We start from the raw sequence: 72,089 nt of genomic DNA on the forward strand, positions 1-72,089 counted from the left end.
TTTCTCAACATTTTTAAACCTTTTCCATTTTGTCGAGATTTCAATTGCTCGTCAAGGGTTTGTGCACAGGACCTAAGATTTTCCGAAACACTTTTTTTAAAATTCTTGCCAGAGCCCCAATCATGTAGTGTAGAGGATACAAAATCTGTCGTAGCCGGTACAATATATATTTTTTTAGCCAAGGATAGTGCAGAGAAAAGCAGCTGAGCAAACCAACTGCCAAGATCATAGCCCAACATTGATGAATGACCTTTGTAATAGTCCATTCCATTGCTCATTGGTCTTGGACCAAGAGTGGCAACATATCAATCAATATAAGGACAAACGAATACCATTTTTCTATTAGATATCTTGTTATTGACCGAAGATAGGTCGAAAATGACATGTAATCACGGCCAAACCTTTTGTTATTGCAAGAGGATCAACTAGTTCAGTTCTTAGTGTTAACTGACAGAGTTACAAATAGGAAGTTTTTACAGGGATATAATGAAGAGGTTTCATATTGTAAGGATGAATAGGATCTGGACTGGTTTTTCGGTTCAAGAACTGGTAGGAGGGTAATATTGCTATTGCCAACTCTAGATGTTTTAACAAATGAAGCGTAAAGAAAAATAGAAGTGTCCAAGGAGAAGGCTGGCGGATAGTCAGCAAAAACGAGACTAGTACTTCCAGCACTTTTACTGATGATTATATTGTGTTTAAAACCAAGAATATCTCTTAGATTATTTTTTAGAATAATCTTTTCATTGGCAAGTGGTGAACTAATGTAGATCTAGCCCTCTTCCTTTGAATAGTTGAATTGAAAGGCTCCTTTTGTACGAGAGGAAATTCTTTTATTAATATCACGAAACAAATCATTCATACAACTGAGTTCCTCGTATGGTAATATGAAAAACTGATATTCAAATGAATTAATCTTTTCGATTACATCTTGATCGTTAAGGAGTGGCCAATCATATGGTCTAATTTTTATATTAAATATGTGATCTTTTCTCAGGATATCATATCCATTTCAGAGAATACAGTCAACAATTGCAACTTCATATTTGCTATCAAATTTAACGGTGGGAGAGACTTTTGTCCAAAAATTACTTGTTATATTCAACTCATTGTAGAGTAAATCAGATAAATTAGAACTGAATGTCACATAGAAATCATTGGGCATTGTTAATGTCTTCAACTGCTAGCCAAGAATCAAAATCAGAGTTTTATCCTAGCCAACAAACAAGCAACTTTCTCTTGCCCCTGTGTGTACGACTCTTTAATATCTTTTGAATTTGATAGATTTCACTATTATTTTTAACTTTTTGTAATTCATAATCATAAAAGACGCCGCGAATCTCATCATCTCTGGTGTTTAGTAGACAATATTTTATGGGTTTAGTGTGGAGGATTTTTGACACTTTAAAAATTTCAGTGGACCATAAGTAATTCCCCATTTCAAAAATATTAGTTGTTCTATTAATTCGAACAGTATCCACATTATTGAATTTTTTCTACACAACCTTTTCACTGGAGCTGGAATATTTTTTAAGAAAAGCCTCAAATGTATTTTCATCCCGATGAACATCCTGAGGGCTAATGTTGGACCGAAATCGATGGGGTCGTTGACTATAAATTTGCATGAATTTATCAAAATAATCAATAAAAGCAGCAGTATTTTTCAATTTACAATATCTTGAAATTAAAAGACGAACAGTTCTTATCAATCGTTCGGCCAATGCATCCTTTATTGGACTATGACTATGATAGAGCATTGTATTATATTTCAATAATACCTTTTCCACATTTGGAATAACAGGTTCACTACCATGGTCACTTTGAATTTTTCTATAACAGATTTGTTCAAGAATAATTTTTGTAGCCTGGACAACCTCATCACGTCTCTTTGACCGCAATGGATTAGTATATGCATAGCGACTAAAGATACTGATTGCATGTAGAATATATTTGTAGGGTGTATTGTGACGTCTTTGAATCTTATCTAGAGTTAAAATATCTGCTTGCATTATATTCAGTGGGAAAAAGGCTTTAGTTTTTCGATAATAATTGCCACGAACCCTATGATTTCGATGTGGAGTGTAACTTGGTTCATTCTGTAGACACTCTTTTGCACTTTTTAAAGTGTCACCACTGACGACTTTAGATGGTGTAGTGGGGGAACTTTGAATTTCCACTTCACCAATATTTTCATAAACATGTTTAAAAACTTCAACCATTTTAAACACAAACACGTAGTGTAATGTCCGCTACCTTTTTGCATACTAAAGGGTGATGGTATCTATCAGTTTGTATCAATACGTCTTCGCTTTTGAATAGCAGTTACCATCGGTGTCATCTGATCGATGTTTCTACTACTGCTAGGTGTACTATTATTTTCCAACACTGATTTAAAATCGTGTTCTTCTTCTTTTTTAAACGGTGTTGTTGGTGTTGTTAGGGGACTGGCACTATGTTCCTTTAATTTCTTTATAATTAGTTTATTAAAAATAAGACTTTTTGGGAAGTTTAATGTATTTAAAAAAATGTATAGATGAGTTTCAAATGATAAAAGTCCTTCGCGATTTGTAACCATATCATAAATTAAATCAAGTAAATTATAACTTTTCCCTTGAATTATAATTCATTTCCGAGTGCTATCGAATTGAACAGGGTAAGATAAGATAAGATATTTATTTCAAAAAATATCTTCAATGCCCCGAAGGGCCGAATTCGCATTTCGGGGTCATATAATAAAAAAAGACATAGAAATAGTACAACAACTAAAAAACTGGCTAAAAAATGCCAAAAACAACAATATCAGAAAGGCAAAGCCATTCATTAGTCTAAAAAATAAAAAGTGTCAAATGTAAGAAAGTTAAAAAGGCACAAATTAAAACAAAACCCAAAAAAAAATTTAGATAAAAATAATGTTAAAAAGGTTTAAAAGAGAGTATATAAAAAGGGGAGCGAATGGAAGAGCCAAACGGACACCAGCAGGGGTATCACCAGTAAAAACAAAAGAAAAAAAAGCTAGTGGTTTATTTGATCAGTAATGAAGGGGACAAAGGTTTTTTCATATCTGGAGGTTAAACAACGGATGGGGGACAAGATAGGGATGGGTTCAGATACAGTACGTGGCAGGCGGTGTCTGGATGGGGATTGTCTTTTGGGGAAAATGTTTTCCGTGCAAGGGTTTATTATTAAATTTTTTGCAAAATGGAGACACAGCGTTCCTCTCCTGTGCTCAAGAGTTTCCAGCTTGGCCTTTCTTAGAAGGAGTGAATATGGTATCAAAGTTTCTTTAAAAATTATTCTTAGGGCTCTTTTTTGAATAGATTCAATTTTATCTGATTCATCACGGGAGATGCCAGGATGCCAAACTGGACAAGCATATTCAAGGTGCGGGTGGACAAAGGAAGTATAAATCCTTAAAGAATGGGATGGGGGGATGTTAAATTTATTCAAGAGCTTAAGGAGAGACATGGACGCATTAGCTCTACGGACAATATCTTTCACGTGGATATCCCACTTTAAATTAGAGGAAATGAAATGGGTGATCTTAACGACCATCAATTTTCAACATAAAATATGTTAGACTCTTTTACTTTGTTCACGATATGAGTTTGGCAGTAGGTTTCCAATAGTTGACACTATTGAATTCAATTCCTCCTTCTCCTTTGATTGTGTTGTTGTTGTTGTTATTCCAGCAGCAGCAGAATCTCGAAAATATGTTTCCTTTTTCGGATCAACGACACTTCCTTTAACTGGTCTCTCATGATAGGACTCATGTTTGCCCACTCGTCGAAGTGCATCTTGAAGTGAAACTACTTTTTATAATCGGCAATATTTTCATCATTAATGAAGTTACTTATATTGCCCTCAAAGTATTGAACTGGTGAAAAGGCGAGTTCTATTGGGGTCAATTTGGTAGGATTTAGCCATCAAGAGAAAACTGTTTACAAGTCCTGCAATTATTGGCAGTAAAAGGGTAAAAAAGCTACCACCCGCTTGGAAGAAACATTTTTTTAAAATATTTTCCTTTATTTTTGCAAGCCGTGGCAAGTACAATAGAACGATGTTGCTTTGACCGCTGTCTAAAACTGTGTGGCAACTTTACATTACCATCAGTTGAATTTAAACAATGTTCAGATATTAGATTTATAAATTCTTTGTCAATGCCATGTTCCAGTATGGCTTTCCTAAGTGGTGGTTTTGAAGTGTTGGATCCCTAAATAAGCATCTATTTTCATGTAGTTTCTTCAGTGTCATGATGGCAACTAATAGCCTTTTTTACTCTTCACCGAAAGACATATTGTAATTTCATTGACAAAAGTATCTGTGACCACACGCGAATCTTCGGGTGTCCTTAAGGTTTATTTGTTGCCTGACTGTACGCTGAAAGTAGAAATTTTGGAGCACTGGAATATATTTGTTTATTGAGAGCTATTAGAGAACCTGCATCACGAAAAACTATTTAGATGATATAGTAGGTACGGTTCAAAGCTAGTTTTCTCATACACTTACTCTGATAAAAGAGATTGTGTAAAACTAGGGTTAAGGAAATCTGTTCATGATGTGAGCGAAAAGTAAACAATTGTAGCATTTCCTAAGACCATTGTTCAATGGATTAAGCTAAATCATCACTAATCAGCCAAGAGTTTGGCTCAATAATATTGAAAACATCAAGTTCCCGTATGAATTGTATTTGCATGGTATCGTTGCAGCAGCAACAGCCTTTATTTGGTCATAAGAATCTTGCAAAACACTATAGCGATAGTAGGTTTTTTCTGTTTTTCCATAAGAATGTTGTTACAATTTTTAATCATTTTAGGTAAAAGTGTCACTTTGCCTGACACTGATGAACCACACAGAAAAGATCTGAATGGTGTTTTAAATTGAAATATATTCGATGTTCAACAGCTGAACTAAAACTAGTTGTAAATTATACTTATCTAATGAATAGATAATTTTTCTAGTCAGCAGTCCTATCAGTCCTGGTACGATGTTCAAAGAATAAAAACAAGAACAACAACAATTTAGAATCACATTTTCTTTTATTTATATTTTTACAATTAACATAAAAAAGAGCAATTAGCACTTAACAACAAATATTTAATACACACAATATCACAGAATTGTGGAGACAATAAAAAACAACACTTTCATTCTATTTTGTTTACAACGTTTTCAGATCAACACACATAAATACATTTATTAGATTCCCCCATCCCCGGGGGTGGACACTGCGGTGGCTGAAGGCCAAACCGAAAGGCGTGGGGGGTCGAGGCCAGAAGAGAGGCACAAAATTGAAAATATTATAACTCTTTCTTGCAAACACACATAAACTTTTCTGGAAGATATTAAGAAAAAAGTAAATCTTCCCACCAACCAACCCCCTAGTATTATTATTGTTATTATTATTGATTTATGTTAATTTATCCAGACCCAGTTGTTTTCCACAGTCTATCCATTCAACTCGATCTGAAATACGGTAGAGTCCATGGGGAAAAACCTTCACACCACCTTCGCGTACATAGACTTTGTCCGATATGGCTTTCATGGCATTTTTCTCTACTCTAACTGTGTAGTGTTTAAATTGTGAAGAACGAATCGGCATGACTTTCGCTCTTGGTACTAAACTACTTTCCACACAGTTTCTATAAAAATCATGTCGAAATAATTTTTACATAGTGTGTCGGTAAACCCTTGCACACTTGTTTGATATCCTTATTGAGCGCTTCCATACAGTACACCTTCGGACCTGGAAACACACCATTGGATATTAAATCGCTAACTGTATTTCCGACTTTAACATCAACAATTTATTTGGAGGCTGGCCCTTCAACAACTCAGGATAAATGGACTAATTCCAATTGGTAAAATCCATTCGAGAGCTAATGTGCTTGCCATTTTCTAAATCTGCTAATAAATTTTCAGTTTTAAGTTTTGACAGGAGTGAATCAGTGTCTCCATAGTACACTTGAACTACCCCTTCCTCGGTCATTGCACCTTAAACACATTAAAAAAGTATGACAACACGAGTTTCTTGGAAATTTCTAGTATTGAACTCCTACCTGCAATATTATTTTAAAGCAACATTTCTTTTCTTTTTATGTAGAAGGACCATATCGGAGTCTATGACAGTGATTGTTGTAAAGTCGGTATCAGCAATGATTCGAGCAAATTCTTTGGGATTGATTACAACGTCACATCGACTACTGTTTCGTACGCTTTCACAAATTTTACCGAAGGCTGAATTTAAAATGAGCTAAAGATTACTTTTTTAACCTTTGTTTTCGCCTGTAAACGTTTACTGAAAAAAATGTCAATAAACGCTTTCAAATAAAGTTTTTGGTTGAATTGGAGGGCTCTATGTATCTTTGTTACCCTGAAACCATTGGCTATTATCTACCACAATAGCACATAATGTACTTCTATATTCAGTTTCCGATCACAGTCGGCAATTAGTTTTTGCTTTGAAAGGGTCCAGTGCATACCATTATTCTCGACCAAAGATAAATTGTATGGACTCAAAGAGTCCTTGGTCTTAGGTCTATTTATGCTCGGGAAAACAAAATCGTTTACAGAATCATGGAGCTCAATCGGTATTTCACCGTCAATTTAAAAAAAACATCCTTGTAGTCCATTCTCCTCAACAGTGTGAATGACAAGGATTGACAAGGATTGTCAATCCATTTGTAATTAACACACAGTAAACAGTAGTGAGACATTACCGAGGGGTAAAATGAATTCATATATAAAAAATGCATCGGAGTTTACACCATCGACAGAGTTCTGTCCAGTTGGATCAGTTTTCATGATATGGTCCCCGTGAAAAACATACCTTCCGCTAATTGATATTTCTGTAAATAAGTGATGATCCACGTCGGTGATCAGACCTATTCCTTTTTTACTTATTTTTAGAATTAAATACATCACCCGGATGAGGAGTTGAAAAATAATGAAAAATATCCAACCCAAATTCCAAATAGATTTTATCAGTGTTCTTACGGACAATGTCCAAAAAAGACAATACGTTACTTGCCAAGTACATTTTGCAATACTCCCATCCATTTTTACATTCCCCTTGGCCCAAACCCTCTTTGCAAATTCATAGTCGGCAGCGGTGCATTGAATATCATTAAGTGAACTATAAAACGCTTCAATGGGCGGAAGTTACTCCTCACTTAGCCTCGAGCTGGAGTTGTATTAATCATATGCATATATAACCCTACACGGTAATAAATCATACATTTCATCACCTGGAAAGCTCCGTTTAAGGAGGGGAAACTATCAGAATGGTCACTTTCCTGTACTTAAATCAATTGGCTAAGGGATTTGGAGAAGAACGTATAGGAGTCTAAAAAAACGGATTAATTGGAATTGTAAAAAACCGTTATAAAGTACTGTTGACATACGTTTACATTGCACGATTGATAGGCCACTCCACAAAAGTTAATCCCCCCGGATGAAATTCCTTGCCATAAATGATCATGGTCACAGGCTTTCCCTTTACCCCATTTCCTCTTTCCCTTGACCCTCTTCAAATTTCCCCTTACAAACCCAACATATTTTACGATTTTTAATAGCCAACTTGTCCTCTGGTGATAGAATCATAGGATAATTTCTGTGCCGTAACCGTGAGATTGCCCTACTTACTGTGATGATTAGTTTAGTCAAAGCTGTGTCCATACAATTCTTCCAATCCAATGTTCTAAATGTATGTAACACTCGCACGGTATTACTAGAGTCCCTTTGAGCGTGAACGTAAGAGACTGCTATTGCTTGATGTTTTTTGATACGATTTAAATTTTGTGGATCATTCACATCTGTGAGTTCAGCCTCATAGTCTAAATCCTATAACTTTTCAATTGTGAATTCTGAACTTTTAAACAGCTGAAATCTTCTTTAAGGAAATCTAACCCCTCCCCCTCCCATTAGCTGCCCGTTTGTTCAACTTTGTCTTACTAGTATTATTTTGTAGGGGTTGAAAGGCCGCTATAAGAAATATATGAAACACAGTTACCCTGATGCGAAACAGATTTGTTGTACACCGATCCATCCTTCCAAATCTGGATTATATTTTAAAACTGTAGTCCTCTCTCCCTACCCACCTCTTTTTTAATCTTTTTTAAATTTGCATATATTTACATTTAAATTTTCAATAAATAAAACTACTGACCCACTACTCTTCTCAATATAATTATCCAGTTTTGTGACAATACTATCCATCCATTCCATATAAACACCCTCAAATTTTTCCAAATGTGGGTGAAAGACTAGCATTTTAGTTCCCAGAAAATGTGAATAAACTTCAATGGCATTTTCATTTAAATAAAATATTTTGAGTGCTATTGATGCCTTTATACTCTCCCGGCCACCCCAACCCGGATTTGTCGTTCAAGAAGGGCTGGAATCTTGCCAAAATAAAAATAGACAATATTTATTGGGTCCTTTATAATATCCCCTGCTATTAGTGAATTAAATGGGTCCCCAAATATCACCGTATAAAAAACTATTGTGCGCAAGGCAGAGTTTGTTAAGTAAAATTCCGATAATGTCGGAGAGATCTGCATATCCCCACTACGTCCATCCATCACCACTCTGTTCAACCACGCCAAGACGGCTGGTATATTGAGTAAAATCTTCTAGTTTACTCAACATACCCTCGAGTGTAAATGGGCTGTGAGAATCTGCCCAAGCAAATTTATTTTGTTCTTCTTCAATTATATTTGGCTGAACTCGACCGATGTCCATTAGATCAGTGGGAGGGAGGCGTTTCCATTTAAATCTTTGGAAAAACTATCTAAAGTTCTACAAGTGTTAGGACTCATCTAATATACCAAACCAAAATCGTCCTCTGACACACCTTGATTTTCAAACGCAACTGATTGGGCAAAACTAACCTCCAAGCCCTGTTCAAATGCACTAGGAGGGATATTAAATGAAGTAGTAACATTACTACTGCCAAAATATTATTTTCAAAAGTTATCGGTCCACTCGGGGTCATCATCACTATCATTGTTAATGTTAGAGGGCAAATCATCAAAATTTTCACTACCTCCAAAATATTTCTTCAAAAATTTGCTGTACCACTCAAGATCATTATCAACAGATGGCGGCTCAATAAGTTGACTATCGCTAAAATTTGCCGGCGGCACGATTAGAAATGTATCCTCAACGAGGTCACATAATCCTTGAGTTGGTAGCATTGATAATGATTATTGTGGTGGTAAGTCATCCATAGTAATCTACAATAATAATAGAATTTATTTTCATTGTGTAATTGATCCTGTTTTATAAAATTCGAAAAAAATGGATTATTACGGAGCTGCATTTTCATATTATTTAAAAAAATTTGCATACTAAAAAAAAATATTTCACTTTCAACACCACCCTCCACACCACTCTATATATTCCTGAAAAGTTCAGTTCAATATACCATAATGTAATGCTGTTAAACATGAATATGGATAACTTAAGTGTACATAGTGTATGTATTCTGATTTCATCTTACTTTTATCTTAATATTCATAAATCTATTTGGAAAACCATTTATCATACTTTCCCACCCTCCACCAAAGTATCATCTTTCCTCTCTTACCGTAATAAAACATTTTTTAAACAAATACCAATTTGCATAACTTATGGACTATGCTCAATAGCCTGCGGAGTTTATGTCATTCCCAAACACACACACACAGTTGATTGAACTTTCAAATATTACGAATGTCTCAAAATGTTTCCGAGGCTGATTCCAAACCTATTATTTTCAAAATAGTGAACTAGAATATTCAATGAAGCATACCATCATAGTTTTTATGATAACTCCTTCCATGCTAGCTGATCTGTTGGAGAAAGGGTGGATAATGAAAAAAATACTTATACCGGCACTTGTTACTAATGTGCTGTCCATACTAAAAGCAGCGCTTTTGTACTAATGCGCTGTCTGATAAATTCTCCACTTTCTAGAAGAACCATAAACTATCTTTAAATTGAATTATAAAAATTTCAATGCTAATCATTTTCAAACATTATTTAATGGAATTTAGTTTTTTCATTATATTAGAAAATATAATTATAATCAAGATAACAGGGAGAACGAAAAAAGAAAGTATAATTTTCACTTACACTGTGCATTGACGATTCATAAAATGGAAGTTCATGTTGGGTATCATTGCCTTGTACAGCTCAGCACCGTAGTCCTGGTAATTTCATGTGCGCTAGCGCCCACATATACTATCACAGATTTTGATGATGATAATGTTTCCATTTGAGCGGAAGTTGATAATTTTGGCTTCTTTGCCACAGGTTCTTGTTCAGAAATTACCTTAAATAAAAATTGTATCTTAGTCTTCCAATAATTTATTCAAGCTAGATGTCTCCATTTCCCTCTACATATATATTTACGTCTATGTAAAGCATTTGATTCGAAACTAATTGGCCTAGAATTTGCCAACTATCCAGACTGTGGAACGAGTTTCAAAGTAATTCCCTTTCACGGTCTTATGAATACGATATGAGACGAGGTTACCTAATAGACTACAAGGTTAATAAGCGACTAGGGAGGAAATATTTGGCATTTGGCTGGTTTTAAATTGTAAGATTATACCAGACACTTTTGGATAAAAACAGACTATTGCCAAAATTTAAACAAGTCCGTTTGCTATTAAGATGCTAGCTGATATTAGTCTATAAAGAAGACGATGTTTGGCATTTGGATGTATTTTTAAATTCTAAGATTATGCGAAATACAGTTTTTGGATAATAACGATCTATTGTCAAAGCTGAAACAAGTCGTTATGACATTGAGGTACTATCGGATATTAGCCTATAAAGAAGAAGAGGTAGGTTGAAATATAATTAATTATCATTAGATTTTTTCCCCTGTTAAATTATCGTGTTTCTGTGTGCTTTATTTCTTTTATTATTTTTGTGTACAAATATGGCTTTTAGACTATTGAAATACAAGTTCAATTAAAACTATTTGAACGGAGAAATATCTAAGTTAACTATATAGAAACTATTAAATTGTATAAAAGAAAATTACATCGAAGAATTGGTTAACGCCATTTTGATCGTCCATAATATGTGTCACTCAGTCAAGATTAGAACTATAAGTGATACCACACTGGCAGTTGTAACCCATATTTATGCGCTCGAATTCAAAGGAAAATATATTAAAAATAGAATTTCTGTCACATTGTATCTAACACTTTAGAACAGATTATTCTTAGTGACTCCTTATTTATTCCTTTAAAAATTTGCTGTACCACTCAAGATCATTATCGAAAGATGGTGGCTCAATAAGTTGACTATCGCTAAAATCTGCCGGCGGCGCGATTAGAGATGTATCCTCAACGAGGTCACATAATCCTTGAGTTGGTAGCATTGATAATGATGATTGTGGTGGTAAGTCATCCATAGTAATATACAATAATAATATAATTTATTTTCATTGTCTGATTGATACTGTTTCATAAAAGTCGAAAAAAATGAATTATTAGCGAGCTACATTTTCATATTATTAAAAAAAATTTGCATACTAAAAAAAACTATTTCACTTTCAACACCACCCTCCAAACCACTCTATATATTCCTGAAAAGTTCAGTTTAATATACCATAATGTAATGCTTTTAAACATAAATATGGACAACTTAAGTGTACATAGTGTATGTGTTCTGATTTCATCTTAGTTTCATCTTAATATTCATAAATCTATTTGGAAAACCATTTATCATACTTTCCCACCCTCCACCAAAGTATCATCTTTCCTCTCTTACCGTAATAAAACATTTTTTAAACAAATACCAATTTGCATAACTTATGGACTATGCTCAATAGCCCGTGGAGTTTATGTCATTCCCAAACACTCACACGCACAAAGTTGATTGAACTTTCAAATATTACGAATAAAATGTTTTCAAGGCTGAGTGCTATCCTATTATTTTCTAAATAGTGAACTAGAATATTCAATGAAGCATGCCATCATAGTTTTTATGATAGCTCCTTCCATGATAGATGATGTGTTGGAGAAAAGGATAATGAAAAAAATACTCATAGCGGCACTTTTTACTAATGTGCTGTCCATACTAAAAGCAGCGCTTTTTTACTAATGCGCTGTCCGGTAGATTCTCCGCTTTCTAGAAGATCCATAAGCCATCTTTAAAGTGAATTATAAAAATTCCAATACTAATCATTTTCAAACATTATTCAATGGAATTTAATTTTTTCATTATATTAGAAAATATAATTATAATCAAGATAACAGGGAGAAATGAAAAGAGAAAATATAATTTTCACTTACACTGTGCATTGACGATTCATAACATGGTAGTTCATGTTGGATATCATTGCCTTGTGCAGTCAGCACCATAGTCCTGGTAATTTCATGTGCGCTAGGGCCCGCATATACTATCACAGATGTTGATGGTGATGATGTTTCCATCTTAGCGGAAGTTGATAATTTTGCCTTCTTTGCCAAAGGTTCTTGCTCAGAAGTTACCTTAAATAAAAATTATATCTTAGTCTTCCAATAATTTATGCAAGTTAGATGTCTCCACCTCCCCCTACATATATATTTACGCCTGTGTTAAGTATTTGGAACGTAAATTTGAGAAGTCTTTTTCCGATGTATCGTTTCTTAGAGATTTGGCCATGTATTTGTCAACGAGAACAGTCCAGGGGGCCTTTTGGGACTAAAGCTAGTCGTGGGAAAGGGGTCCGTTCCCAGGCATAGTTGAACAACCAATAGCTGGAACTTCCGTTCCAGGAAAGTTACATTCTTGGCTCATTTTCTAAAGGCAGTCCATCTTTCGCCTTCGTCGCAGCTAGTTGTTCTTGTGCTACCTTATTTTCTCTATGTGTATTCTCACGTTATTTAATAAAGACCATGTACCAACGTTTATCGTCTATCTTTGGAATTTACGTAAACCATTACATCTGCCAATGTAAAAAGGCATATAGAAAGAACCTAAAAAGGAACTTTACAGAGTGGTGGCAAGCGGTTAATACTAGTGGAGCATATATCACTAGGGGAAAACCTCCAAGTGACATTTGAGTGACCGTTATAAGTACTTACGACATCTTACGCTAAATACTGGCAACATATTGAAGAGCTATTTCGCCCGCTACCAAAATTGATTGTGATATTTAGCCGCAAATACTACAAAAGACTGATAAAAAGACATCGAAATGTTACGAGGTATTGAATTTTTTTCTATTCAAAGCGCCTTCTTGAGAAACACTTTCTTTTAAATGAACATTTTGAAATAGGCTGTTACACAATGCCTAATATGGATTTCCTCGCGATAGCTTATACTTACTAATTCAAATTTCTACAACTGAGAGTCTTCGGTTGATTTCTACCTTCACTTAGCCATTTTACGTTTGGTGTTTTTTTTTACCTGATTTTATACAGTCGACCTGTGATCTACATTTGACAGTTTCCAAACAAAATTTAACATTGTGAATTCGATAATCGAAAATTAATTCTCAATTGTGACTCCATTTGACGCTAGTGATTTAATTGAGACCAACTACAATTGGATGTAAGACAAACGACCTTTCGTAAGTGATTTAAAGCGGTTAACCAACCCAGTAAATTTTATTAGACCCTTGTTGTTAGAAGTGAAGTTAATTGCCCGAAGTCTAGCGTCCGTAATTAAAGAATTGTGTTTAAAACCAACATTTAAATTTTTAGAGTAATTGCTTTTTCAAATTTTGATCTCAATATGTCAGTTTTTATTCCTATACTTGATCTTGTGGAAATTGGATATAACAAAAAGGTTGCTTTTGATTTTGTAAGACAGTGAAGGATAAATGGCATAGTTCCACCTCTTTTATTTGACTCAAATGATCCTGATTTCGATCAAGATGAACTTTACGATTACCTTCAAAAGATCAAGACATGGGTCCCAACAAACCTTCCAACTCCCCTGAGCACCACCCCAATTAATCCTCCAATAGAACAGCCTCAACAGTCCCAAGTAATAGGATCGCTAATTGACCTTTTTTTTAGTAATAACGCCACTCACAAAGTCAGAAAATGGAAAAATAATTAAGTCTGTTACAAAATTTGTTACAAAGTTACAAAAAATTGAATTTGTTGCAAAGTTAAAAAAATTTCAGTTGTTGTTAAATTGGTCTGATTCAAAAGCTTTGCGTCATTTTTGGCCCATGGTTTGTTTCGCTCCTTTTTTGGGAATCTGGATCCCACGATTATAAATTTGTCAAGTTTAAAAGGTGGATTACTTGTAGTATATACACCAGGCAAAATAGTAGGCAAAATGGTTGCAGAGTTTGTAGGCGTGGCTCAATTTAAGGATGAAAGGGCATATCTATTCTATAGAAGGATGCAAAAATTAGGAAGGTCATTTAGGGTGTCCTTAGAAGCCAGGGATGATGGTGTAGTTCTTGGAAGATTTGCTCTTATTTTATTCAAGGAGAGGATCAGACCGTCCTACAAACGGTATTTGTTAGATAATAGTGCAGAATTATTTTTTTTTGTTTTTTTTAGGTGATTCGTATAAGGTTGCAAAAAAAAATGAACAGATAGAACAGATAGTGGGGAAAGAAGACACGTCTTATTTGTCCGATGAATTTCTTTATGCGCTGACGAGGGTGAAATTTGGACTCAATGATAATGAAACGGCACTGCGAGATGGTACTGATTCCTCGCAGGGCGGTTTGGCTACCCAGGAAAAGGGAGCTGGTTTTGTAGTCCCGTGGGTTGGTACTGATGCCTCACGTTATGGGTTTTGTTGCACTGCGAGATGGTACTGAGTCCTCGCAGGGTGGTTTGGCTACCCAGGAAAAGGGAGCTGGTTTTTAGGTCCCGTGGGATGGTACTGATGCCTCACGGGATGTTTTTTTTTGGTTGCACTGCGAGATGGTACTGATTCCTCGCAGGGTGGTTTGGCTACCCAGGAAAAGGGAGCTGGTTTTTAGGTCCCGTGGGATGGTACTGATGCCTCACGGGATGGTTTTTTTTTTTGTTTCACTGTGTGGTGGTAATTATTACTCGCAGGGCTGGGTCGCTACCCATGAAAAGGGAGCTGGTTTTGAGGTCCCGTGGGATGGTACTGATGCCTCACGGGATGGTTTTTTTTTGTTGCACTGCGAGATGTTACTGAAAAATCGCAGGGCGGTTTGGCTACCCAGGGAGAGGGAGCTGGTTGTAATATCTCGCGAGATGAGGTTGATGCCTCACGGGATGGTTTTAATGCGTAGCGCTAATAGTTATGTAGAGATATCAACAGTAGTACTGCCATTTGTCGAGCCACAAGTTAGTAGAGAAAAACCAAATAGGTCTAAACTGAGGCGTTCCGCAGCAATAAAACCCCGAGGATTTTATTGGGAATAATATCTTAACGTCATTGCAGCATGGTATGATTTTTAGAGTTTCTGCAACTTCATTTATTTGTCGCTGGTATTTTCAGGATTAATTAGCCTTTCCCGGTCATTCCTTTTGCCCTAATTCAAAGTTTATACATAATCCCAACTTTCCTTGTCCTCATCAAATTCAGGGGTATGGGGAACAAGTCTATTTTAAAGTATACAAAGAAAAATGAAGTGTTAAAATATCCAGTTTCCGACTACTGTTATTGGTGTGGTTCGTTTATACTATATAAATTTTTACTTATGCAAGTATTGTGTAGTGTTTATATTATGTAATTCTTTACTAGTTTATGCTGAAGAATGTTAGTAGGTAAGAAGTGAATAATTTGGGAAGGGTGTTGAATGTTTTGAATTCAATTAAAGTTTGAGGGTTTAATGAGAAGGGGATAAGCCAAATTTGGGAAATTTAACTTAAAACAGGGGGGAGAATCTGTAAAGTATTTGGAACGTAAACTCGAGAAGGCTTTTTCCGGTGTCTTGTTTCTTAGAGATTTGGCCATGTATATGTCAACGAGAACAGTCCAGGGGGGCTTTTGGGACTAAAGCTAGTCGTGGGAAAGGGGTCCGTTCCCAGGCATGGTTGAACAACCAATAGCTGGAACTTCCGTTCCAGGAAAGTTACATTCTTGGCTCATTTTCTAAAGGCAGTCCATCTTTCGCCTTCGTCGCAGCTAGTTGTTCTTGTGCTACCATATTTTCTCTATGTGTATTCTCACGTTATTTAATAAAGACCATGTACCAACGTTTATCGTCTATCTTTGGAATTTACGTAAACCATTACATCTGCCAATATAAAAGGGCATATAGAAAGAACCTAAAAAGGAACTTTACACCTGTGTTAAGCATTTAATTCGACACTAATTGGCCTAGAATTTGCCAAAAATCCAGAATGCGGAAACAGTTTCAAAGTCATTCCCTTTCACTATCTTATGAATACGATACGAGACGAGGTTACCTAATAGACTACAAGGTTAATAAGAGACTAGGGGGGAAATATTTGGCATTTGGCTGGTTTTAAATTGTAAGATTATACCAGACACTTTTGGATAAAAACAGACTATTGCCAAAATTTAAACAAGTCCGTTTGCTATTAAGATGCTAAAGGATAATAGTCTATAAAGAAGACGATGTTTGGCATTTGGATGTTTCTTTTAAATTCTAAGATTATGCGAAATAAAGTTTTTGGATAATAACGATCTATTGTCAAAGCTGAAACAAGTCGTTATGACATTAAGATACTATCGGATATTAGCCTATAAAGAAGAAGAGGTAGGTTGAAATATAATTAATTATCATTAGATTTTTTCCCCTGTTAAATTATCGTGTTTCTGTGTGCTTTACTTCTTTTATTATTTTTGTGTACAAATATCGCTTTTAGACTATTGAAATACAAGTTCAATTAAAACTATTTGAACGGAGAAATATCTAAGTTAACTATATAAAAACTATTTAATTGTATAAGAGAAACTTACATCGAAGAATTGGTTAACGCCATTTTGATCGTCCATAATATGTGTCACTCAGTCAAGATTAGAACTATACCACACTGGCAGTTGTAACCCATATTTATTCGCTCGAATTCAAGAAAATATATTAAAAATAGAATTTCTGTCACATTGTATCTAACATTTTAGAACAGATTATTCTTAGTGACTCCTTATTTGGAGTCCCGTTAGTAACATGAGTAGATTTATCGTCAAAGGCTATTTTTAGTCTCCCATATTTGTCTCGTTCGCCTGCAAATATATATTCATGGTCGGAATTGAGGGTGATGCTCTTGAGGGTATCCGATTGTCTCCCATAGCTGGATATATAAATTGGGCCGTTACCGCTTATACTACTGATGCTTGGTCCTTGTTAGTGTGATCACCTCAACATTTATTACATTTAACAGGGTTCTTACAGTCCCTTGCGAAATGCCCAAATCCTTGGCAATTAAGGCACTACTTGGGCTTTTCAATTGGCAGTCTCTCGGAACAGGCAATATTCAATCTTGATACCAAACTTGATTGCAAAATCAAGCTCTTCCTTAGTTCTAAAGTTCAGTTACGCTATTCTAGAACTTCCATACTACTTCGCATTTCAACGCTGCTATCAAGCCCTGGATTCTGGGAGACATCATAATCGGGATCCATCTTGATAATACTGGCATGTTCAGTTTTAATAACTCAGGCACGAAATTTTATGTGGGAGGGGGATGACTGCAACTGCTGCAGAGGCACACTCTTCATCCATCAAATGAATGACCAGTCCATTTTTTCGACTATGTTCTTTATTTTATATACGCAGCAAATTTTCTACATAAATTCACGCTGGTTCTTCGGGTTATGCACGTTAATATTTGCAGGAATGTTTGTTAGGAGGACATTAACGGTGGATGCCTAACGTGATGACACTGATGGTGAGACAGTTGAGACTGGAGCCTGTGAGCAAGTTTCTAGGTTCTCCACTAAGAAATTTAGCATACGGACATACTCGTTTAAGCATGAGGCCAGAATCATAGGCGCATCATTTGAAAATAATGGCACATCCGAGGAGTCTAGGATGACAAAAAGCGGTGGAGGTTCATCGCGTTTCACTAAGCCGCTAACTAATTCATAAAGATCTGATAGGAAATATATAGCAGGGTGCGAACCTCTTCGCTTTTCAAAAATGTCCACTTGAAAAGTATTTTTGCAAGTCTCGATCGCATGCTTAATTGCATCTCTTCCAAAAAAACTTTGCAGCAATTTGAATGATTGAATCCTTATCTTTCGCTATATGCCGCTGCAAAAAGTCCAACACCGGACACACAAAAATAACGCCTGTCATTGCCTAATTACCATGCAGCCAGCTCTCGCTTCACAATCAAAAATCATAGTCCAAGTCACTATAATTCTTATTGCAACAAAAAATAAATCTTAACATTAAAAACTTAGTGAATTAATATTGTCCATGCAATATCCAACAAAATTGCAGCAGGCTAAATACGTCTTTTGACTGAAATCTATATAAGTTTTAAATTTGTTTATTAAAAATCATAAAATAAAAACAATATTGCATAAAAATTGCTATTGTATTTCCTTTTTTCGACTATTAATTGCTTGGAGCCAAATAAGGTAGTTGAATGAGGATTGAACAAACTGATAAAAAGGGTTATGCTTAAGGAAATGATATATAATTCGAAGTATTGTCAGATAGCACATTTTGACTATGTCCTGCGAAAATAATGCACGTAAAAACTAAATGCCCAAATCCTACACACACACACAAAAAAAAAATTAAACTAAAAAACGAAATAGTGCAAAGTTTGTCACTTCTTTGCAGAAGTTAACGAAAACAATCAAAAGCATTTTACCAAAGGTTAAAGTTCAAACAGAATAGTGTACAACAATAAGGAGTAAAATAATAAAGCACCATCACCTTGGGAACTGAAATAGATAGCTAACATATGATGTAAATGATATCTGATTAAAAGTGATATTCACTCGTCTTTTGAGAATCATAGGCAGCGCAATTGCGCTGCCTAAGTAAAGAACGATGTGGGCACAACGTTTTTTTTTGGATATTGGTCTTAGACCAGGGCACTTCGCATCGAAAGAGTGGTCGTAGAAACTTCGAAAATGGCTCATTCGATTGGAAATTGAAGTGGCTTGTGCCCTTTTCATAGCCGAAAGTGATTAAAAGTCAACTAAACCCCTTCCATGCCCACCATTTCCCCTAACATATCCAATCAAAATTTTGAGATAGCCATTTTGTTCAACGCAGTTGATTTCAAGATTGAAATTATGATTTTAAGGAAGACTCTCCCCCACAGCTCTCAGGGTACGGGTTGTCAGATATGCCCTGGGAGCATATAATGGTTTTATAGAAAGTGTTGTCGTAGAAAAAAAGGCTCGTTCGATTGAAAATTCAAAGGGCTAGTGCCCTTTTAATAGTTAAAAGTGATTGGAGGGCAACTAACCCCCCTCTCACGCCCATCTTTTCCCCAAACACATCCAATCAAAATTTTGAGATACCAATTTTGTTCAACTTAGTTGAAAGTTCTGGTAATTAGGTCTTTGAGGATAACACCCCCCCCCCCAGAGCCCTCAGGGCAAGGGATGTAGGTTATGCCCTGGGGGCATATAAGGTTTTTTATAGAAAGAGTTGTCATAGAAACTTCAAAAAGGGCTCGTTTAAATGGAAATTGAAATGGCTAGTGCCCTTTTTAATAGTCAAAAGTGATTAAAAGGCAACTAACACCCCTTTCACACCCACCATTTTTCCAGACACATCCGATCAAAATTGTGAGATAGCCATTTTGTTAAAAGTAGATGAAAGGTCCAGAAATTATATATAAGAGGATAACACTTCCCCCTAGCCCTCAGCGTTAGGGTTGTAAGTTATGCCCTGGGGGCATATAAGGTTTTTATTGAAAGTTTTGTCATAGAAACTAGAAAAAGGGCTCATTCGTTTGGAAATTCAAAGGGCACGTGCTCTTTTTAATAGTCGAAAGTGATAGGAGGGCTACTAACCCCCCTCTCACAACCACCTTTTCCCCAAAGACATCCAATCATAATTTTTAGATAGCAATTTTTTTTCAAAGTAGTTCAAAGTTTTAGAAATTAGATCTTTGAGGATGATAACCCCCTCAAAGCCCTCGGGGCAAGGATTGTAAGTTATGCGCTGGGGGCACATAAGGTTTTTATAGAAATTATTATCGTAGAAACTTCAAAAAGGGTTCATTCGATTGGAAATTACAAGGGCTTTTTAATAGTTGAAAGTGATTGGAGTATAACTCAACATCCCTGTCAAACCTACCATTTCACCAAGCACATCCAGTAAAAATTTTGAGAAAGCCACTTGGTTCGACGTAGCTAAAAAGTTTGGAATTTATGTTTTTGAGGATGGTACTCCCCCATAGCCCTCAGGGCAAGGGTTGTACGATATGCCCTGGGGGTATATAAGGTTTTTTTCATAGAAAGCGTTTTAGAAACTTCAAAAAGGAATTATTAGATTGGAAATTGAAACGGCTAGTGCGCTTTTAATAGTCGAAATTGATTGGATGGCAAGTAACCCCGCAGTCACGCCCACCATTTTCCCAAACACATCCAATCACAATTTAGAAATAGCCATTTTGTTCAACGTAGATGAAAGGTCCGAAAATTCTGTCTTTGAGGATGACAACCCCCTCACAGCCCTCAGGTCAAGGGTTGTAAGTTGTGCCCTGGGGAAAATAAGGTTTTTATATAAAGCGTTGTCTTAGAAACTTTAAAAGGCTCATTCGATTGGAAATTGAAAGAGCTAGTGCCTTTTTTAATAGTCAGAAATGATTGGAGGGCAACTCACCCCCCTCTCACGCCCACCATTTCCGCGAACACATCCAATCAAAACTTAAGATAGCGATTTTCTTCAACGTAGTTGAAAGTTCTGGAAATGGCGTCTTTGAGGATGAAACCCCCCCCCCAGACCTCAAGGCAAGAGCTGTAAATTATGCCCTTGGGGCATATAAGGTTTTTATTGAAAGCGTTGTCCTAGAATTCTTCAAAAGGGCTCGTTCGATTGGAAAATGAAATGGTTAGTGCCTTTTTTAATAGTCAAAAGTGATTGGAGAACAACTAACGCCTGTCTCACGCCCACCATTTCCTCAAACACATGCAATCAAAATTTTGAGATAACCATTTTGTTTAACGTAGTTGAAAGTTCTGGAAATTAGGTCTTTGAGGATGACAACCCCTCACAGCCCTCAGGGCAATGGTTGTAATTTATGCCCTGGGGGCATATAAGGTGCTTATAGAAAGCGTTGTTGTAGAAACTCAAAAAGGGCTCATTCGATTGAAAATTGAAAGGGCTTGTGCTCTTTTTAATAGTCGAATGTGATTGGAAGGCTTGACATTTTTATAGTAAAAATCGATCTGGGAACAATGTATTATTATTTTATTTTATTTTTTTGTTTAGACCAGGGCACTTCGTATCGAAGGAGTTGTCTTAGGAACTTCGAAAAGGGCTCTTTTGATTAAAAATAGAAAGGGCGAAGGCCCTCTTTGATAGTCAAAAGTGATTGGACGGCAACCAGCCCCCCTCCCATGCCCTACCTCTTATTTGCCCATTATGTTTACAAACTAAATGTTGCCTTAAGATTAAATCAAAATGCACTGTTTTAATGCTAATTCCCATCCCAATAAGGCGTCTCAGCAGTATCCAAAGAACGACTGAGGGTATTATGTTCAAACTTTCGGGGCTACTTCTGCTCTTAAAATTTAACCAAATCAAATTAGGGTAAGTGTATTCAAGCTATCAAAGAAAGTAAACAGATTTTTTTGGCGAATAGTATCAATTTTTCTATTTCAGGTCAACTAGAGGAGGTATGAAACTAAATTAAACGTTACTATTTGTGTCCAGATTTTTAAAAGGGTGTATGTTGTTAAAAATTACTGGAAATTTTTCTCCAGCATTCAAATAACAGGTCAAACTATAAAGTCTTAAAAAAACAAAAAGATTTAAAGAATTATTTTCTTTTTCTCTGAAAAGACTATGTCAACAAAAAACGAACAGAAATTAATTTTTAAAAAAATTCCACAAGACAAATTTTTCGAAGAAAAGTAAAGAACTCCATTAAACCAAAACAAAGCAAAAATAAAATCAAATAATCTACCAAGCGTGAAACTACCACAAATCCGCGTCGATAAATAAATAAAACCCAAAACAAAAATAAATTACAGTAAATAACCGTGTCAAGCTCAAAACAAGCAGAATTTTTGCTGCTAAGGCAGAATAGGACTTGGAATAGAAACTAACTTAAAATACATATAATGATAAACTGGTAAAGCTAAAGTTGTATATGTCGGTTTATAACATCTTTTTATAAATCAATAAAAGAAGAAGAAAACAGCACAAATTTTATAATACAATTGTAATGTAAGGGTTCACTCCTCTGATAATTTCCTGATTCTTATCAATGGCATTCGACAGAAAAGCGTCTACGGGTTAATTTCATAAAATTGTTATTGAACGAAAGTTGAAATAAAAAATTATGTCAGTAATATTAATTGTAAGCAGAATAAAGAAAATAATATAACAAAACACACAATAAAGATATAATCCAAAATTAAAGAAACTTAGCCCTGAAGATTTCCAATTTACGGTAACGAGTAAATTTTGACTTTTAAAAACAGATAAGCGACTTTCATTTAGAGAAGCATAAAAGATATTCCCAGTCCATTTTTTGAATGCATCAATTAATTTTCTTCTAGCGCTTTTTCACAACATTTTCTTATCACAGCATTTAATATACATGAACCACATATTGCGGAAATATATGTTTTTCGTTGGCGATAATAATTATTTCTCTCGTTCTAAGAGCATCCTTCCGGACACGAGGTGAATGGTATCCACTCGCCAGTGTTGTGTTGCTTTTAACATCCAGTGATCTCCCTGCTAATACATGGCAAAGTATCAGGGCTTTCACACTACCAGCAAATCTTAAAGCAGTTTCAGTGAATTCTGAAAAGTAATCTCCGTGACTATACGCTGTTCGCCCTATGCAAGAGCTTTGAAAATTATTACTGAGGATAGAATCAATATTTTGTTCAAATGGACTATCATGGAATGCTAAAATTGGCTTGGCCTCTTCTACGCCAGCTCCGGATTTCGCAGCAAACTGTTTTGAGGTTTCCGTTAATTGTTGTTCCTAGAATTTCATTTTCGTAGCTTCCCGGAAGATAGTTATTATTCTGAAATTCTAGCTTCAAACTAACCCTAGACACTCCTAGATGGTGATCTTTATTTTTAACATCAACAACGGCACTCCTATATACCCTACTATAATGTATTTATCCATCCAGTCTTCGGTTTACAGTAATATAATCAATTAGGTTAGCTGGCTTGCCTTCATGTGGATGCCATGTTAACTTAAGGAACATTTTACGATGGTTATAACTAGATTCTTATAACAACAAAATTACAGCAGTCAGAATAAATCTTTCGAATGAAAGCTATAAAAGTTCAAATTTGTTTAATAATGATTGTAAAATAAAAACAAGAATACATAAAATTGCTATTCTAATTCCTTCTTTTGACTGTCACTAGTTACCTAAAAATTCATAAGCGAATGATGTTTCATTCTCTCCGGGTCACCTTGGTGCAAGAAAGCTTATATGTAATTGTGACTTGTGCATTAACCCTGCCTTTCCTTTTAAAAATAGAAATCTGTTTTTGGTGCCTATTTGACACTTACTGCTATAGAAAACCTCTGGATCCAGTTATCTCTGGTTTATATCCTAAGACAAAATATATATCAGATTACTTTAACATTTTTAATACAATATAGTTGCAAGATTAAGAAAACATATTTCATAATTTCCTTGTAAAAATTGCCATCTCCAAAATCTATACAAACACACTTGCTTAAAATGTAAAAAACTGTTATCTCTAAGAAAAATAAACCCCTTAAACCATAAAATAAAAACTTATATATGTTTATTTTCAATTCCAGCCCATTTCCTAGCATTAAAAAAAAAGTATGAAAAAAATTCATTTTAGATGCATTTAATCAGTCAATCAACTTGGCTGCTTGGATTTAAAAGGTACAATTTCAAAAAACACGAAAGTGCTTTAAGAATAAAAAAACATAAAAATGTTTCATTTTACGACTCTTACTAAAAATCAGTTCTATGTAAAAACCACAGGAAAAAGGTTAAAAGATACAGAAGAAAAGCTGAACCCAAAAGCTCCAATTTACAACAAGTTCTGTGATTCGGAAAAGAGGAAAGAAAAAATCCTGGAAAATTAAAATATTAAAATGTGTTAGGAGTCAAACAAGTTAGTTAAAAGAGGATTGAAGAAATTGATTAGAAGTTTTCAAATACCAAGTTTTCAAAATATTGTCAGATAGCACCTTTTGAGTTAGTCGAGCCAAGTTGATACATATAAGACCCATATACCAAAATCTCTCATAAAATTTTTTAAACTAAATAAGAAACTAGTCCGACGTTTGTCGAATCTTGATAACATTAAATTAGGATATGTCAATTTAAACAGTTCTCTTTTAAGTAAAAAAAGCAAAGAAAGAAAGTGGCACCGATTTTATAATCAGAATAAAACTAGAGCGTAAAGGTTTCAGTCCTCTGATTAATTTCTAATTGTAATATCGGCAGTCGACAGACAAGCGTCTAAATGTTAGTTTTAAAAATTGTAATTAGATGAGTGTTAGCATAATAATGCTATCAGTACTATTAATGAGCGTTAGGATAGTGAAAGCAATACAAAAAAATAACTAAAAATAAAGATATCATTTAAAATAAAAAGAAATTTGACCTAAACATTTCCAAATTAATAAGAAAACTAGATTAAAAATAGATAAGTAAATATGTCAAAAAATCATAACAGAAATTCTTGGTGACTACATCTTTATAACGGTGACTAAATTCTTTAGTTAATTTTGATAATACTTCGATTACTTTTTATTCTAGTATTTCTTGTACATATTTATATTATTATCACTACACTTAGTTTATATGAACAACATATTGAGGTAATATCTGGTTTTCGTTGTCGATGATAATCATTGTTCCTCTTCCTTGGTCATCCTTCTTAACACGAAGTGAGTCATATCCTTTCGCCAGAAGGGTGTAGTCACTAACATCCTGTGATCTCCCTGCTAATATTTTACAGAGTATCAGGGCTTTAACACCACCAGCATATCTTAAAGCTGTTTCTGGGAACTCTGAAAAATAATGTCCTTGACCATACGCTGTTCGCTTTATGTAAGAGCGTCGAAAATTACTTTTGAGAATTGACTCAATATTCTTTTTAACTGGAGTACCATGGAATGCTAAAATTGGTTTTGCTTCATCTGCGCCAGCTCCATACTTTGCTCCAAACTTTTTTGAGGTTTCCAGAAACTGTGATTCTAATGCTGGGTTTATCACATATGTTACTTTGACGACATCTCTATTTTTGCAAAAACGTCGGAATTGTGCCTCAGCAACGCGAAAGTGATAGTCCAGCTCATCTGATGGATCAAAGGATCTATTAGGATAAATTTCATATTTGTGAAATTTGGCAGGTACCACGCTTCCAATGGGCACTCCCATTTGAGTAACTTTGTAATTGATGACATATCTAGGATATGCTTGACGTGGGTCATAAATGACAAATTCATCAAATAAATCTCCGCCACCATTTTTCGTATCACGAGGAGCAAAAAGTGAGTCATAACCTAAAAAATGAGAGACTAAATATAACTAAAAAATGAGAGACTAAATATAAAAAAAAACATTTAAGATCTACCTTATGTCACCAAAAAAATAAATGTGTCCCATGTATTTTTTATTATCCTTTATGACAGAAAAAAAAACAGCAAATACCAATTCAATCTCTGAAGAGTAAGGATAATACGAAGTTTTACTGGCGTGATGAGTTTTCCAGTCATCAAACAATAATGATAACTAATTTTTATATTATTGTCAGAGATTTTCTACTAAGTTTCTATCTTTTTTAAGGGGGGGGTGGGTCGCATCTCTTTAAATGTGATAAGAGTTTTCCTCTTTATCAAAAATATACCAATGTATATAGACTTCAAAGAATACTTTGTCACGATAATAAAGTTTTTATTAATAATAAACAACAAAGCCTTCGTGATAAAACAAAGTTATTATAAAATGTTTCTTTTAGCCTATATTTCTTTTATATTCCCAGTGCCACACTAGAGAAAAGCGTATGATAAGTTTTTATCTTTTGAAATTTCTTATCTAGCTAGTCGTAAGTTGTTTTTTTTATTTTCGAGGTTGAATATTATGTAAAATGCCCTTTAGATATTTGTAAGGATATAAATATTTTGTATGTCTCTTTGCGAAAGATAAAAAAATTATATTATTTAAAGACAATAACATAAAAAAACTATGAGTAAAGGATGCGGCTTCAGACTTCATAGTCCATACCATTAGTGCTGATATTTATTTTACGGCCATTCATTCAGGAACAGTAATAGGAGGTGAGGAGCGTAGCCATCTTTTGCTTTCGAAAATTCTTTCTGTTCGGCTCCACAGAATACCCCTCCCCAAAAAAAATCCTTCACGGAAATTCTTCCCCTCCTGGAAAAATTTACCCCACATGTAAAATAACAATCGCATTTTCAAATTTAAAAGTATTTAAGGATTTTCGGCTTATCTGTTGAGCATTGTTGGATAACTTATATCCAGAAAATGTTAATAATGTGAACGAAAGAAAATGTCAAGAATTTAAATTCAGAATTTCAATCACCGCAAAAGTATTAGAAAGTAAAAAAAAACGCAGAATAGAGACAAAACCATTCCTTTATATTTCCAATGATATTGTCTTTCAACAAGAATTTCAAAATTATCCCCTTTCTTCCCAAATAATGGCTGCGTCCATATATCTACTATAATAATACATTATGTTTGGCTCTTCATTTAGATATTTAGTGTTTGCCGTATAAAATAGAAGCACAAAAAATATGGACATAAGGAACATGACGTTAGTCATTTCAAAACATAATTCAGTCAATCAGTAGTCAGCAGTTGCTAAATTATTAGTTATTTCGATTAATCTAATTTCGTCAAAATATGTCAAGAAGACTAATAAATGTATCTCCAGGGATAATATTACCCCTAAAGACCCTAGGGGAAGGACCTGAAAAAATAAAATTGGCAATTGTTGATATACATATTTTATAACTAGAAAAGAAGGTTTTTATGTACGGTGTGTGATGGAGTCTGTTATAAATTGACCTCTACTGCCTGCAGCTACTATGAAGCAATTTCTATCAGCTTCTAGATGTAGTGTAGTTAATTGATTATTGGGCAAGATATAATAATGGATCCTGTGCCTTATTCTTTTTTGGGTGATTTCGTGGTCCAAAACTTGGCTTTCAGAGCCCCAACTCTGTAGCTAGCAAGGCCGACTAAATTATTGCGAATGAGATGAACAGCCTGCAGAGCCTTTTAGAAGATGAACTATATTCATTATTGATTCTATTTATTGGTTTTAAGCATACAAACAATAATGGGACTTGACCTTTATTCTGTTATATAGGAAATGATTTCTTTAGGTAACCCTTTATTCTATTCTGTTCTTTCTGTTATAGGTAGTCCTTTATTCTGTTCAATAATCTTGGTAACGATTTCTTCATTTTTTTAATATTATAAGCAAATAAACACATTGCTCAAATAAAGTAATTTTTCAATAAAGTGAATTACACTCTAGCCCACAGGAGGCGTTAGACCCCAAGGTTGTGAGGTTAACAATAAACTCGATTAACTGTGGGTAAACATCAACTAATTGTTGAAAAGAATAAAGGAATGTGGTTTGACAGTTAACATATACTGAAATTAGTTGCTGATGGTCTGGTAGTTTTGGATTTATTAAGGTTATAAAACAGAAATTCTTCTAGATGCGTTCTGTTTTCAGTAAAGTCCAAACTTCAGTCTGGTCTTTAGAAGGCATAGGGTTGTTGGCTCTACTCCTCTGTGTGCGAGTCTCTTCTGGTATTTAGTTTGACGTTGTTTTTTTTTGTAATTAAAAAAAAAACTTTTTGCACAAAATAAGTTTTTCAAAAAAATGTTAAGAACTGCATTATACCAAAAATGAAAAAAAAAAGAATCAAATAATCTACCAAGCATACGACTACCAAAAAATTTAAATGAATTTACTGAAAAAATGTGCATTTTCAGTTTAATATACATATGCTGATATTTATTCCTTAAAATATTAATCAATTTTTTATTTCTTAAAGTTATAAAAGTGAAAAAATTTAAAAGAATTTTTTCGGTAAAGTACAAATTATATTCTGGCGTTTACAAAACATAGGGTTTAGAACCCTACTCAGATTAATTTCTGCTCGTTTTGAGTTTGGCTTATTTTAATTTCTGTTTATTTTGGGTTACATATATTTATTGATACAGATTTGTGGTAGTTGTATGCTTGGTAGATTATTTGATTCTATTTTTCTCGTTTTTGGTTTAATGGAGTTCTTTACTTTTTTTTGAAAAAAAACATTTTGTGGAAAAAGTTTTTTTTGATTGATTTTTGTTAATCTTATATTGGCATAGCCTTTTTCAGAGAGGAAGACGGAGCCTCTTCTAAAGTTAAACAACCATCCATTCCATACAAACCTTAAATGCCCCCTGGTCATAACTTATAACCCTTCCCCTAATCTCTGGGGCTTGTTTCAACCCCAAAAGCCTTGTTATATGATATTTAGACTATTTTGATTAGAATGGTTATCTCAAAATTTCTATTAGACACATTTCGAGACAATACGACGTTTGTGTAGGGTTTAGGGGGTAGCTACCCTCTGATAACTTTGACTCTTAAAAAGAGCACTAGAGCGTCTGATTACCAATCCAATGAGCCCCCTCCGAAGTTTATATGACCACACTTTCTATAAAAACCCTATATGTCCCCAGGGCCTAACTTACGACACTTTCCCTTACGGTTGGGGGGATTTGTTATCCTTAAAGACATAATTTAAAGACCTTTCTGATGGACTGAATAAAATTTCTGTATCAAAATTTTCCCTCTGATCATTTTCAACTAATGAAAAAGGCACAAGTTTCTCAATTTCCAGTCAAAAGAGGCCTTTTTGAAGCAGCTATGACAAAACTTTGTGTAAAAACCTTATATGAACCAAGAGCATAACTTACTACCTTTGTCCTGAGGGCTATGAGGAGAAGGTTGTCATCGTCAAAGACATAATTTCCAGACCTTTTTAACTACGTTGAACAAAATGGCAATGTCAAAATGTTGATCGGAAATAATTGGAGAAATGATTGGCGCAGGGGGGGGGGGGGGCAATTCTCCCTCCGATTATTTTCGACTATTAAAAAGGGCAATAGCCCTCTGAATTTCCAATCAAAAGAGCCCTTTTTGAAGTTTTTATGATAAAACTTTCTATAAAAACTTTATCCATAACTTACAACCTTAGATTTGAGGGCTGTGAGGGGGTTTTCACACTAAAAAACATGACTTTCACACTCTTCAACACGTTCAATAAAATGGCTATATCAAAACATTGATCGGAAATGTTTGGGTCAATGATGAGCATAGGGAGGGGGGCATTTGCCCTCCAATCCATTCTCACCATTAATAAGCGCAATACCCTTCTCAATTCACAATCTCAATTCACAACTGGCATAGACCTAAATTCCAAAACTTTCAACTATGTTGAACAAAATGTCTATCTCAAAATTTTGATTGGATGTATTTTGGGAAATGGAACACTGGAATATTTTTTTAGTTATGCTGACTGTAACGTGTTTGTACGTATTTTAAATTATATTAAAAAACAAACATGCCAAAATAACCGTGAGAGGGGGGTTACTGGTCCTCCAATCGCTTTTGACTATTTAAAAGTGCACTAGCCCTTTGAATTTTCAATTGAATGAGCCCTTTTTAAAGTTTCTACGACAAAGAATTAAACACAAACCTTATATGCCCCCAGGGCATAACCTACAACCTTAGCCCTGAGGGCTTTGGGGGGAGTGGCATACTCAAACACCTAATTTACAGAATATTCAACTACTTTGAACAAAATGGATATCTGAAATTTTTGATTGGATGTGCTTGGGGAAACGCTGGGATTGAGAGGGGGGTTAGTTACACTCCAATCACTTTCGACTATTAAAAAGGGCACAAACCCTCTCAATTTCCAATTGAATCAGCCCCTTCTGAAGTTTCTATTACAACGCTATCAATAAAAAACTTATATGCCCCCAGGGCAAAACTTACAAACTTTACCGTGGGGGCTCTGGGGGGTTGGCATCCTCAAATACATAATTTCCAGAACTTTCATCCACGTTGAACAAAATGGCTATTTCAAAACTTTAATTGAATTTGTTTGGGGAAATGGTGGGCATGAGAGGGGGTAGTTGCTCTTCATTCAGTTTCGACTGTTAAAAAGAGCACTAGCCCTTTCAATTTCCAATGAAATGAGTCCTTTTTGAAGTTTCTACGAAAAAACTTTCTATAAAACCTCATATACCCCCAGGGCATAACTTATAACCCTTACCCTTAGCGTTGTGAGGGGAGGGTTGTCATCCTCAAGGACCTAATTTCCAGAACTTTCATCTACGTTGAACAAAATGAATATCTCAAAATCTTAATTGGATATTTTTGGGGAAATGATAGGCGTGAGACGGTGGTTAGTTGCCCTTCAATAACTTTCGACTATTAAAAAGGGCACAATTTTCCAATTCAATATCTAAATGAATGAGCCATTTTTGAAGTTTCTACGACAACTCTTTCTATAAGAACCTTATATTCCCCCCACGGCATAATTTACAATCCTTGCCCTGACGACTGTGGGGGGCGGGTTTCATCCGCAATGACCTAATTTCCAGAAATTTCAACTACGTTGAAAAAAATGGCAAAGTATTTATTGTATGTGGTGGGCGTGAGAGGGGGGCTAGTTCCCCACCAATTTCTTTCGACTTTTAAAAAGAGAACTAGCCATTTCAATTTCCAATCGAATGAGCCTTTTTTTAAGTTCCTATAATAACTCTTTCTATAAGAACCGTATATTCCCCAATGTATAACTTACAACCCTTGCCTTGAGGGCTGTGGGGGGGATAGTCATCCTTATGGACCTAACTTCCAAAACTTTAAACTACGTTGAACAAAATTACTATCTAAAAATATTGATTCGATGTGTTTGGGGAAAAGGTGGGCGTAAGAGGGGGGTTAGTTGCCCTCAAATGATTGTCGACTATTAAAAAGGGGCCTAGCCCTTTGAAATTCCAATCCAATGAGCCCTTTTTGAAGTTTCTACGACAAAGCTTTCTATGAAAAGCTTAAATGCCCCCAGGTTATAACTTGTAACCCTTGCCCTGTAGGTTGTGGGGTGATTGCCCTCCTCAAAAACATAATTTCTATTTGGAAATCAACCACATTGCATAGAATGGCTATCTCAAAATTTTTATTGGATGTGTTTGGGGACATAGTGGGCGTGGACAGGGTGTTAGTTGCCTTCCAATCACTGTCGACTATTAAAAAGGGCACTAGACATTCCAATTTCCAATCGAATGAGCCCTTTTCGAAGTTTCTACGACAACTCCTTCGATACGAAGCGCCCTGGACTAGAAAAAAACAATAGATTGTGCCAACATCCTTCTTTACTTAGGCAGCGCTATTGCGCTACCTAGGATTTCTGGTCCTTTTAGGTTTCATTTATCTATGATAGTTTTACGAAAAATATTTTTTTTGAAATGAAAAATTATTTTACTTTGTTACTGTTCATCGTAGATTTAATGAAGCTCTTCTTTTCTTATAAAGAATGCGAGAACTGATTCATTGTCAGATGCAAAAAAAGACCATTAAAAGATTACTGAATGAGGGATTAGAAATGGAAGTGAAGAATATTCCACCATTTTCAGTGATTAACTGAAAAAAAAACTTTCCGAAAAATAAGTTTTTCAAAGATAAGTAAAGGCCATTTTAAACTTAAGCTCAGCAGATACAAATACCTTTTAAAATTCAATCTCAAAACGACCAGAAATTATTATTAAACAATAAATGAAACCCAAAAGGAACAGAAACTAAACAAACAATCATAGCAAAAACATACAACAAGTAATAATATAAATGAGTAAATAGATCTTAAAGCAAGTAATGCATAGATTGAATATGCTTACATGTTGTACAAATATTTGTACACCATGTCTCGACACCGGAGTTTTCGTTATCTCATTTTTGAATTTTTTTTAACAAGATGGCTACCTCAAAATCTTTATTTGATGTATTTTATGGAAAGAGGGTGTGGGGGAGTTAGTTCCACTTTCATCACTTTTGACTCATAAAAACTGGACTAGAAAGTCCAATTTCCAATCAAATGAACCCTCTCTGAAGTTTATACGAGAATCTCTTCCTGCCCCCGGGCCCTGGGGGGTTTTGTCGACACCAGAGTTTTGTTATTTAAACTTTCAACGATTTTTAACAGAATGGTATTAAAAAAATGCATATAAAGCCCCTCATGGGGGAAAATAATAAAAAAATGTTGAAGCTATATCAGATTTATTCATTCATTTATGTTTGCACCGGTTACCTTTATGTTTGTAAGACAGTTAATTTTAATTCCAGTTCGTTCGGGGTTTCGTTTATTCTTTAACAGTAATTTTTGGTCTTTTTTTTAGTTTTAACTATAATAGAAATTAATTTCTGTTAGTTCTGAGTTCAATGTAACCCTTTATTTTTCTTAGAAAACTTTTTTATGCAAGTTTTTTTTTAATTATTAATAATAAAACATTGAAGCCTTATCGCCTTTGCTATAGACAACTTAATTACATGCCTCTGATAAATGAAACGTAATTTTGTCACGCAACAATGAATGGATCGAAAAATGGCTTCAAAAGACAGTAGTTAGGCTATTTCATTTGTTGATGCAGAAACAACAAGATCGTTTTGATTAGACCATTTTTCGAATTTTTTGTGCCAAAATAATTTAGCATTTATCGCAAAGTGTGTATTTTAACCTTTTTTTAGATATGGCTATAATTATATAAGTATTTTAGCATTTTCAGTTTGAGAGAATTTCTGGGAGCAATTGGATAAAAAAAAATTTATCTAGTTCTAATTAGTCTATTTTGCTATGTCTTAATGTCCCTTCGAAATTTCTTGACCTTTTAACTTTCTTCCCATACAGAACTTTAATTTATTAAAGTCTTTGGGGTGGGAGCAGCGTAGTTGACATAAAGAAGAAAACTTTAGCGCAGACAGTAGGAGAGAGGGGAGGGTGAGGTTGGAGACTCATCCAATACAGGGCAAAACTTCACTTATCTCCTCCGTTCCCGATTTAGGAGATTAGACAGACTCATTGGGCTATAGAATGTTTGACCGTGTGAGTTGTGGAAGACGTTAAAATACTGAAAAATAATTTATATTTTTAGCTATTGCAGGATTGATTTCATAAATTGTGCAATGGTGAGCCCCCTGGCCCATGAATTGGGTGAGCCCCGACTCATAATATGCAATTTTGATTAATTGTTCCGTGTTATGTGCATATAATATTCTATATATAGGAAAAGTTCTTGGCAAAACCGGGTTAAAGAAACTATTGATAGATGTGGTTTTAGTGAGTATTGGAATGAGGGGTAGGGGCTAGGTGTGGAAGTGGGGCTAGTTGCAAAAAAAGTAAAGGATAGACTAATAGAGCAGGAAATTCAAAGGTGGCAGAAACAGAAATCATCCTTGGCGTCCCTGGGGCTGTATGGGCTGGCAAAGGTGGTTTGGGGGGAGGATGTTTACTTTAAAGCGGGGATGAGTAGTGAGGATTTAAGGTGAGTAATTTCGGTTCGTGGTACTTTTTTGGGTATTGGAGAAAGGAGGAAAGATATTGGGAATTTTAGGATTAATAACGGTCCTTACCAGTGTTCTATGTGTGGAGAGGAGGAAGATATTATTCATTTTATGGGTACATGCCAGGAGTTAAGAAATTTGAGGAGAGACGTGTTTTCAACTGATTTTGGAGGGGTGGATTGGCTTGAAAAAATTTTATAAAGTAGAAATTTTGATGATTTTAGAAGGTTGGGTAAATTTGTAAGAGTGGGTATGGCACATAGAGAAACTTTTTGATGAATTGTGAGTAATTTATTGTGTTTTTTGTATTTATTTTTGTTTTGTTATTTTGCCATGGCCCGAAAAGGCTTTTGTTGCAATAAATATCTATCTATCTATCTATGTATGTTATTTTGAGTTACATTTTTATCGCATTGCGTTCATTTTTAAGCCTTGAGATAAAAACTGAAACCTTAGCGCAGACAGTGATGGGTGGAAGTGTCCCCCCTCACATGTGTAATTGAGCAGCCACAGAGACAGTAATACAAATGCAAATGATCTGTCTTTTTAAAATGTCTTTTTTCAAAAGACACGAAAAAAATCGTCTAAAGGAACCTGAAGTGTTATCTCTGACATTTCCATTGATTCTTTATTCTCGTTACTCTCAGATGTAAATTTTGGAATATTATTGAAATGCTTTAGTCGTCCGCCCCCTGAATAATTCACATTTGGAAAACCTGCACCCTGGGAAATCCCCCCAGAACATTTTCTTTTTCTGCTGATAATTCCCCCCGCGTTAAATTCCACCCAGCAGAAATTTCCCAGCCGTGGAATATGCTACACCAAACATACTCCCCACAGATAATTTTGGATATTCATAAAAATGGAAGCTGAAATTTCTACTCAACTTTTTAGGTCAGAAGCAATGCTATAGCGTTATCTAAGTAAAGAGCCATAAGGGTTCAATGAATTAATATTTATTTAATTTTCCAGGGGCACCTTATGAGGAAGAGGTGGTCACATCAACTTTGGAACGGGGTTCATTGAATTACAAATTAAAAGTTACAGTGCCCTTACACCAGGGGCGGATCCAGGATTTCTTAAGGGGGGGGAAAGAGGTTGAGCTGATAAATTTGCGTTAGGAACAAGTTTAATTCACGTAATCTTTCGTTAATTAAGTAAATTACATTACTTTAGACTACGTTAGAGTGGCATAATTTATATCCCCTGCTCTTAGCGTTGTGGGGGGAGGGTTGTCATCCTGAACATCTTGAATTTCCAGAACTTTCAACTACGTTGAACAAAATGAATATCTCAAAATATTAACTGGATATTTTGGGGAAATGATAGGCGTGAGACGGTGGTTAGTTGCCCTTCAATAACTTCGACTATTAAAAAGGGCACAATTTTCCAATTGAATTTCTAAACGAATGAGCCTTGTTTGAAGTTTCTACGACAACTCTTTCTATAAGAACCTTATATTCCCCCCAGAACATAACTTACAACCCTTGCCCTGACGACTGTGGGGGGGGGGTCATCCTCAAATACCAAATTTCCAGAACTTTAAAATACGTTGAAAAAAATGGCAAAATTGTTATTGTATTTGTTTCAGGAAATGGTGGGCGTGAGAGGGGGGCGAGTTGCCCACCAATTTCTTTCGACTTTTAAAAAGAGAACTAGCAATTTCGATTTCCAATCGAATGAGCCTTTTTTTAAGTTCCTATCATAACACTTTCTATAAAAACCTTATATTCCCCAGTGCATAACTTGGATCCACCACTGCCTTACACTCTCTGTTTCTTTTCTTTTTAGGGAGGAGAGCAGATGCCTAATAGGTGTATGTTAATACAAAAACTTTCTAACTCTCATTGGGCCCCCAGGTATAAACAGAATTAGTTCAAAGGAAGCGGTGGGGGGTTACTATTTAATCCTTCTTCATTCCCGTGAGTATTTCTGGTCTAGGCTGTTTTTATGAAAGGAAAATTTGGGGATTTTACCACGGAAGATTTTCCCAAGGAAATTTTCCGACTGTTGGGGAATTTTCTGGGGGATGGGGAGTTTAAAGACTTGTGTTACTGCTAAATAAACTAAAAATGTTCACTATTTTCGCTTCATTATCTAAAATTCTGATTTTTTATTGTTTTAATTAAATAAAACAATTTTAATTAAATAAAAAAAAACAATATTTTTTACTGAAAGTAAGGAACGACGTTAAAATTTAAAACGAACAAATATTATTCCGTAAATGAAAGGGACTGTCTCCTCCTAAACGCCTCGCTATTTACGCTAAAGTTTTTTATTGTTTAAAAAATTGAGTTGTGAGAAAGTCAAACTTTAGCGCACAGAACAAGACGTTGAGAAGGGGACAGCCCCTTTCATATACGGAATAATTTCTGTTCGTTTTAAGTTTTAACGTCGTTCTTTACTTTCAGTTTAAAAAAAACTTGTTTTTTTTTATTTAATTTTTGAACGTTTTTGAATTAATGCAGGTTTTGATTTAGGATCACCGTATATGAATAATTAAAACAAAATTTGCATATTAATTTTACTTTTATTTTGCTAAATGGCTTTTTCGAAACTAGTTTAATTTTATTTACGAACGTTTTTATTAGTTATAAACGTACGTAACTTACGAATTAACTTATGCAACGAAATTTTATATTCATATATTTTTAATATGTATATTAGGGGGCTCGCCCCCTAGTCCATACATCGCTCTTTAAACTAAATTTATAATTTTGTTTCAATACTTTAAAAATGATCCCTTAATCACAAAGGCTGTTATTTAGAGTAAATAGCTCTTATGAAAGTACTAAAAAATCTTTGGCTTAAAGAGCGAGATATTGATTAGGGGGTAAAACCAATCATACACGTAATATTTTCTGTTCGTTTTAAGTTTTGATGTTGCTCCTTAATTTCACTTGGAAAACATGTTTTTTTTATATGTAGTTTCTGATCTTTTTTTAAATAATGCTGGGAAATCCGGCACACCCTTCATAGCAATGTCCCTTCCTCCATGAAAACTTGCTTCCTGGTGAAATCATTCCACATAACCCTCAACCCAACCACCCCCTACTACAAGAAAAAATCCCCCCTGAAAACGTCTCTATACTTCCCAATACCAATACTATATGTTGACATTGGGTAAAGTTAATAACTTTCAGCCTCCCCCCAGGGAATTCGGGGGATTAAGTCATCTTAAAGGACATAGTTATCATATTTTCAACCATGCTGAACAAAATGGCTATCTCAAAATTTTGATCAGGTGACTTTGAGAAAAAATGAGCGTGGGAGGGGGCCTAGCTGCCCTCCATTTTTTGTCACTGAAAAACGGCACTAGAGCTTTTAATTTCCAGTTCAATGAGTCCTCGCACGATATTCTAGGACCACTGGGTCGATACGCTCACCCCTGAAAAAAAATAAATAAAAATAAACATGCATCCGTGAACTTTCTTCTGGCAAAAAATACAAAATTACACATCTTTGTAGATAAGAGCTTGAAACCTCTACAATAGGGTTCTCTAATACACTGAATATGATGGTGTTATTTTCATTAAGATTCTAAAACTTTTAGGGGGTCTTTCTCCCTTTTTTCGAAAATCAGCCAAATTTTCTCAGGCGCTTAACTTTTGATAGGTAGAACTAAACTTGATAAAAATTATATTTTAGAAATCAGCATTAAAATCTGATTCTTTTGATGTATCTATTGGTATAAAAAACCCGTTTTCTAGAGTTTCGATTACCATTGAGCCTGGTCGCTCTTTACTTACAGTTCGTTACCACGAGCTGTTTGATTTGAATGTAAAAACAATACAGTGATTTTGGTCAAGAATATCCTTTAACATACAAAATAAAGAGCGTGCCAATGACAAAATGTTATCTTATATCCAGTTTGGATGCGATTTTTTGGTTTTACTTATATTTGAACTCTGCGAAATCAAGAAAGATTAAGACACACGGTATAGGCTATACATGATTCTTTTGTTCTTTAGATTCTTTTGCTAGGGAGGAGGGCAGATGCCTAGTAGGCGTGTGTTAATAACAAAACATTCTAACTCTCATTGACATTCTTGCATATACAAAATTAGTTCAACGGACGGGGCGGGGGGGGCTGTAAAGATCGATACTTAATCAATTAAAAGTAAAGAGTGTGGAATTTTTCTTGGAAATCTCTCCGACCAATTGGGGAACTTCTGGGGAAAGGGACGCCGGTTCCCTATCCAACTTGAAGATTCCATAAATTGTCACAAAGTCGTCAAATAAAAGGGGACTAATTAGCTTCTCAATGCATATTTCTCCTTAGAATATGGCCCTCTTCAAATCCCCTTTGAAGACTTTATCTTCTTGATAAATGTCCCAGGGTATCCCCACTCCCCAGCTTTAAAATCATAAATTATTTAAATATAAACATGAGCTTCTAAACCATATTATATTGAGGAGACGTTGACTTAGGGATTCATGGTAGTTACAGTATTAAAAGTGACAAAAATGACATATTTTGCCCTTTTCATCATGGCTGCTAACTTGTGTCAGCACCCCAATTTTGAACCTCTTAGTCTTTTAGCCTAGTTCTTAAATCTCTAAGAAAAAAAATCCTTATGTTCTTTGGGGCTATGGTCAAGTAGGAGAAAATGCTTTCATCTTAGAGTTTTCTGAACTAAATTGGATACGAACATTTTACATTAAGCTCTAGCAACTCGTCAAACGGAGCAACTCGTCAATGGATCGGAACATCATTGTATTTTTTTTTTTTTTAATCATTTTAAGTATATTTTTATTTTAAATTTTTCAGTCAAATATTAAAAACGTAAAATCCGAATGCACATGTTGGGCATTCCAGTCATCACACGTAAAAAGAAGAAATCTAATAACGGGTCTTAACTTAAAATGCACAGTGGGTAACTAGGCTTAATAAAAAAAATGACCGGTCTTACTTAGAAATTAAAACTCTTATTACTACCAGAGCCGTATCAAGGATTTTGGTTCAGTGGAGTGGGGTAGTTTTTTGTTAGGGGGAGGGGTAGAATGTAAATTTAAAGAAAACATGAAAAGTGTATTTTTATGAATTTTTATTACGTTTTTATGAGTCTGACAAACATTTTGCTTCGGGGTATTTAAACCTTTCAATCCCTCCCATAAAGACGGCCTTGCCTACTATTACTACTAACCACTTACCATAACACCAAGTCACCTGAAATTACCCCAGCTACGCACACTCATCAGGAAATATATTGTAATTATTTAATTGCATAGAACAATTTTAGAGTAAAATCAAGCCTATGGTCCAAAGAATTTTCAAAGAATTTCATTTTAAAAATCTACTAATGAGAATTATGACAAGCAAAAATTAAAAATAAATTTCAAGCCAAAATTTTTCAATGATACATAATCCTATGTAAACTCAGTTAAGTTGTAGTTCTAATAGAGCAGTATATACAGTTTATACATGCTTTTGCTTCTAAATGAATTTTTTGGTAATCATCAGTTTTTTTCTCAATGTCTATAAACATGGAGTCAGTAACACTATCAAACAGACAACAAACTTTTCAACAATGAAAATTTTTCTATAGTAAGATCACATCTTAATACTTTAAAGCATACAGCATACCATATTGCTATTATTTAACTGCATAGAAAAATTTTGGAGTAAAATCAAGCCTATGGCCCAAAGATTTTTCAAAAAATTCCATTTAAAAAATCTACTAATAAGATGTATTACAAGCAAAATTTTAAAATAAATTTATAAAATTTCAAGCCAAAATTTTTCAATGATACATAATTCAATGTAAACTCAATTAAGTCGTAGTTCTAATAGAACAGTATATGCAGTTTATACATGCTTTTGTTTCTTAAGGAGTTTATTGTTGGTAATCATCAGTTTTTTTCTCAATGTCTATGAACATACAGTCCGTGACACGATCTAACGGACAGCAGACTTTTCAATAATGGAATTTGTTTCAATAGTAAGATGAAATCTTAGCACTTTAAAGCATACAGCATACCATATTGCATATTTAATTGCATAGAAAAAATTCTGGAGTAAAATCAAGCCTATGGCCCAAAAATTTTTCAAAGAATTCCATTTTAAAAAATCTACTTATGAGATGTATTACAAGCAAATGTTAAAATAAATTTATAAATTTCAAGCTAAAATTTGTTAATGATTCATAATCCTATGTAATCTCAATTAAGTTGTAGTTCTAATAGAACAGTATATACAGTTTATACATGCTTTTGTTTCTAAATGATTTTTTTGGCAATCATCAGTTTTTTTCTCAATGTCTATGAACATACAGATAGTAACACGATCAAACGGACAGAAGACTTTTCAATAATGGAAATTTATTTCTATTATTTTTAAGAGGTAATTACTTGGAAAAAAAAAAAAAAAAAAAACTGTCGTCCTAATCCAGCAATTGAGACAAATGTGCACTTGAACGAGGTTTTCACCTTAATCATCTATCCAACTACCTAGGACCAAACAGTATAACCGAACCATCAACCAAATAGAAATGTCCAAATCCATACAGAGTCGTCATTAATAAATATAAGTCGGTGTAAATATACAAACAAAAGAACCTTAATTCTAGTAAAATATTTCCAAGGAGAACCTTCCATTAGGGATCATCAGAAGAAATACAACCTGCCTTAACGGGTTTCGAAGCTTTACTTTCTTTACCCGGTACAGTAGAGCCTCTACCATAAGATCTATATGGTATTCCTACGTCAGGTAAAACTTGTGAAATGCATGCATACTAGTAAAGCTACTTAAAATTACATACAAAAAGTGTTTCATTGTTTCCTTAATAAAATCCCAGAGGTCACTGAGCAGAGACCATTCTGGAACAAATGAAGACTGGTCCAGATGTGTCTCTTATTGGTATCCGGAACCAATTACAGATTTAAAGATCCTCAAGCTTGTTTGAAAAGAGTCTACTAATTCAAAATTCCAAAAAAGAAAAGCGAAAGAGAAATTATATTAAAATATCATTCAGTATTTCTTTATAATTTTTGTATATTTACTTAAAAGTACATGATACATAAAACTAAATTTTTTGAATTGCCAACTAGTTTTTTTGGCAGAAAAACCTCTTGAGATCAGTTTTTCGCTCAGCTTTTTACATCTATTTTTAAAATCTGTGTAATTACTGCATATTTTTGCATACCTAAATAATTGGGAATAATAAGCTGCATAAGTAATATTTGAATATATATTACTTTCAAGGAATGGAAAATTACTTACTTCGAAATTAAAACCATCCGTTTTATTATATATTTTAAAAACTAATTTATTATTATCTGAAATATTAATATTTAAATCTAAGAAATGGTCAGAGTGCCCCATCCCATAGCTAGGCTCCAGAATTAACTCTTGTGGATAAATATTTTTTGAAATCTCATTAAACTCTGCACAATTTATTACTAATAGATCGTCCAGATATCTTTTATTATTTGAAAGGTTATATTTTACATTGCTTGGGCTATTTTTATTTATCATATATTCGTATTCTAATTGACTTAAAAACAGGTCCGCTATGAATGGACTCGCATTCCCACACATAGGAATACCAACAGTTTGTTTATATAAATTCCCATTAAATCTTATAAAAGTATTAAAAAAAACAAATTCCAATAAATCACATACCATATCCAAGCTATAACATCTTGAATTAATAGTACTTCTAAAGAAATTCGTTCATCGGGCTTTTTTATTAAAAGTATCAATTTTCAAAAATCCGATATTAGACAAAAGAAAAGACCATTTTCTTTATGACCATTTTCAATTTTTCGAATACTAAATTAAGTGACAAATTTGTATACAGAGTAGTAAAATCAAATGAATCGACTCTTTTAGCTGAAACATTCGCCAAAGAATCTATCACTTGTAACGAGTTATTAACACTCTAATATGGGTTAAAGTTAGAAAATTTTTTAATTCCGGAGCAATATGCTTTAAATTTATTTCTAATTTCTCCTAGAATTCAAGATAATTCAGTAGCTGCAATTCTGGCTGGACACTTTACTGCCCAAGCAAAAAAACTTGGTTTTGGTGAATTTTTATGAATTTTATTGTCCAATGTAAGAAAGGAAACCTTTTATCATTATCATTTATTTTAATATTAAATTTTTTCAAAATTCTTTCTTCTACATTTTCAATTAAATTATTCTCCTCTATATGAGCCTTTTCGTATGTATTTGTTGTTTGTAACTCTTTTGATAAAATATCACAATAGAGTTTCTGACAAATCATTGCAAAATTATTGCTAGCTTTATCAACTGGTACAATTATAAATTCAATATGTATATTAACAATTGTTTCTTTCATTATGTCATTAAAAAATATTAATCTAATTATATAATTTTTTGGATTGATTCTAAGCATAGTACTTCGTACACTAGTCAAACTCAAGTTTATACTATTCTGACATATGTCCCTGTCTGTTTTCTCCTTCTTGTACCATTTATCAATAGATAAGATTAAATTATTATATAAAAACCTAAGAATATCTGCTGGCTTTATGCGGACTGATGATGATGACCGACTGTGTCATCGAAATATTTAGAGTCTTTGTTTTATATTTTCGTTTCACTGTCTAATAAAAGGACCTATCCCTATTTGGAATTATTATTTATTATCGTCATAGAAAAGGCAGTGTGGTCATGGAGAATAATAGTAACATCGTATATATGGGGATGACAGACCAACTTCAGAATCAGCAACATTTCATTTAATATTGGAAGAATAAAATGATAAATTTAGCACCTGTAAATTCAGCATTATTTCATTTTTAATTAGAAGAATATTAAACGCAGTATTACAAGATTCAAGAACAGTTAGTGAACTTTCTAAGTCAATGGACCGGTAACCTGCTTTGACCTGCAATTTCGGAGAAACTTGTACCACCTTTACTCAACGCAGTGTTAAAAAATTCAAGAACAGTTTGTGAACTTTTTAAGTCAATGGACCGGTAACTTACTTTGACCCGGAAGTGATTATTTTGTTTAGTATAAAAGCAGTTTTTTAATTTTGATAAGTTAGTAACTCTACTGATGATGATGACCGACTGTGTCTTCGAAATATTTAGAGTCTTTGTTTTATATTTTCGTTTCACTGTCTAATAAAAAGACCTATCCCTATTTGGAATTATTATTGTTTTCGTCATAGAAAAGGCAGTGTGGTCATGGGGAATAATTGTAACGTCGTATATATGAGGATAACAGACCAACTTCAGAATCAGCAACATTTCATTTGCTATTAGAAGAATAAAATGATAAATTTAGCACCTGTAAATTCAGCATTATTTCATTTTTAATTAGAAGAATATTCAACGCAGTAGTTACAAGATTCAAGAACAGTTAGTGAACTTTCTAAGTCAATGGACCGATAACCTGCTTTGACCTGCAATTTCGAAGAAACTTGTACCACCTTTACTCAACGCAGTATTAAAAAATTCAAGAACAGTTTGTGAACTTTTTAAGTCAATGGACCGGTAACTTACTTTGACCCGGAAGTGATTATTTTGTTTAGTATAAAAGCAGTTTTTTTAATTTTGATAAGTTAGTAACTCTACTGATGATGATGACCGACTGTGTCATCGAAATATTTAGAGTCTTTGTTTTATATTTTCGTTTCATTGTCTAATAAAAGGACCTATCCCTATTTGGAATTATTATTGTTTTCGTCATATAAAAGGCAGTGTGGTCATGGAGAATAGTAGTAACGTCGTATATATGGGGATAACAGACCAACTTCAGAATCAGCAACATTTCATTTGCTATTAGAAGAATAAAATGATAAATTTAGCCCCTGTAAATTCAGCATTATTTCATTTTTAATTAGAAGAATATTCAACGCAGTATCACAAGACTCAAGAACAGTTAGTGAACTTTCTAAGCCAATGGACCAGCAACCTGCTTTTACCTGCAATTTTGAAAAAACTTTTACCACCTTTTCTCAACGCAGTATTAAAAAATCCAAGAACAGTTAGTGAACTTTTTAAGTCAATGGACCGGTAACTTGCTTTGACCCGGAAGTGATTATTTTGTTTAGTATAAAAGCAGTTTTTTTATTAATTTTGATAAGTTAGTAATTCTACTGATGATGATGACCGACTGTGTCATCGAAATATTTAGAGTCTTTGTTTTATATTTTCGTTTCACTGTCTAATAAAAGGACCTATCCCTATTTGGAATCATTATTGTTTTCAAATGAAACTCAGAGAGGAGAGAAAGTAACAAAATGAAAAATAAAATCAAAAAGGGAGGAAAAACGAGGATTTTGTCAGCCAGTGGCGAAACCATGAAGATGAAAATATAAGCAAATATTTCGACAAGGACGTCTGCCAAGTCGTCCTCAGTGCTAAACAAAAAATAAAAAAAACGAAAATCTAACCTTTTTGAAGTTTACCATACAAAGACAGAACAGACACTGAATAAAAACCAGGCATGAATCAATGAAAATGAATTTACCAAGATGATTGGGCAAGGATCTTTCGCCTTGCAATAGTTTTAGCTGGTCTACAATTTCGGTTTTCATTAGATATGCAAATAGGTTCTTTTAAGTTATTTCGGGTGAAAATATTGATTGAGTCCTTCAAAATTAAACTGTCGTAAATTGGGCTGAATGAAATATCTCCAGTATCTCTATTTATTGCTAAATTTTGGTTCATATATTTTTTTTTATCTCAATTACCTCTTTTAAAAGTTTGTGGTACGCCATTAATAGTTGATATTAAGGTTGCCTCGTCAAAAAGAACTAGATGTGTCGGATTTACGAAAATATGCGAAGCCAAAGCCGAATCAAAGTTGTCATTGTCATTTTTTAATCTCAGGGACTTATCTATTGAAATTTTGTGCTCATGCAAACGTTCACCTAGTTGTTGATGGGTCCTACCAATGTAAAATTTTCCACAAGAACACGGATTTGGACACAACTACAGTACGGTCTGTTATCTTCCTGAGTTCAAAAGTGTTCAACTTTTGTTCGGTTTTGAAAGAAACAGAGATTATGTTTTTTTAAAATTTCTCAAGTTATCGCAGTTTCGATGTAGGTAAAACGATGAAAGTTTTTCTCAATTGCCGGTGTAACTGAATCAAGGGGGACAAGCTCCCTATTTTTTCCTTTTATCTTTTTTTAATCGTCTATCTATTATATTTTCAATGAGTTTGATTGGGTAACCATTGCAGAAAAGAAACTCATTGAAAATATAATAGATAGACGATTAAAAAAGATAAAAGAACAAAATTGGGAGCTTGTCCCCCTTGATTCAGTTACACCGGCAATTGAGAAAAAAACTTTCATTGTTTTACCATACATCCCGAAACTTGGCGATAAACTTGGAAAATTTTATAAAAAACGTAATCTTTCTGTTTCTTTCCAATCCGAACAAAAAGTTGAACACTTTTTCATCTCAGGAAAGGATAAAACAGACCCTGTACTGGGTAGTGGTGTCTACAGAATCCCGTGTTCTTGTGGAAAATTTTACATTGGTAGGACTCATCAACAACTAGGTGAACGTTTGCATGAGCACAAAATTTCAATAGATAAGTCCCTGAGATCAAAAATTAAAAATGACAACTTTGATTCGGCTTTGGCTTCGCATATTTTCGTAAATCCGACACATATAGTTCTGTTTGACGAAGCAACCTTAATATCAACTGTAAATGGCGTACCACAAACTTTTAAAGAGGTAATTGAGATAAAAAAATATATGAACCAAAATTTAGCAATCAATAGAGATACTGGAGATATTTCATTAAGCCCAATTTACGACAGTTTAATCTTGAAGGACTCAATCAATATTTTCACCCAAAATAACTTAAAAGAACCTATTTGCATATCTAATGAAAACCGAAATTGTAGACCAGCTAAAACTATTGCAAGGCGAAAGATCCTTGCCCAATCATCTTGGTAAATTCATTTTCATGGATTCATGCCTGGTTTTTATTCAGTGTCTGTTCTGTCTTTGTAAGGTAAACTTCGAAAAGGTTAGATTTTCGTTTTTTTCTTTTTTGTTTAGCACTGAGGACGACTTGACGGAGGTCCTTGTCAAAATATTTGCTTATATTTTCATCTTCATGGTTTCGCCACTGGCTGACAAAATCCTCGTTTTTTCACCCTTTTTGATTTTATTTTTCATTTTGTTACTTTCTCTCCTCTCTGAGTTTCATTTGAAAACAATAATAATTCCAAATAGGGATAGGTCCTTTTATTAGACAGTGAAACGAAAACATAAAACAAAGACTCTAAATATTTCGATGACACTTTTTTAAAGGGCAGTAGAACTTGCAATTTCAAATCAAATTAGCCGCATCTAAAGTTTGTACGACCACCCATTCCATAAATGCCTTGTATACCCCCCAGGACATTACTTACAACCCTTGCCCAGGGCTCTGGGGGTTGTGAAAGCTCTAGAGGCATTGTTATATTTTTTGGACAATTTTGAAAAAAATGACTCTCTGACTATCTCAATCAGATGCATTTAGTAAAAAGAGGAGTAGTTGGGGGGGGGCTAGTTGACCTCCATCACTTTTGACTCTTAAAAGAAAACTAGAACTTCCAATTTTCAACTAAATGGACCACCTCTAAAGCTTATGCAACATCCCTTCCATAAAGATTTTAAATCCCCCGGGGCATAGCTTACAGCCCTTACCCCCAGGCTCTGATTTCTATTGGTTACATTTTGGGAAAACACGACGTGTGGAAGAGGGTGGCTGCCCTCTGATCACTTTGACTCTTAAAAAGGGCACTAGAACTTATGATTACCAATCCAATGAACTCCCTTCGATGTATATACGACCACCCATTCTATAAAAACATTATATGCCCTCAGGGCATAACTTAAAACCCTTTCCCTGAGAGTCTTAGGGGTTGTCATCCTCAAAGACACAATTTGCAGACCCTTCAACTATGCTGAAAAAAAATTATTCTGTCAGAAATTTTGATTGAATGTGTTCGGGGAAATGATGGGTTGGGGAGGGCGTTATGGTTGCTCTCAAATCGATTTTGTCCCAGGGCTCTGGTGGTTGTGTCAACCCTAGAGGTATTGTTATATGTTCTTTGGACCATTTTGAACAAAAGGGCTATCTCACAATTTCAATGAGATGCGTTTGGTGAAAAGAGGGTTAGTCGGGGGTGGGGGGAGGGAAGGGGAAGCGTTCCTCTATCACTTTTGACTCTTGAAAGGAAACTAGAACTTCCAATAATCATTCAAATGAGCCTCCCCTAAAGTTAATACAACCATCCCTTCCATCTAAACCTTAAATGCCCCGGGGCATAACTTACAACACTTGCCCCCAGGCTCTGGGGGGGGGGGGTGTTTCAACCCCAAAAGCCTTGTTAGATGATCTTTGAACAATTCCTAATAGAATAGCTATCTCAAAATTTATGTTGGATTAATTTAATATCCCTGAGAATTCTGGGGGGGGGGCTGTCCAATATGTGGGGAAGATGAGGATATTTGTAATTTTTGGGGTAATTGTAAGGAATTGGAGGATCTGAAAAATGAGTGTTTTTCGTTAGTGTTGGCAGATAGAAAGTGGGTGGAACGGATTGTAGGATCACGAGTCTAAATGAAATTAAGGAATCTGGCTAAGTATGTTGATGAAGGGCTGATACATCGTGAAAGATGTATCTCTTTATAAACATTTTGCGTGAAGATAAATATATAACTACGTTTTTGCTTTTAATTTATTTGTTGTTTTTTTGGATGGTTTTGTTATGTTTATTTTCTGTTTTTTTTTTTCGTATGCCCCGACGGCTTTTTTTAGAAATACATTCATACATCCATACACGAATTCATTTTTCAGTACTTGTTATGAGTTTGATGTCAATAGTAAGCTTAGTTTTATTTTATACTTTTGACTTCTTGATTAGCCTAGGTAGAGACTAAAGTTTATTAGACAGTACAGAAAGAGCTCTGTGATAGGAGATATCTTTCCTGAAGGAAAAGATGAGTTATCAGATTGTTGAGGTCAAAATGGCGCTTTGGGCCAATTAACGAGGCACTTTCGTATTGCAGGGGAACTACACTGGCCAGAAACCTACCAGTTGTTGGAAATCGGCAAGAGCAAGACACGTTGATATCCGTGGCACGTTAGAATTGATTATGGCCGGTCGATCACGTTACTACACTCTATATACACTGACATATTACTCTGGCGGTGTTAGAGATCTCCAAATAGTGAAGGTGGAGAAATAGACTTCCTCACCAATAATGGTAGCATCTAGAGGCCTTCTGGTGGCAAAGTACTGGCCAGTACTGGTGCTCTTTGCCAGTACTGGTGGCAAAGAGGCGTCCTCTCTTCCAATACTTAACTATTATCGTGTTTTAACACTGAGCGTTGTCCAAAGTTGATAGAAACATATGTGCCACCTTATAAACTTAAATGCTTGTATATACCCATCACAGCGCTGTGGCAACTAATACCAACAAATTGGCAAACGATTCTCCAACACCTCATCCTGTTTAAACCTCCTGCTATGGCCACTTAGCAGAAGTACTGAAACCACCATTTAATAGCCCCATCCCAGCTCACTCTGATTACTTCTATTTTGAGAAGGCATGGGGGATGTCAGCCCTACTCATGTTAATTTTTGCTTGTTTTGAGTTTGACTCACTTACTTTTTGCAATTTACGTCTGTTTCGGCTTTCGTTCATTTATTGATGGTGATTTGTGGTAGTTTTATGCTTTGACTTTATTTCTGCTTATTTTTGGTTCAATGGAGCTCTTTACTTTTCTTAGAAAAACTTGTTTTGTGGAACAACTTTTTAAATTAATCCCAACCAAAGTTTATATGCCAAGAATGGGCAACTTGCATAGCTTACGGATCTTGCCTGGAGGAGGTACGGGGTTATTTTGACCCCAGAGGCATAGCTGTTTCATCTTTGGACTATTGAACAAAATTGACCGTTTCAAAATTTTTACCAGATGTATTTAGGCCGAAAAGGGCAATGGAAGTGGGCCAGTTGCCTTTAGGTCAATTTTGACTCTTGAAAAGGGCACTATAACTTTCGATTTCTAATTGAATTACTCCTCTCCAAACGTTTTAAAACTACCCCTAAACCCTTCTATGTGAAGCGGTCTGGGAGAAAAGCAATAGACAAGAATAAAGTAGAACCTTGTGGCTCTTTATTATATGCAACACCAGCAGAAGAATAATACATTTACAAAAACCAGTTATTTTGTCATTGATAAATTTACAAAAACCAGTTATTTCGTCATTATATTCAATAGTAATCATCAGAAGAACACAAAATAAATAGCAGGGGTTCAAACCCCGCCAATGAATCCATTCCTGACCAGAGTAGGTATAATACCAGAAAATGAAAACACAGTTTCATATACAGAGCAGCAAATAATTAATTCATGCTGAGCTTTATAAACAGAATTAATATTTTAGTAATAAATAAAGAGCATAACTTTTTTACTTGTATTCTCTTATAGGATTTTATTTTGCTCGCATTCTGATATCTATCATATCACAACCCAGCAACAATGGACTTTGTTTTAACAAACACAGCTAAATATGCCATGGAAACGAAAAGGTAAAACTCAAAGAACAACAAAACAACATTAACCATAAATTGGTTATTTTTTAACTTTGTTTATGTGCCTTCACCTTCACATACTGTTTATCAGAAAAATGTTTGCGGTTTTTTTTAAGGAGCCAAGGAGGTTTTTGAAGCCCTGATTGAAAAACTTGATTTATACAATTAGTTTGAGAAGCATAAAATTTAGTATCACATAGGTATGCTGTGTTACACCAGTATCCTGTTGTCAAGCAACCAAAAATTGTATACTATCTCCTATAACTGACATTAAAGTCCTTTAAAGCCTATTTTTTTTAAGAAAGAAGCATTCCAATTCAGATTTTCTTAATCCTAATGAAGTAAAGATTTGCTTTTGCACCATTCCCAACATTTGACTGTTACCTAAAAAACAAAAAGACTAACCCACACAAATAAGCCAACTTGTTGTTTGCCAAGGCTATGTTCTGGCATTACATCATAGAGGCTACAGAGTGATTAGATCAAAAGTGAATTTAAAAATCAAAGAAATAAGGCTCATTTGCTAATGGTGAAATGTGAGTGTTGATTGTTATTGTAGGAGATCCATTCATCACTTTTCAAAAATGAAATAGCTTTATGATTTAGCAAATGTATGAGTTTACAAGTAAATAGATGACTAGTTTTAATTCCAGAAAGAAATTGAACACAGTGAAAATTCTGCTGATGCTTTGTGATATTATTTTGTATCAAAGCATCATCATTGTGCTCAATATTGTCCTGGAGTTCAGACTAGTCATTTACTTATTTGTAAGGCCATCCATTGCTAACTGAAAAAGCTGTTTAGTTGCCTTAACTGATGAAGGAATGAACTTTGCAATTATAGTCAATAAAAGAGACTATATTTGGCAGGAGTGGATCAAGGGGGGCCAGCTGGCACCTACCCCCAAAGATGGTACCCTCAACCCATCTTTTTTTTAACTAAACTTGTCAATTTGTTCAATTATTGGTACCCTCGTCACATTACCCCCCCCCTCTCAAGATTTTGCTCTAGATCTGCCTTTGAGAGTAAACATTTAAGGGGTGTGCAAATCTGAGGTAATTTTGATATAGGATAAGCCTTTTAGACTAGCAAGGCCTATAATAACCATAAAAATTACATTTCAATATCATCAAAGAAACCTTCTTAGATTTTTAAATTAGCTTTTGATCTAATCACACTGCAGCTCCTGTAACTTAATGCCAGAATATAGCCTTTGCAAACACAAAGTTGGCTTACTTATATAGGTTGGTCTTCATTTTTAAGATAGCTTTCTTATGTCAGGATTGAGCAACGATTTGCGAGAGCAAATGTTTGCTTGATTAGATTTTGGAAAATCCTCTTAATCATATTTACACATTTACTTCAAGCAGCTCAGTTTGAATGGGGGTCTGGCACTATCACAAAGTATTTCACCTTTTCTTTTATTTGACTTATTCTATGATTTCAATTGAAAATTCTTAAAGAACAAAACCTTAACCCTCAATTCAAATGGTAAAGGTACATTCTACTAACGGATGGTATTTAGCCTAGACTATATCACTATGAAGAAACAAGAAAAAATCCATACCCATGAAGAAAAAATCGGGTTTAAAAAAAAACACTTCTTTGGGTTTTCTGGTATTCTTTTTTTTGTACCAATAGCAGACTGAGCCAAGACAAGCCAAAGCAATTAGTAATTTCCATTTGTGACCTATGAAAGCAGAAGAACTTTTTTCTTTTAAGGTAGAATTCATGTTTATATGCTCAAGTGTTTGATGCTTGAACAGCAAACACCTAATGTATCTACTAGTGGTAGAAGAGACCTTCTGCATTAGGTAAGAGCCACAATTGATGTACATACGTGTAACTGCTTCACATATCGACAATACTTTCTGTTTGCATTGATCAGAAACAGAGAAAATCTTATATATTAGGTAAGAGTCACCACTCATGTTCATGTGGGTAAATGTTTGATATATGGGCATCAATTTTGGTTTGTATTGATCAAAAATAGAAGAAAACTTTTGTGTTATACAAGAGCCACAATTAATGTCCACAAGTGTGACTGTTTGATACATGAACAACAGTTTTTGCTTACATTGCTCAAAAACAAAAGAAAGCATCTGCATTAGGGAACAGCCACAATGCATGCCTATATGTGTCATTGTTTGATGCATGGACAAGAATATCTGTTTGGCGTCATTAAAAACAGATAGTAATTTCTGCGTTAGGTCAGAGATATTATCCATGTCCTTGTTTGAAAATCTAACACTTAAAACACACTTGAAACTGGAACTCAGGAAACAAACTTCTAATAAAACGGCTAAGACAGTGTTTCCACTTATGTTTTCAAACAATCTGTAGAATCTTGCCAATTTTCGGGAGAAAATCGGGAGATGGCTCTCAGGATTCGGAAGAAAATCGTGAGATGGATCTCAGGATTTGGTACAATTTTCAGTTTTTTGTATTTTGCATTGAGTGTTTGGAGGTGTTCGAGTGATTTGAGCATAAAGTACCACATTCTAAATGTTTGGAGTGCAGATTTACTGGAGCCACCTACAATTCCGGAAAGAAAATTCGTCAATCAACGTTGTCAAACATGACAAAAGGAAGCAGCTAGAAGCTTGAAATGTATTTAATTTTGAAACTAAGTGCAGTTATATTTCATTCAGACTCTAAAGCTGTTTAATTAAGACATTTTTCTTTATCGACTCTTACTTTTTGCGGCCCTTTCACATTCCACACAACAGCCCACTAAGTTCAGGACTGGGACAGAAAATCTGGACGAATTACGGACACTAGGCCTTTGACCATTGAGTCTGAGTTAATTGGATAGTTTTTTTTTACCACCATCCCCAGAGGTATTCACAAATGATAAAAAGAAAACACAAAGTCATAGTTCATTAGTATTGATATACTGAAAAAAAGTATAAGAAATAGCAAAACTTTCAGATACACATACCACATTACATTCATAATCTGCGTCTATCGCATGGCTTCTTATGTGAGCAGCCTCCTCTGATCATGCCGTAACTCAGCTGTGCTGGCATACGCTACTACTCCTTTTAGCCTCTTTCTGAGGGGCTGGTCAACCGTCAGTGTGTCTGCTGTTACTCAGTCTCGTTTCATTTCAAGCTTCGTCTGAATTGTGGTGCCAAAGTTACAGTTACCAAATGATTCCTTCTGTCTGTCTTTACTTCTTGAGTAAGCTGAACAGTCTTTCTGAAGCTACGTTTGAAAATGGCAAGGAAAACAAGTATTGTACAATCTTTGCTAAGTTTGGTTTCCACGATGTTCCTTCGCACTCAAAGCCGATTTCCAGTAATCCATGGCAGTCAGAGTCACTGTTTTATCATCGTTGGCACTATCGGAATGTTCCCGCCATTCTTTGTCAGTGGCACTTTTCGACTTTTTGTACTCGTTTTCATCCTTTTTTCTCAATTTTATGTTTTATAATACACTGACAGGCCCTGGCGGACTATATTCGTCACTTTCTGCTTACCCAGTCTTTCTTTATCAGTAACATTCTTACGAGTATCCGGCATATTTTTCAGGAATGGGACTAACTTGTCAACCAACAAAAATCGTAAATTGTTTTCAAAATGCTGCAATTTTCGTCTCTGTTTCTTGTATTCGATCATTTGAAGCAAACCGCTTCAGTTCTACAGAGCAACTGCAGACAAAGTCTAATTTTTGTCATATTTCTTTAAATTTGTCGTAACTCTGGATACTTTTGAACCTAATGAATCAGCTGGACCAACATAGTGCTAGTTCCCATCTTCTTGGTGCAAGCCAACACCTGTGGTTAGTTTATGAATTGAAAATAATTTGTTAATTACAAACCTTGAAGGTGTTTAAATGATCAAAAACAGAAAATCAATGCAACCACTGTGGAATGGATAATGGGCATTGTTCATACCTATGCCAATGAATTCAAATCGCAGCGCCTCAATTGCCTGGGACGTTAGGAAAAATCCCTAAAAGACCACAGGCAACGGCCAGGTAAAAAAAAAGAAAAAAAGAATGACCACAATGTAAAATGTTTCGGGGATTAAGTTTTCCGGAGATTTTCGGGAGATTCGGTATCTTCTTTTTTTGTCGGGAGATTGATTAGAAATTCAATAGATCTCCCGAAAAATCGGGAGAAGTGGAAACACTGGGCTAAGATAAAAAAAGATAGCTGATTTCGGGAACTGATGTCAGCAAAGTTGTATTCCACGTCAAATGGTCCTATTAAAATGATGCTAAGAGGCGGGGCTTAGTGACGGGTTTTCGGGTGATTAATTATCATTAATTACGTTCTAGACGATGAATGTACTAGAGGTTAAGAGCTTTAGGCATGTAATTAATCATGTTTAATGATTATCGTAAATGAATTGTAATTATTTATGATTAATCAACGAAAAATGTCACTATGCCCCGCCTCTTAGCATCATCAATTATAATCATTCCAAGGGTGTAGGGAGGGGGCAGCTGCCCCCCCCATTACCTTCAAATTTACATTAGAAAAAGCACATGGTTTGGAAAAAGCAGTCGATAAAACTCCATCACACTATCGACTGCCCCCCCCCCTCCTAGACAATATGCTGCCTAATGCTGCCTACGCCCATGAATCATCTGACGTGGAATAAACCCTAGCTGAAACTGGTTCCCGAAATTAGCTACGTGTGCCTAGCCCTTTAATGGCTTGGCACACGTTGCTGATCAATCCGTCGATTTTCAATTGAAGTTATCAAGTATTTTAAAGTAGGTTCAATCAAGACATGGCTAATTGTAGAAAAAGAAAACCCAAGACAGAGAGTCCAAATAATTACCGCCGAACTACCTGGACCACTAGATCACCTTACCATTACCAGACCACAATTACCACCTGTTGTCAATAATAGACATCAGATCGCATGGGATTTCGTGAGTTCCTTGTGCTTTTTCTCCTTTGCCTTCAGTAAACGTGTTAATTTTGAAGTTCACTTTAATTGAGAATCGTTATTTCCTGTTGCAAGTAAAGACTAGGTGACAAGCTTAATATGTGTTTCGACGGGTATATGTTGTGTCTTTATATTTTATATTTATTGAATATACTCCTCATAGTGTATCCTGAGGGAAAATAACAGTATTATCATTATTATATTCCTTTTTATAAGATGATTCTTTTTTATATTATTTTCGATGTGGACATGTTAAGGGAAATTGTCTTGGGGGAAAATTTACCAGGTTGGAGTTGTCCTGAGTATCTTTCCGTAGGTGGGGGGATTTCCTTGACAGAAATTCTCTAGGGGGAATTTTCTGTGGGATCAATAGTACACTAAAGTCAAATGGGAGTTTGGGCGTGAGAGGGGGTTAAGTATCCCTCCGATGACTTCCCACTATTAAAAAGGACATCAGCCCTTTCTATTTTCAATCGAATAAGCCCTTTTCAAAATTCCTAAGACAACTCTTTCGATACAAAGTGCCCTAGTCTAAACAACAGCAACAAAAATAATAATACATCATATCCACGTTGATCTGTTAAAAAGGCTAAAAATGGCTGTTAAAATGGCTGTTAAAAAGGGCACTAGGCCTTTTGATTTTCAATCAAATGAGCCCTTTTTGAGTTTCTTATACAAGACTTCCTATAAACACCTTATATGCCCCCAGGGCATAAATTACAACCCTTATCCTAAGGGCTGTGAGGGTGGTTGTCATCCTCTAAGACCTAATTTCCAGAACTTTCAACTACGTTAAACAAAATGGCTATCTCAAAATTTTCATTGCGTATGTCTCGGAAAATGATGGGCGTAATAGGGGCGTTAGTCTTTCTGCAATCACTTTTAACTATTAAAAGAGGCACTAGTCCTTTCAATTTTTAATCAAATGAGTCCTTTTGAAGTTTTTACGACAACGCTTTCAATAAAAAACCTTATATGCCCCCAGGGGATAACTTACAACCCTCACCCTGGGAGTTGGAGGGAGGGGAGTTGTCATCCTTAAGGACCTAATTTCCAGAAGTTTCTACTACGTTGAACAGAATGGCTATCTGAAAATTTTATTGGATGTGTTTGGGGGAATGGTGGGCGTGAGAGTTACCCTGCAATCACCTTCAACTATCAAAAAGAGCACTAGCCCTCTCAATTTCCAACTGAATGGGCCCCTTTTGAAGTTTTTACGACAACTCTATCATTAAAAACCTTATAAGCCCCCAGGGCATAACTCACAACCTTTGCCCTGGGGAATCTGGGGGGTTATTCCTCCCTAAATACATAATTTCCAGAACTTTTAACTACGTTGAACAAAATGGCTATCTCTAAACTTTGATTGAATGTGTTTAGGGAAATGTTGGGCGTAAAAGGGGGGGTAGTTACTCTGGCAACCCTTTCTATTAAAACCTTATATGCCCCAAGGGCATAACTCACAACCCTTGCCCTGAGGGCTCTGGGGGGGGGGAGGGTCATCCTCAAAGACATAATTTCCGGATCTTAGAACTACCTCGAATAAATTTGCTATCTCAAAATTTTGATTGGATGTGTTTATGGAAATGGTGGGCATGGAAGGGGTTTTAGTTGCCTTGCAATTCTACTATTAAAAAGGGCCAAGCCCTTCTAATTTCCAATCAAATGAGCCTTTTTTGAAGTTTCTACGACAACTCCTTCAAAACGAAGTACCCTGGTTTAAAAGAAAAAAAAAACAATCAATAATACATTGTGTCAAAATCGTTCTTTGCTTAGGAGGCGCTACTGCTCCGCCTATGATGAAAACAATGAAACATATAAACGCAAATAAATTGCTTAAAGACTTTATGTGCTTATACGCAAGACTTAAAGCTTTCTGTGCTGTTAGGGAGAGCTCAAGGGAGTGCAGATCCAAGATAAGAAGGTTGGACAGTGATAGTGTTGTGGCCTTATAAGCACACAAAGGCTTGCATCACTTACTTTCCCCAGAGACAGAGATACAAAAGTAGTGTACATAATCCATACCTCCAAATAGAATAATTTTATTTCCAAAACTGAACTTGAAAAAACCAAGACTTCTTCACCAACGCAATGAATGTTTGCCTCATTGCTAGCAGCTACACAACATTATATGAAGTACCCTGACAATAATGCCAATTCATCTGCCAGCAATGTAATGTCTACCTCATTTGTTGGCACTGAAATAGCTTAGATATGTGATGAAGATACCGGCTTGCCATTTCATTATAAGGGTCGAGGTTGTATCTTTCTTTATACCAAATGGCTTTGGATCCTTCTGTAAAGAGATTTAAGAATCAAGTGTCGCCTCATACTAATCGGAAGTTGCAAGTTTTGCTACTCAATTTCTTTCGCCAAGTCTATGTCAATAGTTATTTGAATATATTTCCCATTTCCCTTGACATTAGACTACGATATACTTATTTTTTATCATATGTGAAACCCATTGCGAGGCAGCATAAGGCCAACTATCATTTTGGCGCACCTCAACGAAGGCCTTTGAGCGGTAATACTCTTTGAAAGATCCATTTCCAGCTTCTAGGGCTAGGTATACTAACACCATTTATAGCCCCCTTCACCCATTTGTCCTTTTTTCTTGACATCATATTCTGATGAATCAAACTTGATTAGGTTCTCTTCTAGTCTGACAGAGAAAATTTTAGACAAAATATTAAACTGACTCAAGAGTTTGTTTTCCACTGCATCAAAACACACTGTTTATCTTCTGCCAATCTTTTGACACGTCTTCTTTTCACCTTGATTGGGATAAGTTTTGCAGCATCAGCAAAGCTTGTCAGTAAAGATAGTGTCCAGATGCTTATATTATCCATTAATCTTATTTTACAAGCATAAAACACCGTGATGGTATTGAAAAGCAATCGAAAATATTACAAATCACCAATTGCAAGAGGCAACCAGTGGGTAACCTTCTCTTTGACTGGGGTGATATATGAGTGGCTAACGGATATCGATGTTTATTGGCAATCACGTCCTCGATAAACTTTCTCAATGCCTTGCGCAAGCGGCAAAGTAGGCCAGTTGATTTCTCGCTGTGTTACACTGATAGAAAACCCAGCCCCAATTAAATTATTTCAAACAAAATTGTAATGGGAAAAGCAGGAGTGTTGAACTTCCTCCTTTTGGCACTGCAGCCCCCCGCCCATATCAAGACTTTCAAATTAAGAGACCCGTGCTTGCTGCATTATGAAGCAAACGACTTAATTTAAATAAAGAATTAAAATAAACTAGAAATATTTTTGTTCAAAAAGAAAGAAGGTACTACTTTGGAACAACCTTGTGAAAATTGCCCACATTTTTTGACGGAAATATGTTGCCAAACAATTTAATCTGCCCTGAAAGGAAATTCTTTCCAAAAATTGTCTCCACACTAAAAATCCCCTAAGAAATCACCCTCCCCTACAAAAAACTTCCCTGTAAAAAAATTTCCATATGTTTCATAATAGCAAATATTGTCTGTAAGCAAGAGAGAAATTGTATAACTCAAAGAGGTACTTACACTTCAACAATGGAGATATCTGATTGTTTTGTGGATAACATCAGACAGCTCACAATGGAATTCACAAAGGAAGTTACTTATAGGATATACTTTGAAAGATAATGGAAAGACGCAAAAAGGGGTGGGTTTACTTAGCAAAACAGTACAAAACCATAAATTACCAAATTTGTTAAGACAATTGTAGAAGTCTCTAAATTTTCAGAGATACTAATTCGGAAGGGAAGGGGAACAAGTATATTCGATTTTAAAAAGCAAAATGTAACAAAATTGTTTTCGAAGTTTACGGGATTATTTACACCTCTGTTCTCATTCACTTGTCTGGTTGTGGCCCCATATGGACAAGTTTTAATAACTTGACTATAATGAGGTTTTATTAGAAACGGAATTAAAAATAAATTTTACCAAGAGAGGAAAAAGTGTTGAAAAGGTAATGGAGAGTGGCTTATTTTAAAGAAACACTATAAAAACAGGTAGTATCATTTCATTCCTCAATTTATGCTCTTTCTAAAAACATTGTTTATTGCTGTGACAATGAACCCCACTTTTTTGACATGTCAACAGTATTCGACCTATCTAATTGCAAAGAAATTTAAAATACTTAAAATTATAGATAGAATTTTATTGTATTCAAAGTCTCTTACCATTAATACTAATACTTTATTACTAGTAATTGTCTCTTAAACGAAGAAGTTTTGGCTATTTTATATTAAAATAAGGGAAGGAAAGAACAAGAAATTTAGTAGTTCTAAAGAGGGAGAAGAGACTTTGCAAAGGAGTCATGATTTTTCAAAGCGCTACTAGCATCATGTTTGAGCATGAGACTATATACAATGAATTCGTAACACACTTTGTTTTCCAGCTTAAACACAATATTTCTTTTGCAGTTTTATTGTACTGGTTTTGATCATCAATTTTCTGGTGTTACATCTCTGCTGTCTAATAGATCAAAGAAAAGACTAAAATTAAAAAAAAATCCTACTTATTCATACAAAAAATTACATTCTTATTTAAAAAATTAATTCAAAACACTAAAATGAATTCAAAGAACAATATGAACAAAAATAATCTAGATCATAAGCAAGGTTTGTGGATTGCGTTTCAAAATCCTTTGAAACGCTTCACGTTCTAACATTTCAGTTTTTTTTTCGAATTTCTCTTTGAGTCAGGCATATTTAAACTCGCTAGCAATGGCATTGGATTTTTTATCTATTCCTTTTCTGCTGAAATTATAAAAGTATTCAAACTAACTTTCAACTAGCTGAATTTGGACTCAACAAAAATTGTTGATAAGTTGTGAAGATTACTTGGAACTAATTTTCTACAGAGTGAAATGGTTGAGTGTTGGTTTCTTGTAGCGGCCACAAAAATAGCAGCTAGTGTTTTTCGATTTTCTCAAGTTCAAAACAGTAACAAAACACTTCCTTTTTTGAACACAATTGTCAAGCACTTTCTTAGCAGTGTAAAATTGTGAAAACAGATAAAAGAAAAAGTCCGAATACTGTCATTTTAAGACCTATAACACAGACTTAACTAGGCTTGAAAAGTGGGAAGCTAGAAGCTTGGTCACTGACAAAGATCTTCCCAAAAAACACAAAACATCAGCTATAGCCGATGGATGTGAGAACTTGCTTCTATATAATTTTCAGCATTGTTTTTTATGAGCAACCACTGCTTTCGTTCTTTTTTGCGAAAAGAGAAAAAAAACTTTTTAATTTTCCTGGCGTTGAAATGTCAAAATGCTAGTCAGCTAGACTCTTCCAACTGCTTGATGGTCAGAGTCAGTTTAAAAGGTGAAGCAGCATTGAAAAACATAGATACTTTACCAGGAAACAAATATAACCGATTGCGCTATGCAGAAAAATGTCAGATTTTTACGGTTACGTCAGGTTTTTTTCGGGATTTTCAACAGAGGATAACGGGTTTTTCGTTTTTGTTTGGTTGGAAGCATTGGGGAAGATCATAAATTTTTATTATTGACAACAATAAATCATTTTGAAAATGATCAAACATATTTTTTTTGAAAAACGGCTCAGCGTGGTATTTAATTTTTGATTTGAGGGTTTGACATTTTTGATTTTTTGGGATTCAGTGGTATGTTTTACCTGGGATGCAGGTAAACTGGGATCTAATTCAATCCCCTTGAGTGATGGTGAGGCCAAATGCAATTGGCCTGAATATTGAAAAGGGAAGGCCTCCATGTATAAAAAAGCTTTTTAAATATTTCTAAAGTACTAATTGATAGAGGGCTACAAACATCAGAATTGACTTTAGAAGACAAGCTATGTCATGGGAAGATGTTTTTGAAATCCCCCCTCCCCAAAAATCAAAAATGTCTAAAATTCTACTTAAGAAGCTTTTAAAATATTTCTAAAGTACTAATAGATAGAGAGCTAAAAATATCAGAATCAACTTCAGAGGACAAATTATGTTATGGGAAGATGTTTTTTAAATCCCCCTTCCCCCCAAACTCAAGATTTTCCAAAATTTTACTTTGGAAACTTTTTTAAATATTTCTAAAGTGCTAAGACACAGAACGCTATAAACATCAGAATCAACTTTCAGAGGACAAACTATGTTATGGGAAGATTTTTTTAAAATCCCCCTTCCCCCCAAACTGAAAATTTTCCAAAATTCTACTTTAGAAGCTTTTTAAATATTTCTAAAGGACTAATTGATAGAGGGCTACAAACATCAGAATTGACTTTAGAAGACCCATATAGAGTGCTACAAACATCAGAATCAACTTTAGAGGACAAGTTATGTCTCAGGAAAATGTTTTTGAAATCCTCCTTCCCCCCAAACTCAAAATTTTCCAAAATTTTACTTTAGAAATTTTTTCAAATATTTTTAAAGTGCTACAAACATCAGCATCATCTATAGGGGACAAATCACTTGAAATCCCCCTTCCCCCCAAACTCAAAATTTTCCAAAATTCTACTTTAGAAGCTTTTTTAAATATTTATAAAGCGTTAAGACATAAAGAGCTACAAACATCAGAATCAACTTTAGAGGACAATTTGTGTCATGGAAAGATGTTTTTGAAATCCCCGTTTGCCCCATATGCAAAATTTCCCAAAATTCTACTTTAGAAGCTTTTTTAAATATTTCTAAAGCGCTAAGACATAGAGCGGTACAAACATCAGAATCGACTTTAGAGAAAAAGTCATGTCATGGGAAGATGTTTTTGAAATCCCCCTTCGCCCCATACTCAAAATTTCCCAAAATTCTACTTTAGAAGCTTTTTTAAATATTTCTAAAGCACTAACAGATAGCACGCTAAAAACATCAGAATTGACTTTAGAGGCCAAATTAATTCTACAATAATTCCCAATCCCCCAGACTCAAATTTTTTTTAAATCCCCCTTTGCCCCAAACTCAAAATTTTCCAAAATTCTACTTTAGAAGCTTTTTTAAATATTTCTAAAGTGCTAAGACATAGAGTGCTACAAACATCAGAATCAACTTTAGAGGACAATTTATTTCATGGGAAGATGTTTTTGAAATCACCCTTTGCCCCAAACTTAAAAATTTCCAAATTTCTATTTTAGAAGCTTTTTAAATATTTCTAAAGCACGAATTGATAGAGAGCTACAAACATCAGAATTGACTTTAGAAGACAAGTTATGTTATGGGAAGATGTTCTTGAAATCCCCCTTCCCCCCAAACTCAAAATTTTCCAAAATTCTACTTTAGCAGTTTTTTTAAATATTTCTAAAGCACTATGACATAGAGTGCTGCAAACATCAGAATCGACTTTAGAGGACAATTTATGTCATGGGAAGATGTTTTTGAAATCCCCCTTTGCCCCAAACTAAAAAATTTCCAAAATTCTATTTTAGAAGCTTTTTAAATATTTCTAAAGCACGAATTGATAGAGAGCTACAAACATCAGAATTGACTTTAGAAGACAAGTTATGTTATGGGAAGATGTTCTTGAAATCCCCTTCCCCCAAACTGAAAATTTTTCCAAAATTCTACTTTAGAAGCTTTTTAAATATGTCTAAAGCGCTAAGACATAGATTGCTATAAACATCAGAATCGACTTTAGAGGACAATTTATTTTATGGGAAGATGTTTTTGAAATCCTTCTTTGCCCCAAACTCAAAATTTTGCAAAATTTTACTTTAGAGGCTTTTTAAATATTTCTAAAGTGCTAATACATAGAGCACTACAAACATCAGAATCAACTTTAGAGGACAAGTTATTTCATGGGGAGATGTTTTTGAAATCCCCCTTCTCCCCATACACAAAATTTTCCAAAATTCTACTTTAGAGGCTTTTTTAAATATTTATAAAGCGCTAAGACATGGAGTGCTACAGACATCAGAATCGACTTTAGAGGACAAGCTATGTCATGGGGAGATGTTTTGGAAATCCGCCTTCCCCCAAACTCAGAATTTTCTAAAATTCTACTCTAGAAGCTTTTTAAATATTTCCAAAGCACTAACAGATAGCACTCTAAAAACATCAGAATCGACTTTAGAGTCCAAATTAATTCTACAATAATTCCCCCTCCCCCCAAACTCAATTTTTTTTTTAAATCCCCCTTTGCCCCAAACTCAAAATTTTCCAAAATTCTACTTTAGAAGTTTTTTAAATATTTCTAAAGTGCTAAGACATAGAGTGCTACAAACATCAGAATCAACTTTAGAGGACAATTTATTTCATGGGAAGATGTTTTTGAAATCACCCTTTGCCCCAAACTTAAAAATTTCCAAATTTCTATTTTAGAAGCTTTTTAAATATTTCTAAAGCACGAATTAATAGAGAGCTACAAACATCAGAATTGACTTTAGAAGACAAGTTATGTTATGGGAAGATGTTCTTGAAATCCCCCTTCCCCCCCAGCTCAAAATTTTCCAAAATTCTACTTTAGCAGTTTTTTTAAATATTTCTAAAGCACTATGACATAGAGTGCTACAAACATCAGAATTGACTTTAGAGGACAATTTATGTCATGGGAAGATGTTTTTGAAATCCCCCTTTGCCCCAAACTAAAAAATTTCCAAAATTCTATTTTAGAAGCTTTTAAAATATTTCTAAAGCACGAATTGATAGAGAGCTACAAACATCAGAATTGACTTTAGAAGACAAGTTATGTTATGGGAAGATGTTTTTGAAATCCCCCTTTCCCCTCAAGCTAAAAATTTTCCAAAATTCTACTTTAGAAGCTTTTTTCAATATTTGTAAAGTACTAAGACATAGATTGCTACAAACATCAGAATTGACTTTAGAAGACAAGTTATGTCATGGGAAGATGTTTTTGAAATCCCCCCTCCCCAAAACTCAAAAACATCTAAAATTCTACTTAAGAAGCTTTTAAAATATTTCTAAAGCACTAATAGATAAAGAGCTACAAATATCAGAATCAACTTCAGAGGACAAATTATGTTATGGGAAGATGTTTTTAAAATCCCCCTTCCCCCCAAACTCAAGATTTTCCAAAATTTTACTTTAGAAACTTTTTTAAATATTTCTAAAGTGCTAAGACTTAGAGCGCTACAAACATTAGAATCAACTTTCAGAGGACAAATTTTGTTATGGGAAGATGTGAAATCCCCCTTCCCCCCAAACTCAAAGTTTTCTAAAATTCTACTTTAGAAGCTTTTTTAAATATTTCTAAAGCGCTATAACATAGAGGGCTACAAACATCAGAATCAACTTTAGAGGACAATTTATGTCATGGGAAGATGTTTTTGAAGTCCCCCTCCCCAAAACTCAAAAACATCTAAAATTCTACTTAAGAAGCTTTTAAAATATTTCTAAAGCACTAATAGATAAAGAGCTACAAATATCAGAATCAACTTCAGAGGACAAATTATGTTATGGGAAGATGTTTTTAAAATCCCCCTTCCCCCCAAACTCAAGATTTTCCAAAATTTTACTTTAGAAACTTTTTTAAATATTTCTAAAGTGCTAAGACTTAGAGCGCTACAAACATTAGAATCAACTTTCAGAGGACAAATTTTGTTATGGGAAGATGTGAAATCCCCCTTCCCCCCAAACTCAAAGTTTTCTAAAATTCTACTTTAGAAGCTTTTTTAAATATTTCTAAAGAGCTATAACATAGAGTGCTACAAACATCAGAATCAACTTTAGAGGACAATTTATTTCATGGGAAGATGTTTTTGAAATCCCCCTTCCCCCCAAACTCAAGATTTTCCAAAATTTTACTTTAGAAGCTTTTTTAAATATTTCTAAAGTGCTAAGACATAGAGTGCTAAAAACATCAGAATCAACTTTCAGAGGACAAATTATGCTATGGGAAGATGTTCTTGAAATCCCCCTTCCCCCCAAACTCAAAATTTTCCATAATTCTACTTTAGAAGCTTTTTTAAATATTTCTAAAGCTCTAAGACATAGAGTGCTACAAACATCAGAATCGACTTTATAGGACAAGTTATGTCATGGGGAGATATTTTTGAAATCCCCCTTACCCCCAAACTCAAAATTTTCTAAAATTCTACTCTAGAAACTTTTTAATATTTCCAAAGCACTAACAGATAGCAGGCTAAAAAATCAGATTTGACTTTAGAGGCCAAATTGATTCTACAATGATTCCCCCTTCCCCCCAAACTCAATTTTTTTTTAAATTCCCCTTCACCCCAAACTCAAAATTTTCCAAAATTCTACTTTAGAGGCTTTTTTAAATATTTATGAAGCACTAAGACATAGAGCGCTACAAACATCACAATCAACTTTAGAGGACAAGTTATGTCATGTGAAGATGTTTTTGAAATCCCCTTCCCCCCAAACTCAAAATTTTCCAAAATTTTACTTTAGAAGTTTATTTTAAATATTTCTAAAGCGCTAAGACATAGAGCGCTACATACATCAGAATCAACTTTAGAGGAAAAATTATGTTATGGGAAGATGTTCTTGAAATCCCCCTTCCCCCTAAACTCAATGTTTTCCAAAATTCTACTTTAGAAGCTTTTTTAAATATTTCTAAAGTGCTAAGACTTAGAGTGCTACAAACATCAGAATCAACTTTAGAGGACAATTTTTTTCATGGGAAGATGTTTTTGAAATCACCCTTTGCCCCAAACTCAAAAATTGCCAAATTTCTATTTTAGAAGCTTTTTAAATATTTCTAAAGCACGAATTGATAGAGAGCTACAAACATCAGAATTGACTTTAGAAGACAAATTATGTTATGGGAATATATACTTGAAATCCCCCTTCCCCCAAACTCAAAATTTTCCAAAATTCTACTTTAGCAGCTTTTTTAAATATTTCTATAACACTATGACATAGAGCGCTACAAACAGCAGAATTGACTTTAGAAGCAAGTTATGTCATGGGAAGATGTTTTTGAAATCCCCCTTCGCCCCAAACTCAAAATTTTCAAAAATTCTATTTTAGAAGCTTTTAAAATATTTCTAAAGCACGAATTGATAGAGAGCTACAAACATCAGAATTGACTTTAGAAGACAAGTTATGTTATGGGAAGATGTTCTTGAAATCCCCCTTCCCCCCAAACTCAAAAATTTCCTAAATTCTACTTTAGAAGCTTTTTTAAATATGTCTAAAGCGCTAAGACATATAGTGCTACAAACATCATAATCGACTTTAGAGGACAAGTTATGTCATGGGAAGATGTTTTTGAAATCCTTCTTTGCACCATACTCAAAATTTTGCAAAATTTTACTTTAGAGGCTTTTTAAATATTTCTAAAGTGCTAATACATAGAGCACTACAAACTTCAGAATCAACTTTAGAGGACAAGTTATTTCATGGGGAGATGTTTTTGAAATCCCCCTTCTCCCCATACACAAAATTTTCCAAAATTCTACTTTAGAGGCTTTTTTAAATATTTCTAAAGCGCTAAGACATGGAGTGCTACAAACATCAGAATCGACTTTAGAGGACAAGCTATGTCATGGGGAGATGTTTTTGAAATCCGCCTTCGCCCTTAACTCAAAAATTTCTAAAATTCTACTCTAGAAGTTTTTCAAATATTTCCAAAGCACTAACAGCTAGCGCACTAAGAATATCGGAATCGACTTTAGAGGCCAAATTAATTCTACAATAATTCCCCCTTCCCCCCGAACAAAATTTTTTTTTGAAATCCCCCTTTACCCCAAACTCAAAATTTTTTTTGAAATCCCCCTTTGCTCCAAACTCAAAATTTTCCAAAATTCTACTTTAGAAACTTTTTAAATATTTCACAAACTCAGAATTTTCCAAAATTCTACTTTAGAAGCTTTTTTAAATATTTCTAAAGTGCTATGACATAAAGCACTACAAACATCAGAATTGACTTTAGAGGACAAGTTATGTCATAGGAAGATGTTATTGAAATCCTCCTTCCCCCAAACTCAAAATTTTACAAAATTTTACTTTAGAAGCTTTTTTAAATATTTCTAAAGCGCTATGACATAGAGCGCTACAAACATCAGAATCAACATTAGAGGACAATTTATGTCATGGGAAGATGTTTTTGAATTCCCCCTTTGTCCCAAACTCAAAATTTTCCAAAATTCTACTTTAGAAGCTTTTTAAATACTTCTAAAGCACTAATAGATAGAGTGTTACAAATATCAGAATCGACTTTAGAGGACAAATAATATTATAGGAAGATGTTTTTGAAATCTCCCTTCTCCCAAAACTCAAAATTTTCTAAAATTCTACTTTAGGAGCTTTTTTTAATATTTCTAAAGCGCTAAGACATAGAGCGCTACAAACATCAGAATCGACTTTAGAGGACAAATTATGTTATGGGAAGATGTTTTTGAAATCCCCCCTCCCCCCAAACTCAAAATTTTCCATAATTTTACTTTAGAAGCTTTTTCAAATATTTTGAAAGCGCTAAGACATAGAGCGCTACAAACATCAGAATCAACTTTAGAGGAAAAGTTATGTTATGGGAAGATGTTCTTGAAATCCCCCTTCCCCCTAAACTCAATATTTTCCAAAATTCTACTTCAGAAGCTTTTTTAAATATTTCTAAATCACTAAGATATAGAGCGCTACAAACATCAGAATCAACTTTAGAGGACAAGTTATGTCTCAGGAAAATGTTTTTGAAATCCTCCTTCCCCCCAAACTCAAAATTTTCCAAAATTTTACTTTAGAAATTTTTTCAAATATTTTTAGAGTGCTACAAACATCAGCATCATCTATAGGGGACAAATCACTTGAAATCCCCCTTCCCCCCAAACTCAAAATTTTCCAAAATTCTACTTTAGAAGCTTTTCTAAATATTTATAAAGCGCTAAGACATACAGAGCTACAAACATCAGAATCAACTTTAGAGGACAATTTGTGTCATGGGAAGATGTTTTTGAAATCCCCGTTTGCCCCATATGCAAAATTTTCCAAAATTCTACTTTAGAGGCTTTTTTAAATATTTCTAAAGCACTAAGACATGGAGCGCTACAAACATCAGAATCAACTTTAGAGAAAAAGTCATGTCATGGGAAGATGTTTTTGAAATCCCGCTTCGCCCTATACACAAAAATTTTCTAAAATTCTACTTTAGAAGTTTTTTAAATATTTCCAAAGCACTAACAGATAGCACGCTAAAAACATCAGAATCGACTTTAGAGGCCAAATTAATTCTACAATAATTCCCCATCCCCCAGACTCAAATTTTTTTAAAATCCCCCTTTGCCCCAAACTCAAAATTTTCAAAAATTCTACTTTAGAAGCTTTTTTAAATATCTCTAAAGTGCCAAGACATAGAGCGATACAAACATCAGAATCAACTTTAGAGGACAATTTATGTCATGGGAAGATGTTTTTGAAATCCCCCTTTGCCCCAAACTCAAAAATTTCCAAATTTCTATTTTAGAAGCTTTTTAAATATTTCTAAAGCACGAATTGATAGAGAGCTACAAACATCAGAATTGACTTTAGAAGACAAGTTATGTTATGGGAAGATGTTCTTGAAATCCCCCGTCCCCCCCAACTCAATATTTTCCAAAATTCTACTTTAGCAGTTTTTTTTAAATATTTCTAAAGCACTATGACATAGAGCGCTACAAACATCAGAATCGACTTTAGAGGACAATTTATGTCATGGGAAGATGTTTTTGAAATCCCCCTTTGCCCCAAACTAAAAAATTTCCAAAATTCTATTTTAGAAGCTTTTTAAATATTTCTAAAGCACGAATTGATAGAGAGCTACAAACATCAGAATTGACTTTAGAAGACAAGTTATGTTATGGGAAGATATTCTTGAAATCCCCCTTCCCCCAAACTGAAAATTTTCCAAAATTCTACTTTAGAAGCTTTTTTAAATATGTGTAAAGCGCTAAGACATAGAGTGCTATAAACATCAGAATCGACTTTAGAGGACAATTTATGTCATGGGAAGATGTGTTTGAAATCCCTATTTGCCCCATACTCAAAATTTTACAAAATTTTACTTTAGAAGCTTTTTAAATATTTCTAAAGTGCTAATACATAGAGCACTACAAACATCAGAATCAACTTTAGAGGACAAGTTATTTCATGGGGAGATGTTTTTGAAATCCCCCTTCTCCCCATACACAAAATTTTCCAAAATTCTACTTTAGAGGCTTATTTAAATATTTCTAAAGCGCTAAGACATGGAGTGCTACAGACATCAGAATCGACTTTAGAGGACAAGCTATGTCATGGGGAGATGTTTTGGAAATCCGCCTTCCCCCCAAACTCAAAATTTTCTAAAATTATACTCTAGAAGTTTTTTAAATATTTCCAAAGCACTAACAGATAGCACGCTAAAAACATCAGAATCGACTTTAGAGGCCAAATTAATTCTACAATAATTCCCCATTCCCCCCAAGCTCAAAATTTTTTTGAAATCTCCCTTTGCCCCAAACTCAAAATTTTCCAAAATTCTACTTTAGAAGCTTTTTTAAATATTTCTAAAGTGCTAAGACATAGAGTGCTACAAACATCAGAATCAACTATAGAGGACAATTTATTTCATGGGAAGATTTTTTTGAAATCACCCTTTGCCCCAAACTTAAAAATTTCCAAATTTCTATTTTAGAAGCTTTTTAAATATTTCTAAAGCACGAATTGATAGAGAGCTACAAACATCAGAATTGACTTTAGAAGACAAGTTATGTTATGGGAAGATGTTCTTGAAATCCCCCTTCCCCCCCAACTCAAAATTTTCCAAAATTCTACTTTAGCAGCTTTTTTAAATATTTCTAAAGCACTATGACATAGAGCGCTACAAACATCAGAATCGACTTTAGAGGACAATTTATGTCATGGGAAGATGTTTTTGAAATCCCCCTTTGCCCCAAACTAAAAAATTTCCAAAATTCTATTTTAGAAGCTTTTTAAATATTTCTAAAGCACGAATTGATAGAGAGCTACACACATCAGAATTGACTTTAGAAGACAAGTTATGTTATGGGAAGATGTTTTTAAAATCCCCCTTCCCCCCAAATTCAAAATTTTCCAAAATTTTACTTTAGAAGCTTTTTTAAATATTTCTAAAGTGCTAAGACATAGAGTGCTACAAACATCAGAATCGACTTTAGAGGACAATTTATTTTATGGGAAGATGTTTTTGAAATCCCTCTTTGCCCCATACTCAAAATTTTGCAAAATTTTACTTTAGAGGCTTTTTAAATATTTCTAAAGTGCTAATACATAGAGCACTACAAACATCAGAATCAACTTTAGAGGACAAGTTATTTCATGGGGAGATGTTTTTTGAAATCCCCCTTCTCCCCATACACAAAATTTTCCAAAATTCTACTTTAGAGGCTTTTTTAAATATTTCTAAAGCGCTAAGAAATGGAGTGCTACAGACATCAGAATCGACTTTAGAGGACAAGCTATGTCATGGGGAGATGTTTTGGAAATCCGCCTTCCCCCCAAACTCAAAAATTTCTAAAATTCTACTCTAGAAGTTTTTCAAATATTTCCAAAGCACTAACAGCTAGCGCACTAAGAATATCGGAATCGACTTTAGAGGCCAAATTAATTCTACAATAATTCCCCCTTCCCCCCGAACAAAATTTTTTTTGAAATCCCCCTTTGCCCCAAACTCAAAATTTTTTTTGAAATCCCCCTTTGCTCCAAACTCAAAATTTTCCAAAATTCTACTTTAGAAGCTTTTTAAATATTTCACAAACTCAAAATTTTCCAATATTCTACTTTAGAAGCTTTTTTAAATATTTCTAAAGTGCTATGACATAAAGCGCTACAAACATCAGAATTGACTTTAGAGGACAAGTTATGTCATAGGAAGATGTTATTGAAATCCTCCTTCCCCCAAACTCAAAATTTTACAAAATTTTACTTTAGAAGCTTTTTTAAATATTTCTAAAGCGCTATGACATAGAGCGCTACAAACATCAGAATCAACTTTAGAGGATAATTTATGTCATGGGAAGATGTTTTTGAATTCCCCCTTTGCCCTAAACTCAAAATTTTCCAAAATTATACTTTAGAAGCTTTTTAAATATTTCCAAAGCACTAACAGATAGAGCGCTAGAAATATCAGAATCGACTTCAGAGGACAAATTATATTATAGGAAGATGTTTTTGAAATCTCCCTTCCCCTCAAACTCAAAATTTTCCAAAATTCTACTTTAGTAGCTTTTTTAAATATTTCCAAAGCACTTAGACATAGAGAGTTCTATTTTAGAGGACAAGTTATGTCATGGGAAGATGTTTTTGAAATCCCCCTCCCCCCAAACACAAAATTTTCCATAATTTTACTTTAGAAGCTTTTTCAAATATTTAGAAAGCGCTAAGACATAGAGCGCTACAAACATCAGAATCAACTTTAGAGGAAAATTTATGTTATGGGAAGATGTTCTTGAAATCCCCCTTCCCCCCAAACTCAATATTTTCCAAAATTCTACTTCAGAAGCTTTTTTAAATATTTCTAAATCACTAAGATATAGAGAGCTAAAAACATCAGAATCAACTTTAGAGGACAAGTTATGTCTCAGGAAAATGTTTTTGAAATCCTCCTTCCCCCCAAACTCAAAATTTTCCAAAATTTTACTTTAGAAATTTTTTCAAATATTTTTAAAGTGCTACAAACATCAGCATCATCTATAGGGGACAAATCATGTTATGGGAAGATGTTCTTGAAATCCCCCTTCCCCCCAAACTCAAAATTTTCTAAAATTCTACTTTAGAAGCTTTTCTAAATATTTATAAAGCGCTAAGACATACAGAGCTACAAACATCAGAATCAACTTTAGAGGACAATTTGTGTCATGGAAAGATGTTTTTGAAATCCCCGTTTGCCCCATATGCAAAATTTTCCAAAATTCTACTTTAGAGGCTTTTTTAAATATTTCTAAAGCGCTGAGACATAGAGCGCTATAAACATCAGAATCGACTTTAGAGGACAAGTTATTTCATGGGAAGAGTTTCTTGAAACCCTGCGTCCCCCCAAACTCAAAATTTTACAAAATCCTACTTTACAACTTTTTTAAATATTTACAAGGTACTAATAAATAGCGTGGGAAAAACAGAATAATTATCTTCCTTAGCCAAATTAAGTATACAACAATTCCCCATCCCCCAAACTCAAATTTTTTTTAAATCCCCCTTTGCCCCAAACTCAAAATTTTCCAAAATTATACTTTAGAAGATTTTTTAAATATTTCTAAAGTGCTAATACTTAGAGTGCTACAAACATCAGAATCAACTTTAGAGGACAATTTATTTCATGGGAAGATGTTTTTGAAATCACCCTTTGCCCCAAACTTAAAAATTTCCAAAATTCTATTTTAGAAGCTTTTTAAATATTTCTAAAGCACGAATTAATAGAGAGCTACAAACATCAGAATTGACTTTAGAAGACAAGTTATGTTATGGGAAGATATTCTTGAAATCCCCCTTCCCCCAAACTGAATATTTTCCAAAATTCTACTTTAGCAGTTTTTTTAAATATTTCTAAAGCACTATGACATAGAGCGCTACAAACATCAGAATCGACTTTAGAGGACAATTTATGTCATGGGAAGATGTTTTTGAAATCCCCTTTTGCCCCAAACTAAAAAATTTCCAAAATTCTATTTTAGAAGCTTTTAAAATATTTCTAAAGCACGAATTGATAGAGAGCTACAAACATCAGAATTGACTTTAGAAGACAAGTTATGTTATGGGAAGATATTCTTGAAATCCCCCTTCCCCCAAACTGAAAATTTTCCAAAATTCTACTTTAGAAGCTTTTTTAAATATGTCTAAAGCGCTAAGACATAGATTGCTATAAACATCAGAATCGACTTTAGAGGACAATTTATGTCATGGGAAGATGTTTTTGAAATCCCTCTTTGCCCCATACTCAAAATTTTGCAAAATTTTACTTTAGAGGCTTTTTAAATATTTCTAAAGTGCTAATACATAGAGCACTACAAACATCAGAATCAACTTTAGAGGACAAGTTATTTCATGGGGAGATGTTTTTGAAATCCCCCTTCTCCCCATACACAAAATTTTCCAAAATTCTACTTTAGAGGCTTATTTAAATATTTCTAAAGCGCTAAGACAT

General features: G+C 34.4%; 1 protein-coding gene across 2 annotated transcripts; it reads right to left on the minus strand.

Annotated features, from left to right (window-relative positions):
- Window positions 1-23,719: 23,719 nt before the first annotated feature.
- Window positions 23,720-51,445, minus strand: LOC148948973 (uncharacterized). Of its 2 annotated transcripts, none has more exons than XM_089094154.1 (2): window positions 51,261-51,445; window positions 23,720-25,562 (listed from the first exon to the last, which is right to left on the minus strand). In XM_089094154.1, exons 1-2 carry the CDS (start codon window positions 51,409-51,411, stop codon window positions 24,850-24,852), a joined length of 864 nt encoding a protein of 287 aa, XP_088950280.1. In that variant the 5' UTR covers window positions 51,412-51,445; the 3' UTR covers window positions 23,720-24,849. The 2 variants fall into 2 exon arrangements, with proteins under 2 accessions (XP_088950280.1, XP_088950279.1); XM_089094153.1 differs by having other exon boundaries at window positions 50,751-51,445.
- Between the last annotated feature and the right edge of the window lie 20,644 nt (window positions 51,446-72,089).

Source organism: Artemia sp. Qi Xiang Cuo, chromosome 9 (assembly GCF_049724085.1).
Source record: "Artemia sp. Qi Xiang Cuo chromosome 9, ASM4972408v1, whole genome shotgun sequence".
Lineage (NCBI taxonomy): Eukaryota > Metazoa > Arthropoda > Branchiopoda > Anostraca > Artemiidae > Artemia > Artemia sp. Qi Xiang Cuo.

Coding starts and splice junctions, on each gene's coding strand:
- LOC148948973 (XM_089094153.1), bottom strand. CDS start 51,411: ATGGATAATATCTCTGACCTAACGCAGAAATTACTATCTGTTTTTAAT. Junction 25,563..50,750: donor ACCCGATTTTTTCTTCATGG/GTATGGATTTTT, acceptor CTCATTTTTTAG/GTTATGACTCACTTTTTGCT.